At 37.2% G+C, this 72,089-nt stretch overlaps 1 protein-coding gene across 1 annotated transcript; it reads left to right on the plus strand.

The window, feature by feature from the left end:
- The first annotated feature begins 3,077 nt into the window (after positions 1–3,077).
- lrrc4cb (leucine rich repeat containing 4C, genome duplicate b) lies at positions 3,078–43,561 on the plus strand. Its single transcript, XM_086144013.1, has 2 exons — positions 3,078–4,120; positions 40,118–43,561. The coding sequence occupies exon 2, from the start codon at positions 40,145–40,147 to the stop codon at positions 42,038–42,040; it is 1,896 nt and encodes a 631-aa protein (XP_086000139.1). The 5' UTR covers positions 3,078–4,120; positions 40,118–40,144; the 3' UTR covers positions 42,041–43,561.
- The last annotated feature ends 28,528 nt before the right edge of the window (positions 43,562–72,089 follow it).

Here is a 72,089-nt window from a genome sequence, read left to right on the forward strand (position 1 = left end):
TCAAAACAAGCAGAGAGAACAAGTGCAGAGGGACAGCGGCCATTTGAATAATTGAAGAGGCTCTGTAGCACTAGGGGATCCTCTCTCTCCATCTCTCCCTCTGTCTCTCCACCACCTTTCCCTTTCCATCTATTTACCGGCTTAGCTTCTTGAAGTTTGTCCCAGAAATGCAGCCTGAGACAAGTGGCAACAACGCGGCAGATCCACTGATCCCAACGGGCCAATATAAGGGGACAGAAAGGGAAGAAGACGGAAACGTGATGTCTTACAAAGATGAAGAATCCAGTCCAAATCTGTTTTGACAGAGAAGAGCTTTCAGACCAAATGAGGGATAAAAAGACGTGACTAAAGCAATCTCTCCCAATAATTTGTTCAAAACTTTCACATGGCTTTTCCCATTTGTGTCTTTCAATTTGTATGACGGTCTTTAAAGCCAGGATGCCTACAAAAGTTGATGAGAGGAACATTCTCCTACAAATGAATAAATCAAGTATAATGTCGTATTAAAATTATGTTATATTTATTCTCTCATTTTTACTTTTGAATGATGAACAACTTGATGCATGTATATACAGTATATTGAATGCTGTTAAAACCGAGGGGGAGAGAAGGGTTTTGAACAACGATTTAACAAATTCAAGGCACTACGTTCAAGTGCTGAACCATATATTTGGTCATCTGTTTGATGCATGGGTTTAAAATTAAATATCTTTCCGTCAATCTATCCATCCGTAATTTATAAATGTTCATTCTTTATCATTACTACTTCGACGAGAGGCCAGGTACCCCCTGGACCAATCACAGAGTACCGTGTTGATCATTGGGCCACATATATAGAAATATAACCATTCACTCCTTCATTCACACAGGGTATTTAGAGTCCCCAATCGAGCCCACAGCATGTTTTTAGTTACCACTGCACCACCGTGCCAAATATTAAACAAAGTATAGAAATATAACCATATCTAACGTTTGTCCCTTCACAAGAAATTGAGGCAACAGAAACCGTCAAGATGTCAAAGACATGCTTCAAACTCAGTGTGTCGATTTACAGCCTGCCCAGAAGACGTCGGCTGGTTGGGATGTGTGCATTGACATTGAGCACAGCTGTTGAATTCAAATAGTGTCTAACAAGAAATACAGTAAACCGTTATAGTCTTAGCAACACTGAAATGAGGTAGAGTATTGCTGTAATACCATGTAATAGACATTGATTAGATAATGCAGACCTAAGGCTTCTATCTGCAGGAGGTGCCCCCCACCCCCTCTTTTCTGCCTATTTTCTGCACAGGCATTCTTCAAGGAAGGGAATTCATTTTCATCAAAGCATCAACTGAAAAAAACTAAATGTTGCTACAGTCATTACATAACTTTTACATTCGGGCAGCGTATGAAAAGATGCAATGAAGTCAAGTCGTTAATAATCAATGGGCTATGTAGCGAAAAAGAAATCACAAAGGTCAGCTTTTGGAAACCTGGTACTGATTTGTTCCTTAACTGTAAAAATTATCTAAGTCATTTATTTGGCTTCATTAACCGGTACGGTGTTTATTTCACTTATGTTTTGACAAGCTACCCTGTTAGTTATGCATGAGGAGGAAAGTTCTGACTTCAGTAGGTGAAAAGTCTGCATACAAATGTGAAGAAATGTTTTTTGCACCGAAGATGTTTATAAATCTCCAGAGGACAGAGAATCTGTGGGCTTTTGTATTGTCCACCCAAAAGGCGAGTCTATTTCTCATTCATCCTGACATATTAGTGGAATACAGAATGTTATTTTACTTTGTATTGACATTTATGCTTCAAAGGACGTGTTGCAGCACAAGGACAAATCTGAGATTTGCCGTCTTTCTGGGATCCTTCTACAGGCACTCTGCAGACAGACAGACAAACAGAAAGACAGATAGTTAGATAGATATCAATGTCTTTATGTTTCTCCACATGTTCTGGAAATGTTGTGAATAGATGTTATATCGGGTAACATTCATTTAATTGTCATGACACTGCAGTGAGTAATTGCAATTGCATGATTTTTGATTTCTGCATTGGGCTGAATATAGATTATCATGCCAAATATCAATACTCTCAGAATCACTGTGGGGTGATAATACTGCAGACCAAGTATTGTTGCAGTTGCAATATAACCATAATGCTGGTTACTCTGCAACCGCCAGATATATACATAGACTATCAGTCCTTTTTTGTATGTGATCAAAATAATAAGTAAGGGATAGTCCACACTAATTTACATTCATCACGTTTGTCTTTAGCGATCTCATAAAGCGCTGGAGCCCCACTGACCAGAAGCCACTCCGTCACACAGCCAACTTTGCAGTACATTATATCATCTAATGGGACAGCCTGCTCATCAAAGATCAAATGAATGTGAACTGACTTAACTACCTGTAGGCCTCCAAGTCACTAAATCTCCCGTGGCAGTGCTATGATGGATTTTTGCCCTGAATGAAATGTATTCTATTAAAGGCCCACTGGCAGTATACACCATCTGTAATGAACAGGTTGCCTAGGATACTTTTGTCTTCTTCTGCTTTTGTAAAATGAATAAATAAATACACCGCTACATGGGTGCATGTAAACATCTCAAATTTTAAAAATAACAAACGCTGTGACTTCAATCATAAATCATGTCATCTTCTTTTGTGGCCCATTTGAATAGGGTGGTCACAGTGCCATATCCAGCCGGCTCCTAATGTGGGGATGTGTGGATGCAGACAGTGGCAACGGTCCATTTTGGACGGAAGGATCGAGACGAACGCCTGTAGGTGGCAACCACACCTCATCAACTGAGTCACGGCGTGCACGCACACGGACACACGTTGACACGCACACGCACCGCGGAGACATCAGATCGAGGCTTTGTGCGTTAATGCTATTGATCCCTGATAATTAACGACCGGGTGATTTAAATGGCAGACGGGCGCGCAGGCAAGAATGGTCAAAGTTAAAGTGCTCCCTGGGTAATATGGGAACCGGAGCGCACCCACACAAGCACACGCACGCGGAGCCGACCGTGATTTTCAACGTGCTCGCTATTCCAGTCACGGACTGCAGCAGGAGGAGGGGGGGGGGACGGTTCGGAGCCAGTGGCAAACACATGCTTCATTTGCAACACACGCGTGATGCCGCCTTCGCGGGGCCGGCCTCCGACGGGCGGAATGATCACGAATAGCCGCTCTTGTACAATCAATGCGAGGGCTTCTTTCTCCCGGGAGAGGCGGCGGGGGGGTGAAATGGCAGCCTTTTCGGGAGAAATACCGTATGCCATATGCTGTGTGATTTTTAGAGCACCCTACGGCAACCCATTTGTCCTGTTGCGACGCGTGTGATGGTTGCAGTAGGACCGATATCCTTAATTTTATCCAATAGGCGTTCTCGAGACTTTTTTTTTTTTCCAGCCCCCCTCCTCCTTGTGGGTCGCCCCTGCACCCCCTTTCTACTCTGACCTTATCAACTGTGCGTTAAACGGTTAATTCTTATCTATGTAGTGGGTCTTTGGGGAGGACGTAATCCACGCAGAAGTCAGAATAATCCCCCCCACCCAACCCCCCAAAAAAAGAATTAACCCGCTTCGTTTTATATGTTCAGTTGGATATTTTATCTATTTCAAGCATATATCACATGGTGTTTTTTTTTCTTCTTCTTTTTTCCAAAGAGGAGTGAGCCGATGGGTGACAATTTTGGACTTGACTGGTTTGGATAAAAAGGGGCGCCATCACTGACTCGATTCCTCCATCAAAAACTCTGCAGGATTTCCCCCTCAGTCCACAGGAATATCTCCGAGTCCCGGCTCTGCCGCTGGTGTTGCTGCAGCAGCTGCTGCTTTTCGGAGGGTTTTTACGTCGGCGCTCGTTGTAACCGAGGGGATGGTGGAAGCGCCGAAGATCCACGCAACTCTTTCTGAATGTTTGACATTTTTCACAGGCGAGCATCCTGACTTGTGATCGAGAGCGAGCGGACTGCAGCAGCCTCCGATCCGTTTTCACATGGAGATTTGTGCATCGTTCTTACACCGCAAATCTTCACCACGGGGACCGGGGCCCTGCTGATCTTTTCCCCCTGCACCCCTTTAAACTCCCATTTGATTTATTCGAGAACATGCGTAAGTATTTCATTACATGCAGATGAATTTCGCCCAATGTCTGGCGTGGTGTGGACGGTGTTGCATGTTGGCACGATGGGGCGACTATTCATTCCCATTTAATTTCAAATTCTCATTCCCTCACAGACTTTAATATATAGAATGATACTTTTTGCGTGTTTTAGAGCGTCCATTTTCATCTCTGCTGGCATTTTACGATGACTGTCGCATCCTCGTTCGTGTGCATATGTGAATGTGTGTGTGTATGTGTGTGCTATATTGGTTAGAACGAGATAAGGGCAGTGAGGAACAGCATGGAGGGTAGCTGCTGCAAGAAATTGTGTGTTTGAGCACTTGGTCGACTGGTCTTTGATACTCCGTGTTGCCAGCAAGACATTACCGGTAGAAAAGGCCGACGTCATACGGTAATTCAAATTCTGTTCAGGTATTCTCAGCATACACGTTTGCAGCAAGAAAAAAAATGCAAGATTGGCCAGGTGGGCAGGCAGGTCCACAGGAAGGGCTCCTTGAGTCGGTGTGTGGCGCGCGCACACACACACACACACACACACACACACACACACACACATACACACACACACACACACACACACACACACACACACACACACACACACACACACACACAAACGCAAACAAGAGCTTCAGTTCCAGCTCTATTTGACGGAATCTGCTCTAGCACATCTGTGGTCCCCCCGCCATGCTACTGCATGTTTACTGAGTATTCCTGCAAAACCTCAGTAAGCCTCCGTGGTGGTAAACCTCAACCAGAAATCGGGTTGTCACCCGTTTTCAACAGCCTGAACTGGTTAACCAGAAGTGCAAAGCACTGTGTTGAACTTGTTTCTTGGGCAAAAGATCCTGTACAGGAGCTGTCCATCAGAGGAAGGTGCTGAAAATGATGCATACAAAAAAAAAGATATTTTATTTGAATGGCTACAGAGCACTATTTTTGAAAGCCTTGGTATGGCTATTTTTATAGTGTTTATATTAAGAACTAACCTTTTCAGTGAAGGACACATTCTGGCAGACATCTACACAATCTTGTTGCTTGCTCTTCTAGTTTGGAGTGTCATAGTGAACTTATCGTGATTGAATTATTTCAAGCTATGCAGGAATGTTGATGTTTGGTCCCTAGATTCCCCTTGAAATGTTTTGTGTCATTATCATTATTCAAATACTTGAGCGGTGGTGTTTGATCCAATTGATATAATTTCAGCTCAATGTAGTCTTCTCTGGTGTGTAAGCTTTTTTGGGCAATAAGTTTAATATCAGTGAATTCTGGATTTTTGATGACATTATCTTCATCTTTAAACACTGATTTACATTTCTTCAAAAATTCAGACAATCTATAAATTGAATATTTAGAAAAAATAATTTAAATTAACCAGCAAAAGACAGAACCATTATTAAAATCCTATAAAACATGATAACTCTCCAACACCTGAGTTTTTGATAATTGTGCTTTTTTTGTTTTTTGCTGTCTTTCTTGGATTAGCAGGACAAAGCTTTGCATTGTCTCTGAACACAAAGCATTACAAAGTCTTCAAATGGGGAAAGTTGTGGCATAAAAAAGACAATTAACCTGTTTAGATGAATGTCAGACTTGGGTACGGACAATCCATTGTATTGGATTTTGGAAGCAAAAGATTCTGTCTTTAGATCAATCAATTCTTTGACGGGTTTGACCACTTTGCTGTGAAGTAGTTTGGGGGAGGAATAAAATGTCTGACTGCTAAAGGACATTAATGTCCTCTGACAAGCAGTTTCTAAGCGGTGTCTTAGCTTCCCAAATAATGTTTAATTTTTTGATGTATCTATTCAAATTTGTATACCATGCAAAACAGCAGATAATTATATATATAAACAGAACTAATATACATGATGAAAGCTCATTGGCTTTTGTGTTTTGGACTCCAACACCGTGAACCATTGGAGAATAATCAATCTGAGCTGGTGATTTTATTATTATAACATGGATTGTTGTAGTTTCATTTTGATACCTATACCTGGCATATTCAAAGTTACAGTCAAAATGAAGTGAAGAGAACAGTATGTGCTTATATGAAAATTCCGGATCTCAAATGTTCAATATTGTCAGCATTGCTGAGAACAGGTTGTACCACCTACACACCAATTATTGTTTTTCACTGTTATATTTATAGCAACATATTATATAGAAGAAAATAAATTACAAATCTGCATATATATATATATATATATATATATATATACATGTGTGCGTGTGTGCGTGTGTATAAACCAAGATGCGAAAGCCTCTAACATAACTTTCAGGCACTGTGACAAAGCCCACACCAAAACATGTCTCAATAGGAGATTGAGCCACCGTGAACCATCTGAGCTGCTATGCTGCACTTTTGAGATTGTGGAGAAGCCTAGAGCTCCCAAGGAGAAATGTGGCCTTTTTTCACCAGAAATAACATCGTCTCAACTTTAAAGGTAGTCAATGATTGTGTTTCTCAGTGCCCTGCCTGAATCAGACCTGGTCACCATTGCAGTCAGGGTGATGAACATGATTTCCATGCTTATCATACAACTCTGGGGCTTGTCATGCCATGTGGGTCTGTGATATTTTTTACAGCCCTCCTTCCTCAGGATAGAGAGTCCAAAGCAGAGTAAATGTGATCACATTGACAGGCATTTTAGATTTTGGCATTTACCTGCATGCAAAGGGACCAAATGGATGCATGTCATGCCAGGACCACTCACCAGAACAGCTTTGACAGAAGCCTTCATTGTGGGGAAAAAAGCATTTGGGTGAAAAGATATCTTTTCATGCATGATACGCATAATCAGCCACTGGTTCAGAACAGGGTGTAGATTGAGTCATCTTTCCTCCTCAAAAAACCAATGATTTTGTTCTTGTACAACCTGATGCACAAAAGGGGAAATTGTGTATAATTAAAGCTTTATGATGCAGAAAAATATAGCTCTCTTAATTTTGTCTGACAACCTGCCTTCGTACACCTTAGGCATGTGTTATACACTCATTAATAGTTTTTCTGTCTGTTTTGCCAGGAAATAATGCAAAAGTGTCAAGTAAGGTACCATGTGCTTGCTCTTTCCAGGTGTAGCTCTCTCCTGTCACCTTATCCAAAATATGCAGTCATCAAACAGCATTTATTGAACAATGCAAATTAGAGCAGCAGCAGTAGCAGCAAATACACCTTGAACAGTCAGCCCTCAAATATAGTCACAGAAAAGTTGTTCAAACCACAGGAGTCAAAATAATGAGAGAACTTGCTTAGCCTGGGGTTTTGTACACAGCACAAAGCATGGTGGGATGTTAATCACTGAGCAATTTTACAGACCAGTGGCAGACATGTGTGTAAGAAGCCAATGGGTTTATAATATGATTCCTAAAAAAGTATCCCAAACAAAAATAAGACACCCAATGTAGACTGATGTTAAAATTATAGGTCTGATTAAAAAAAAACTGATTAGACAAGATCAAAATTATACATTTATGTTGTAAAACATGAATTCATCTCACAAATTAATAGTCAGGACATGTTATGTTCAATTTTTGTGTCTGTATATTATCTATTTAGTTTTTCCCAGCATGAGTTTTAAACATGAGTTTGTCTGTGCCCGTTTGATATGATTTTTGATTTTTTTTAATTTACGCACTTTATGTTTTTTTTTTTTGTATATATTTTTGATGACTGTAGTGAGAATGGTTGAAATTAAGAATTACGGGTACCTTAGAAAGGTTTCAACACTAACTGACAAAGGCCTCTTCAAAATGGATTTGTCATTGAAGTATGATATTTGATAGAGTACTGTGTTTTATAATATGTTGTGTATCACCGTAACTTGGGTTGGAATTCAGCACATTAATCAGATGTGGACCAGAGTGTTTAGGGCTCTGTATTATAAGTTCAATTTTCCATTCTCATTCCTGCATATCAATTTCTTCATCCGCTCCATTTTTGTGCTAATTCTCTTTACCATTATCCATCAAGTGCAAAATCACAATTAGCATTTGCTTGTTTAGAATTTGAAACGTGATGTGAGCACAACTCAGTTTGTAATTACAGGCTGAAAAGTCTGATTTAGGGACAAAAAACAGTGACATTCCCTGAGAAATAGAGGGTGCAGCATTCTGTATGTCCAAGTGAAAAGTTAATTTCAGGGTGTGCGGGAAGAAGATTTAAATCACATCCATTGCATTGATAGAGCCCTAAATGTATAACGACTGATGGGTCGATGTGCCAATATTATTGTTGGTGTTCACTGATGTGACATACATATGGCACGTAATATTGCTTTTTACAAGAAGAACAAATGAATGGAGATTAAAGTACAAAATGGATCTTTAGGTTGTTTTTTTTTTTTCTTTTTCGTAGAAATATGGTAATAGAAGCCCCTTTTCACCACGGAATACAATGAAAGCAGTTAAAAAAAAAAAAATCCCACTTGATTTCTTAACCAGGTTACAAAAAAAAACATGGTCGAGGTTGAAATTGATAAATCAAGCTCTCCTTTGATGCTTCAAACTTAACATACCACCCAACGTGCTGCCTGATACTGAAGTTTCAACATATTAATTGTGATTAACCCCAAAGTGCATGACAGTATTCGACAGCATACATGGGTTTCACAAAGTATTCTCATAATTTTTCTATAATGTATCACTTTGGAAGTATTGCGTAGTGTTGCCTAAAAAATCATGCCCACAGACACAAATCAGTATTTTAAAATTGCACTTATTGGCTATTATACAAACTACAGTGAGGCAGGCCTGAAAAATATGATGTAGTAAAATGTTACAAATCATTTGTTTGTCAGCATTTTAATGCATTTTGAAGAAATGGGGCCAGGAGGTGTTTTGATTTTCCATTCAGTCCATTTTATGATTGTGTGACACTTGATAGATGAAACAATTAGTGATGAAAATTGTTAAAAGATGAGTCCATAATGACCTTAATTATTTATTTTATTCTAACTATCTTTCCGTGTCTGGCAGACTTGAATGGAGAAAAAAAACGACAGAGTAACTTCATAAACAGACTAAATGCCCAATTTTACAATAATGGTGTTTGTTCAATTACACCAAATCTGAACCTAAGAATTGGGGTAGATAAATGTTTGTGTATTAAAGACTTTGACAAAAATGCTGATTCATTTTCATATGACTATCCTCTTCATGGCACTCAGGCATTTGGCGATTTATGGTGGCAGCCAATGTTTTTGAAGAATATTCTTTTCTATACGTGAAACAGTTTTGTTGTTTCATCAATTTATATCGTCGTCTTGGCCTTCTGCATCCGTCTCGTTGTGATATGAGGATTTGTCTTGGGAATGGTGATAATTTATGGCTGAGGTTCAGTCTGGATAAAGTGGAAAACAGTGCAGTCCCTCCAGGCCTGTCTTTTTTCCTTTCATGTTAAGTAATACCAAAAGATGTATGAATATGTACAGTGTGTGCTGTGAGGCATAAATAAGGAGTGAAATGCTGTAGGAGATTAGTCTTAGGTCCATCTGGCTACATTTTCATGGGTAGTTCTCTGTACCTTTCCACTAGTAAGTCCGCAAAACATGTGTTTTTGTCAAGTACAGAGACATGCTTATTTGAATGGGTTGGAGTGGATGGGAGAGAAAGAGTCCAAAGTATGTCAAGATGGAGAGACTTAGTATTCACTCCACTGTTCAAAGTGTGCTTTGTGCAATAGAAAGGGGATTATTCAGCCAATCCTGCTCTATGCCATTCATAAGTCTACATTTCTAAATCAATGGATATTAATATGGTGATGTATGAAATAACTGCGGCAGTGAATATATGCCTGCAGACCCCCTGCTGCTCTTTTCACGAGGTATGACACTGTTGATGCTTGTGAAGCCTGACTGCCCGTAAAAAGAACACCAATCATAGCACGTACTGTATGTGATTCATTGCTTTGACTTTAGCCATTGGCATTACCAGTTAGAAATAAAATGATAGTAGTGCTTGCAGTATGACCAGGCTGCCTGGATCTTCTGCAGCCTGCAACCTCCTCCCAAGATGCCATAATACCTTGTAGACAGTATAATCCTGTCAAGAGTCCCTTATAAACCATACAATCTAGTAATAATGCAAGAGTCATTGTATTCCCTCTGATTATAGGTATGGTGTTGCTGTAATGCGAGCCACTGATAAGAACTGCCTACTGTTAGAAAAAAGGCATAATCACAGTAAACAATGCCCTATTTGCAATGCCTGCAATTATGGCTTTTGTGAAACAGTTTCAGTTTTTAAGCCATTTGAAAATGTTTCTTTGGAGTGTGAGGGTATCAGTTAAACCAAGACACAATACAAGGCAGATTAATTTATTTCATTTTTATATGTATTTTCCTGGTAATGTGCTATTTCACTTTAAATAGCTTTTTTTCCCTATTTGTTAATTTGTCCTTTGTGATGGATCTCTATACAAGTAAATGTTAACAACATTTTATTAAAATGATATGTATTATGTCAAATATGTATGTTTTTGTTATTATATGGGAAATATCACATTGTCTGGTTGTCTGGTTGTCTGGTTTTATTAATAAAATCATTAGATTGTGCCACAGACAGACTTTAGAAAAAGCTTTTGTAGAATCCTTTATTGATGTGTTTATGTCACAGAATACACATAGCTCCAGATTGAAGGAGAAAAGTATGTAAGAGCAGTTGCTAGTATTCATTAATGGGAATGGTTTCCAAGGAATGAACTATGACATTAAGGACATTAAGTACATGATGAGTTGGTATTAAAGTTTTCAGTATAAGATGAGCAGGTATTAAAGTTATACAGAGTTATGATCAACCCTAACCACAGTTTCCCAAGTTAAAAACCAGGATTTGTTAATCTTGCCTCATCAATGTCCAGAAAATGGGAAATTATAAGATTGTTTTATATAAATATATATATATATATATATATATATATATATATATATATATATATATATAGTATTTAGATATTTTCTATTTAAATCAACCATGAATTCAATTTTTAGAACAGAATTTTTGTTAAATTGTAAGGAGCTACTTCACTACAAATAATATGGATATGCGTTGCAAAATTTAGATGTAAGGAAAAGATAATCCTGAGGGCTGTCTCAAAGGCAAACATGAAAAGGTATACATGTTAATAAGGCCTTCTGACTAGTCTTGCGTTAGATGTTGAGCCTTTAATATAAATGATCTTAAATCTGTAATAAATCAAAAGCCAAGTAACCAATTAAGTGTATTTCATTCATATATTTTATTCCCTGCACTGAAAAAGCTTTTACTGTCACCTCTACAACTAGTAAACATCCATAGCCATTTGGGAAAATCCTGAAAGATGCCTTGATGAGAGAAGTTATATTTGATGCAAGATATAAAACCGGGCATCATGTCTAAAAGTTAGGCAAAAGCAATAAAAAACCAGTAGTTCATAGAATACAAGCAAGTGAAACAACGCAAAATGTACAAAGATAATACAAATAAATATAATACAAAGATGATTTATAAAAAAATAAATACTGCTCATGTCTGAAATTACATTTCATCTGCTAGGAAAATGTTAAGGGCCAGTGCTCCTATTCATACATAAATGTATTCACAGTATTGGAAAATGCAATGGTACTTATGAGAAGTCAGTGAAACAGGAAAAAACTGATGGAACCTTAGACATAGATTGCACGCCAAATGCATGAACAAGAGGAACATTTCCAGACTGTGTATTGTGTAGACAATGTAGTTTCCGCACTGAAAGCTAATAGTGAAAGCTCTTGATGATACATGAGTGCACGCCTTTAATACTACAATTTGAAATTCAGGGTGGGCTAACATAAGATACATATGAAATAATTGTCTGTTTTTTTGTTAGTTTTTCATGTACAACTACATGATTGGATTTTGATATACAGCAGAATAATTGTTTTGTTTGGATATTACTAAGTCAGTAGACAATTCTTTTCTACCACTGTACTTTAAGGAGAAAGGAAAAACACAATTACCTTTAATTACAGGGATCAGGCCAAATTTTCTGATATTGAGGACAACAACAAAAACAAATTTGTTTTAATGTAATTTATTTCTATATGTTTTGCTGAAGAGCAACAGCTCTATTATTATATTTCCTTTCACTATATGTCTTTTTTGCATTCATTTCCTTTCAATATTGGTCATCGTGAACCCATTTATTTGCATCAATGAAATTGTTATTTTTTTGAAGTTCCTTGAGCCACAGTTTCCAATTTGTGGAAGAGTAACTTGCACGTGGTAATGGATTCATATGTTCAATGTTAAATTATCAGTTGACTTTGCAAAATGACCTGTCAACATTTGCCCTTAATTTTTTTCTGCCCTCACTGTTCATTTCTCTTTTCTCTCATAGCACAAATTAAAGGGGAAGAAGTGGAGGATAAGTTATTTTAAACTCAAACACTGCAGACACAGTGAATATGTGATATTTTTAAAAAGTGTCACCCACTAACAAATCTGACCATTGCCCTTTTTCCATCTCGCATAGTAAGTGGTCAGCACCCAAGAAAGCCCCATTTCTTTCATTTGGTTTGCGAAGTTCAAATGTAGTGTAGGTGAAAGCAAGCCCTTGGAGAGGCTTTGTCTCAAAGCCTGGGCAAATCTCATTGTCTGCTTATCAGCCTCAAATTTACTCCGCCTTACTGAGATATTCCCTCTGAGAATTAGGGATAATAGCTGAATTGATGACTGTCATGATGAGGCCCCTTTTCTCTCATGTTCAGTCCCCTTCTTCCCTTTCTCTCTCCCTCTTTGGAACTTCCCCTTAGTTATCTAATTCCCCACATGATAATATATATTTTATCACCCGCCAGTTCATTTATCTGAGATTTATTCAAGCAGAATATCACAGTATTATTTGGAGGCTTGCATGCATGGACTTTTAATGTTACTATTTGGATCAGACAGGCATCCTTGATACAAAGAGGGGAGTCACCAAGTGTGTGCAAAAATGAAATAAATATGTGGTTCATTAATGCTTTGGCAAACACAGCCAACTGCAGTTGCTGGAATGTAATAGATTGGCTTATTTGGCATAGATGGAACCCTGGCAACTGGCGCCAAGTCAAACACTAGTAAACCGAGGAGGGAATCTTGTAAGACTGAAAAGATTTCCTCTATGGTGTGTGGCTCAGTCGCCTCTGCTTAATTTTTCCACACTTATGACAAGGGTTTTCTCCCAACCGCAGTGATTTCCAGGGAATGAACACGGCTGTTAGAGCATCTAGTTTCCTCGTTGCTATGTATTAATACATTATTGGTCAACCTCATTGCCTGCAACAAGAGAATTCTATCCTTCATATTCAAGGGAACACAGAGAAGAATCCTCTTATGATCCTATTCAGTCATTCTTGTATCTTCAGTACTAACACACAGTGCCTTTTATTTGCTGTGAAATGTATTAAGCTTTGGCTAGAAACGCTATGCAGCTGGAGTACTTACAATGCATTTGCAACATAATGTGAACACACCCTTACTCCCATTATCCTATTTGTAAATAACCAGAGAGAGAACTGCATTAATTCCCAACACATTGAAGTTTACATTCAAGTTTTGATGTTGAATAAATGTTGAGTTTGATAAGAGACAAAAAGTGCTTTGTTAGCCCACGGTAGTTACAGTCTTTCTAATATGTGGAAGTACACATAATTGGTAATAAGAAATAATCCGTCTCCGTAAGTAGTTTACTAACATCTTTGGAGATGGGGTCTGTTGTAATGAAAAATGTCAACATGCCTGCTTTTAAAAACTCCAGCATGAACAAATCTTATATTAACAACAGTGTCTGACCAGCAAAATCCTTTGAAACTCATGTAAAACACATTACCAATTTGCACAGTTTTATCCCCAAATTATAAAGGTTATAGTAAGCGTAGATAAATAGATAGACTTATAGATAAATAGAGCAAATAAAACATTTGGTTACGCGATGATCACTAAACGGATAAGAAATGGTTTACCCCATATTTCTTACATATTGTATAATTCTATGATCAATATATTGATATATCTTGATTGCATCTGTTCCTTCTCCCTCCTTGAGAAATTCTGGATGTATGAAATGCCCCAACCATGAACTCTTTTGTTTTTATCCAGCTTGTGTTCAGGACCATTTGCTAAGTTCTAATAAAGTTGTTGTAAGTTCTGTTAGCTGCCACTCTGTTCGATTTCTTTGGAGAGGAAGTGCTGCAAAACACATAATCTCCAACTGTTTATTTGAAAATGTTGTTGAAAGCAGGGAGTCTTTCACATTTTTCTCCATGCAGGGGACCTTCTAAAGCCAGGCAGCAATGCTGATCAATTCTACACAGCTATTGCCACAGATAGACCACTTCCCTTTGGTTTTCAATCTTAGATTAACAAAATTGCCTGTCTGTGATCAAAATTTGCACTGAGAAAATCCTTGATTCAAAGGTGTAAACAAGGAAAAATGTTCCAGTTTGCAATACTTGATCTTTATGGCTGAGCATATTGCTAGAGATGCAAACAGTGTTCCACCAAGCCTAGTTTTGCCTGTTGGAGGCTTATAGTCTGTTCTCAAGCTGCAATGGCAAACATGTTTGTGTAGTACTAAATATAGTTTGTTTTTTTCATTTTTTTTCTGTTGTGATTTTGACTACAAGATTTTAGGGAAATGTTCATCCTCCCCACCTTTTAGTTAAATGACATGAAAACAGCCCTCTGTTGACAGATACATGTTTGTCAGTAGACGGCTGGACAGATACATGCCTGAGTGTTCCAGGTCTCAAATTTTAGGTCACATTATCATATGAATCTTTTAGTTGTTTTTCAGCCAAAATTCCTACTCTAGTATTTTCAGTGTTATGATAACAAATCAACTCAGTTTCATTCAAACATAAATGAAACATAATTGAAACAAATGCCTGCTGGAATTTTGGTCAGCCGCATATACTTCCTCCTTACTTAAATTACACAAACATTGCATCACGAGTTTTCAGCTCCTCAAATTTCAAATGGGACCCCCCAAAATTTGTCCTTAATTAGTTGTTAGGCTTTTAGCTTAGTTTGCAGTGTGCATTGCCATATAAAGCCTATGTGGATAGATTGTTTAATTTTTCAAGCTTATCTCACCAGCACTCGCTGCTTGGACTTACAGTTATCCAAGCAAGGAATCCTGGCATAAATCAAGCAGGAGTTATCTTGCTAAATTATCTTGTTAAAACCTTGGATATGAAAATAATCAACAGAATATGCTGGGTAATAACATTATAGACGTTAGTGCTACACATGTAATCACCTACAACTAAAAATGTAACAGGACCAGCCGGGCTTTCAGCCAAAGAAGGGTTCACTTTTTCAGATATACAAATGCTTACATAGGATGCTGTGTCCTGTCAGTGACAAAAGATGAATCATTGATTTTACCTGAGTGCATGAGCATTTGAAGGAAAGTGCAGTTGCCATTCACCTGTTTCTAAGAAAAAAAATCCAACTATACTTTAGGGTGAAAACCTCAATTCTTCAAAATACCACCAAGTCAGGCCCTGGGGGGTTATTGGTTAAACTGGTAGTTAATTTTTAAGTCAACTCCTGAGTCACTGTGGTTTAGAAAATTGAAAGATTTCATATGAAAAGTAGAAAGCTATTTCATAATGCAATCTCATAGGTTCATTTTAATTTTTGGACTTGCATGAAAATAAATGTTTGATCATTATAGTTGGTCAGTTCTTCTGAATTTCTGCTTAAAAGACAATTTTTCAGTCTTTCCTTGCTTAATTTGATGTTCAGTTGTTTTATCACTTTAAGTACTGACTATGCTTCAGTGTTAAACTTGGTGCCTTGTTTGAGGAAAATTAAAATGCAGTTTTAATTTATTTATTCATTTGTTTGTTTATTTATTTATCTATCCATTTATTTTTCATGAATAAAGATTACTGTGTCATCAGTATAGATACCATTTTAAAAGTATCTTGGAACTGTATTTAATGCAACCTGGCAGCATTCTGCTCTAAACTTAGACCCAAGTTCCCTTGGAAATGCTAACTTAAGTAATTTAACAGGTCATAATACATGCCAAGGATTAGTTCCCTTGCTTTAATGCATGAGCTCATAAGAATGGCTAACTGAAACATCAATGGAAAGACATTAGCTGAGAATAATTGGCCCCAGAAAACATTTCGAGACATTTAAGAAGTGTATGGTTGGAAATGAAACAAGCTATTGCAATGTACCCCAAAATTTCCTCAGCAATCAATCTAATTTTGACCAGAAATTCAAAACACAGACCTTTTGGTATTTCAGTTACACATACCCAGTCTATTGCCTTAAGAACCAAAATACTGACTGAAGATAGAGTTTGCACTCTGGAAGGGTCTCCAAAATAACTTACATTGAAAGGAGGAATAAATATTACCCGAATATTGGAACCCTAACGGTTGCAATTTCCATGAGGGGAAAGGGAGTTCAGTACTCATTACATTAACACACCAACACACTTGCAGGGATAAACGCGCAAGCAGAATACACATCACACCACCAATTGCAAAAGTAGTATCTTCAAACTATCTTAGATGACTTCAAATATTCCGCATTTAAATTGGCTGTAATATGTCAGTGCAAGACTGTGTTTTGATGAAGTGACTGGCTGTGCAATAAACATTATGTTGTCTGCACGCATTATGCTCCCAAATGAAGTAATTTCCTCCGCTCTCGACATTGTTGCAATACTTGTTCTGAAGAGACCAAAGATGTTTGTTGCTTACAATACTCAACTGTGCAAAAATAATTCACATTTTGTTTTTGCATTTGGGTTAGGGTTAGGGTTAGCAGTTTGGCTGATTTTGATAAAGACCTAAACATGATTGCTACTGTTGCATGTATATTTAACAGTGGCTAATAATCACATTATGGATCTTTCTTTGTTTCTTTTGAAACTGCGGTGCAAATTCAGAAACCTTATCCAATAATCTATGTATTTCCTTCCCAATTTTTTTTTCTTTTTTGTTTACATTTCATATCATTGCCTAAAAAGGGGCACTACTTCTCATGAAAATAATAGCTGTTAATGGTAGTAGATGAGTGGTAATATCCTTTTTGTAGAAAATCTTCCCCCACACAATTCATCTTAAACTGAGCAATTTGCATGTCAAGCGACTGAAACCAGAGCTGTAGAAATATCACTATATGCGTTTGCAAATAACCCACCAACAGGGCAGGCCACCAGCCATGTTGTATGACTTGCGAGTAGTTTTGTGATACATGAAGGGTATGTAGCATGAGTCACTGAATTCTGCTACGCTAAGGGGCATATGGACATGTTGGAGGAGAGCCATGTGGCTTAAAGGCTGTGTAAACGGATGGTGCGCTGCAGCTCGATATTTCAGTGTTGTTTCTACAGTGAACATACTGTTGATCTAGCAGTAAAACATTACAATCAAATTTTTGCCCATGTGAAGGGGGTGCCTTTTTTTTTGGAATCAAAGCTGTCATACTATTAATAGTGTTTGTTCATGTATGAATGTGCTGATTAGAAATACAGTGAATAAAAATACAGAGGGCAAAGAAGAGAGCTTGTGATTCACTAAAATATCCTTGGCAATGAAACAACATCATATTCACGTTATTCACGCATAGTTTGTACTAACACTAACATCCTGCTTAGGCTTATCTTTGATTGGCTAAATGCACCAGAGAAAATGCTGCTGCAGAGCTAGAGAATTGACGACAGGCTGCGTGTGCCGACTGTAGATTATGGGGAGAGCCTTTGGTTCCATCTATTTCATATTCATGCACCAAATGGTACATGCTGTAATATTCATGAACAAATTAGATGTTAAAAACACCACTGTGAGCAAGGCTGTATGCAGACTGTACTGACTCGTAAACATTGCTTAAACTTCAAAATTTACCCCCTGTTTTGGTGCATTGCATGAAATTATAATAATGCTGTTTTTTTTATCACTGTTCCTTATACTTCACTCCCTGTTGAAAGGATCTGCTGAAGCCTGTTTTGTAACAGAGACTTCATATATCATAATATTCAGGACTGCTCACAGCATCTCACACCATCGACAAATAATGATGAGCATGTTTCCTGTATACTGTACAAGAGGCGGAGAGCAGACTGGTTTTCCAAGAGACTGGTTTTGTTCTGCCTCTGATCAGCTGGCTTGCTTGCAGTCGGGACAGAGGAACAGAACAGAAGTGTGTCCAATCAAGCTGAGTCCTGCTTTAAAAGACCCGGCAGTCCTTTGGCAGAGGACTCGTTTATAACCCAAAATCCAGGAGAGGAGCCTGGCCATCATCCAAGCCCTCAAGCTCGTATATTCTGTTTGAACATATCAAGAGGAAAGTGCAGTACTGCAAGAGGGTCCTTTGAGCCACCTGTACATGTGTTTCTGAGTTCAGCGTGCATGCATGTGTGTGTGTGTGTGTGTGTGTGTGTGTATGTGTATGTGTGTGTGTGTGTGTGTGAGAGAGAGAGAGAGAGCGAGAGCGAGAGCGAGAGAGAGAGAGAGAGAGAGAGAGAGAGAGAGAGTGTGTTTGAGTGCAAGGTGGTAGTGGAGGATTTTGAATGAAAGAAAACCTTGTTAACCTTCAGAACTGCTATAATTTTCAGACAGACATAGGTGCACCAATAAAGTATAGTTCTCCAGGAAGTGCCAATGAGAAAATGTATGTCAGCTAATTCTCAGCTGAGGGATGAGAGAGTATACAGAAAAAGTACACATAAAAACCTACAGAATATGGTCACTCCTAGACATAATAACAACAATGTAATTTTAAGTGACAATCAAAATAAAAACTCAGCTCATCTACATTATGTGAGGACAACAATGTTGGTATAGCTATGTCGTTGGTCAATTACTGTAATGGTGTGGATTTGTGGCAAATTTTGCCCATTATGTGATCAAAGTACTATATTTAACAACTGAGCAGCCCTCATCTGCAGTATTCTAGAGATGATCCCTGCATTTGAATTTCACTACCACAGCTGCACACAGAAATGCGGCGCAATTTATCAAAACCTCCAGCAGATCACCACGTGTAACCCAATTGGATATCATCTGTCTTCGTTCATGACTTCATGACGTTCATGACTTCATAAATGAAGCACGTTATTTTAACCAAATCAAGCATTTTTGAATATTTTGTAACAAGGGGGGTGCACATACTATCTATGTCATTATTTTCATTAGACTAAGTATTAGGTGATGTGTGATAATCATCACATAGACTGTAATGTTTCTCGGTTTGAGAAATGGGGAATATATGGGGAAATAGCTGCCAACATAAGTGAAAGTAAGATGTGTCCAAATTTGTTAAACAGCTGGACAAAATAGGTCACAAGAAGCTAAGGAGTAGTTAGTGTTGTAATTATTCCTAGGTGTGTTTTGGAAGGAGAGTTCAAATGATCAGGGTAACTGAATATGACTGCACGAATGGCCAAATTTCAACTCGTCTGTGACATGTCAGTAGAACTCAAGGGATAGCTGGAATGACCCAATTGCAAAGAAATGCCGACCAACAGTGACTTTGATGGCAACAGGGAGTGCAATGGGACAGCTGGTGTTAGACTCCAGATCATCTGCCAGGAGATCACAGATGTCTGTTACAGCCTGGTGAGACAAGTGAAGATAACAGCAGCAGGGTCTTTACTATAGGACAGGTATGTGGTCATTGTCTAGAAGACCATCTGGCTGTGCTGTGTCCCAATACACTGTCCAACCCAATAAACCATCTGACCAAGCAAGTTGAATATACATACACTAATATTCAATTATATCTTTTGATCAGTTTAGATAGGCATATACACCTCATGTAGGACAGTCACTCCCATTTCGGACCTACCATCTTTTTTTAGTAGATGTGGAGAAAAAGTCTTTCGCAGATTAAAAAAATAGGTGATATGCCACAACTGATTATAGAACCCGGGTCTCATGATGTTTGATAAAATCATAACTGTTTTGATTACAATTCACATCAAAATACTGTTAGCAAAACAAAAACCCCTAAGTTCAGTTGGCCTTCGGGTACATAGATTGCTGGTATATTTGCAGTTTAAACAGGACACTCTGTGTGAAAATTACAGCTGTGTTGGTAGGAAATTATTTATGACACTTGAACCGCACTTTATGTTTCTTCCTGCCAGGTGGAAGATAGGGCCCTTTGAGTCAAACACCTCATGTCTCTATGCCAGCCTACAATTTTGCCCCATTTGCAGTAATCAAAAGGCACCATCGTGAGAATTGCTGTCATTTTTGTCAAAACAGTTTGTCACTGAATGATTGGCACCACTTTGATATCAGCATAAACCTTTGGATGTAACAAGAACACATTTCTCCCCTATAAAAATCCTCACAGATCATCCATCACATACACAAACAGATGGATAGATTCACATTCCTCAACAGAGATTAACAAAGCTGATCCTTGTTTTAAATATTTAAAACATAATATTAATTCATGTTCCTAAAAGGTGGCCCACATTGGTTCTATTCTGGTGCATTTGTTCTGTTTGAAACCAAGATAAACCACAAAAGAATGACAGGATTATCAAATATGTATCGCATAAAAATGGGATCACTGTTGAACCTTAAGTTGTATTTTTCATTGGCTCCTTGAGTGTGCATGGCATTCAAACAATGATATTTCAATGATTGCACTGAAGAGGTTTTTTTCACTGAGATTGGAGTGCTGTTATTTCTCTTAAGACTAATCGTACTTGAAATACAAACAAAGTGTCATCCTGGGGTCATAAAATTAGGTTTCTTTTTCCTTCAACAAAACCTTTGGCCAAAATCTCAAAATCTTCCTTTTTACTGTTAATGGATTAACATTAATTAGCTACAGCAGTAACGGTCAAAGTCAGCTGGGGATGAGGGTCTCAGCAAAAATTCAGTCAATGTTATAGCTTAAGAAACTGGAATCTGGCCAACTACCAACAATACCCAACACTAAGCTGGCTATCAGAACCTAACCTCATGTCACAGCTTGCAAGTCAGATAATATATCACAGACGAACTTGCTGACTGGTGCAGCACGTATCCTCTTCAGTTCAAACCTCGATGACAACTGTGCACCTAATCCAAGGTGATATATGACAAACGTCATTTGCGGACACAGCTGTCAAATACTGACTTCTTCTGCATTCTTTTTCCCCTTAGGTGGTCCATTTCTAACCGATGTAAAATGGTGTAAAATGGTACACAGATTTCAAATTGTATACATGTACCAGCTGCAACGCTGCCAGAAGTATATAGAATCTATAAAAGGAATACATAAAACAAATTTGATGTTGGAAATGCAAACTTTTTGTATCTGATAATGGTATTTTTTTGATCTAATCATGTGTCTGTGTGTAAGAGCAGACAGTCATTTTTTTTCTACCCAAGAAGGCATATTTCATTATTCAAATTGTGTTCTTGACTTTAGACTTGGTTTCTTTGGTTAATGGCAGAAGCTCTGAGTGCTGTGTTAAGACTAGAGAGCATATAATTTAAATGTGCCATATGCTTTGCAAAAATAGGTACTAGGGCATTTCCCTTAAAAGAATGTTGTTACAGGTTATGGAAATCTGTTTGTGATCCAGCTTATTTAAAGAATACACGTTTTAGGCAATTCAGTGCTATAATGGAATGAAAAAAACTTTATGGTGGCATTTACAAAAAATCTATTGTTGTGTTCATATTTCTATTCTTCAAACAAATTCTGTGAATACAAATGAATTGCTAATTGGAAAACTGGTTGTGATTAGTTGGTATTCAAAAACTTGTGAAATCAGACGGAAAAGGAGAGCCAGTCAGATGTTCAAAAGGCATCGAAATGTTAGTGCAACAGATTTGCAAATAAAAGTATTACTTCTTTATTTTCCATTCCAACAGACACATTACTTTAGTTTTCTTCTCTGTCTAACTTATTTTAGTTTAATTTTACATATCAGCTGGCAATTAGAAGACTCTCAGCTGCCTTTACTGGATTAGCTATTAAAACAATTGATAATTCCTAACTTAGCAGGACAGTATTATTAAAAGAAATATGTTACCTGTCTGAATTACATAGTACCATATAGTAACTGTGACTTCCTACAGCACATACCTACTCAATGAGCACAGAATGTGAGAAAAGGGCTTAGAAATATGCGACAGTAGGGGTGATTTAATTAGTGAAAATCTTGCAGGCTTCCTCCTCAGCTTGCCTTTATGGTGTTTAATGTTAATTTTCATGAGTTCAGGCCAATCTACCACTGAGGCACAAAGGAAGAGGACTGGAGCCGAGACACCACAGCAAAATTATAATTTATTAAGGTGACAGGGCATTCAAGCCGTATTTTCCATTACATTGATTCTACGCTATAGACTTCCTTCCAGCAGCTAGGCAGACTTTCTCTAATTTTCTAGATAACTTACTGCTTCTCGACTCTTCACAATGAAATCCAGGCCAATAGGGAAACAAAGGTAGCACATTTATTGGAGACATATTTAGTAATGGTAATATGAAATGCCTTCACCACCTAACCCTAAACTAAGGCTCCTGGCACTGAGATTAACAAAAGGTGTTTGGCATTGCAGAGGCGTCTTAGATAGATGCAGGCAATTCCAGACACTAGCATGTTGGTGTGTCTCAGCCGTTTAGAGGATTGCTTGTGTAATGCCATCTGTATTCAGGGGATGAACACCTACTTTTACACCAGGGCAGAGAGAGAGGAGCAACAGAGACTTGAGCCAACATCTGTCGCTTCCCCTTTATCTTCCATTCAGTCATTCCCTAGTTGCTTTCATCTACTTAAAATCACGACTCAAGACGGAAAATGTTAAGTGAAACAATTCTCTCCTCAGAAGGAATATGAAGGATAAAAAAACAATGTGAACATGAGAGCTACAAAACACATTGGCAGCTGATGTAAAAGACTCTTTAAATAATTTGTTCCTGTCATTTTTGGAGCGAAATCTCTAGCTCATACAGGCAATAAATTCAACCATGCATTCTTGTCAAAATCTCTGTGAATATGATAGTGACATGGACAAATATGAATATTTGGTATAAAAATACTGATATCTGTAGTTTTTAAGGTGATGTGTTTAGGTTGTTAAAGTTAGAATTTCCAAAGTTGGAGATGTTAAGCTTTGCATGTGCCATTTAAGTATCTATGATCTGGAAATGTTGGTCTTATACTCAAAATGGGATTTTAATTCTGACCTAATTGTCATTCGTACATTCATTAAATCTATACAACATCTCAGTCAATGTCTGACAATGGGGAAATTATTTATACCTATGGAAAATGCAGTCTTCATTTGGCCTGCTATATGTTTCAGTCCAAGCAAAGAAGCTTGGGAATCTGTAATATATCCATATTAGCACAGAGAAGACATTGCACATCCATAAAGAAAGGCCTAATAACTGGGATATTAGCCTGATGTCCCTCTAATGTTTAAAGTAAAGTTTTAAGGTCTTTTTACTGTTGGCTAAAAAATGACAAAAAACAAAATTGTGTTTTTTATACTGAAGGCTTATTTGTATCATTTTAGTACACAATATAATATAAATGTGATATCTAAATCAGAAGGTTAAAGGCACAGACAAGAATTTCTGTATCAGTCACATAATCACTTGGTAGTTGCTTTAACTTATCCTGACATTATTTCAAATTCATTACCCACAGTATTTGGTTCATGTTTGAGTTAAATTTACTTGTAATGGCAGCTGTTGAATATTAAGAAACAGCAGCTGTTTTGTCAAATTTTGTAACTTGTAATGGCAGTCTGTTTGAATGCAGTACTCAATTTTTGGAACTGAGGCGGAAAATCCAAGGGCTCCAGCGTCAGAGATTGTACTTTTGCTGATAAAAACTGTAAATATTTTTCTTCTCAAGAAAACTCTGAACTAATATATTGTCGTTAATTAGCTAAGCCAGCTACAACAGATGATGCTCATCATTTCCATTAACCACAGTCAAAGCTAGATTTCAGAGAGAAGCAGCCATTTTTTTATTTTTATTTTTTTGGTCTTTGCTTCAATTGAAATCAAGGAGCGGGGAGAGATGCATCACTAGAGATGCATAGTGAAGTGTATTTTAACTCATTTTGACCTGAACATGAACTATATAATACATTTTGTTTTGATGATGACAGAAGATGTATGCATTAAGTTTGCATATGGCTCAAAACTTCAAGGATTCCTTAAAGAATTGTTTCTTTGATATCTGAGATTTTTGTCCGCTTGATGTATAAATTAGCTTCCATACACTTTTCATCTCAGGTCTAGCTGATAAGATGACTGACAGGTTCAAATATGTAGTAATGACTGCAAAAATAGTGATATATATATACATATTTAAAGTAATAGAAAATGGTCAGAAAGCTAGATTTGTGATTTATTTTTTATCTCCAGAATGTTAAAAAGACTCCTTTTAGTGAAGGAGTGCAACCAATCAAACCTCCAGCTCTCAGCTGCTTCTTCTCACCTGGGTTTTATGTTTTACAGAAGCTGCCAGAGACCTGACCTGACACCTGTCCTCACTGTAGCAACAAACCCTCAGTGATGCACATGAACACAGAGGTTGCCAAGCTGAAACTGCTGTGTTTTTTGCTGCCGCACACAGTGTCAGTTAGATCTGTGACCAAAGTGATATCCAACGGACAAAGGAGATAGCACCGTTCTTGTGGTGTCACAGAGGTCTCTGGCTTGTTTCATTATAAATTTAGCCTTTCAATGAAACAAGATTTGATTTTATTCATTTTAGTTTGGTGGCACCTTTAGTGACAAATGATAATTGTTTGTCAAAAACCTTTTTTTTTTTACAGCTTCCCCTATCATCTCTTTGTGATTTTCATCTCTAGATGGCAGCTCTTAAATCTACTTTTTGCTCCCTGATGGTTATTTCCAAACATCCAGGGCTCGATGACAAATGCAGATCAATTCCTCAATAAAAAGTTATATCATTGCACTGAGAAAGAACCCTATTCCCAATCCTGCTTTTGAAACTGCATATATATATAAAAAATAATAATGCATATAAATACAAAGAATGAAATATTGAATTAAGAAATGGTCTCAGTGGAGAAACTCAATATCTTTTTGTGACTTTCATATTTTTAATGCATTATTATAAATCACTGTTATTACTAAAATATACAATTACTTAATGCAATAGCTGGTTTGAGATGGAGCTCAGCAGTTATACTGTTGATGGTAGTGAATGACTATTTTAATCAAACTCCCACTGAGCGGAAAAAAAAACTGTAATGTCGAATCACAATTAAAAAAATTGTTTTATCTCTCGTTTAAAAAAAAGGGGTATTATGATTAAATGGTTTTCAACATTTCATACTTGTTAAAAGGTTAAAAACACAGAATCATCATATAAAGTAGATGAAAAATTTTCCCACTTGCTGATATGATTGAAAGTTTTGATTTCGACTTTCAAAATGTGCTGTCTGGTCGGGCACTGCAATGCCAACATCGGAAACCACCCATCACTAAAGTGTTCTTTTTGTTGTTATTTGGTTTAAACCAAAGCTCATCACACATCATAGTTTGATTAGTAAATTGAAATCTGAGGATTCAGTTTGGATGATTTCACAATTATTATAGGGGTGCAAATAAAGTAAAAAGCAGTATTGTCATCAAATCTTGTAGACAACTCAAACTTTATGATTGAATCCAAGCCAATGTGCCTTTCTCATCACTCTGACTTTTGAGAGAAAACCAATTACTCCAAAGCAACCAAAACTCATATGCACAGTGTAACAGTGTTGCATTCGAGTTCAGCTTGAAGCTGAGTTGAGTGAAATGCTCAAACCAGCTTCTGAGAAACATTTGCAGTGAGGACAAAAATAAAATGAAATATCAAAAACCTGCAAATCCTTGCCACTTTGTAGAGCTATTACAAGAAATGGATGAAAGTCAAGAAGAGCTTTGACGTCACATAACTGCTCACATAGCTGTTATTGTTGGCTGCCGAACTAATACAGTGACTGAGTTATGAATAATCAGCAAGGAGCTCTGGAAGTATCTCGACATATGACTAATAATGTTGATCATTTATATTCACAAATACTTAGTGCTTTCTGCAGTTGTTGAGACCCCTATATTCCTTTGGCTTTGGCCCACCATTTGACTCACTACTACATACTGCACCTGAATGAGTGAGTGAGTGAATGGTTGTCTGTTAGTATATCTGGCCCTGCAATTGACTGGCGACTAGTCCAGGGTGTAACCAGCTTCTCGGTCGATGACAGCTGGGATAGGCTCCAGCACCCCCTGCGACCCTAAGTGCAGGATAAGTGGCAGACGATGCATGGATGGATGGATGGATGGATGGATGGAACTCTGGCATGAGACACTGATAAGAATACAACATTATCTATATCTGTTAAAAGTGTCATGTGGTGAGCTGACATGATAAAGGGCAGTTACTAAACTGTTCAAGGTCTCCTTTTGTCATTAATTTGTGTTTAAAACATTTGAATTAGTCAATAAGCATCCCTTTGTGTGCTGGGTACAAACCCCTTCATTTTTCTGTGGCCTATTCGTGGTCTAGTACGATTTTGGATCGATTCTTACACGGCATAATTCTTGTTTCAATGAGGAGCTTTAATAATCTGTCACTCTGATGCTTTCACACACACACACACACACACAGACACACACACACACACACACACACACACACACACACACACACACACACACACCACACACACACACAGAGGGAGAGTGTCAAACAGTAGTCAACAAAATATTAATAAGAGAACAAAAGAATGTTGGAGGTTATTGATCTGAAACACCAAATAATTAGTCTATTGGTTGGAATGAAAAGCACATCAGAGGCAAACAAACGCCTGAAGATCATTTTTTGACTCCAACCCCCATTGCTGTCAAAACAAGGCCACAGCAAGCAGGCTTTTGTTCAAATATAGCTCAACCCGGGGTGGAAAAGGAGGGTGGGTAGATTGATAAGCAGCCTATAATTTACTGTAATTTTTGTCTTACTAATTATTTATTTTAAAATAAACATGCCTTCTATATCAAACAAGCATAGCCACCTATTGCTCTGTTTTTAAAAGAGCATATAATATATTCTTTGAAATGCTTGCCTGCATTATTATGCTATAAAACAGGTTAAACATCTTCCTCACACACATAAATTTATGCAACCTGAGTAATGTGTGCTTTGATTCTCTAGTAATGTAGATGTTGACATTTACAATAATGATATTTGTTTTTTACCTCCTTTTTCATTACAGTATAGATCCCCTATAATGAACAGGCAGTGTTTTGTTTCTTATTTATAGGTCATGTAGCACATTTGCATATTTCTATTTTGGAAAAAAAAATCACCTCATGTACTTGTTACACAAGGAGAGCCCTTGACAGCTAGTCACATCCTTAAACACATAAACATGATTTATGAAACAGTAAAGCATGAGCACTAAAAAAGCCCTATTAAAAATTGTACATAGGACCAGTCTATCAGAACTCTTTCCATTTTGGAACAGGCCCTGATTTTAATTACTATACATGGTGAATTAGCTAATGAATAATGAATGGATTCCTCATACTAAGTGCTCTGACTGCTAATGCACTTGCAATTCTCTCACTCTACAACCCCCTCACACATTGCCAATGTTGCTTTCTGATCCATCCTGCCCCCTCCACCCAGTCTGATTCATACACACAATTTTTGTCCCATCTCTGCTTTTCTCACTTGCACTCAGATTTGATTAGATTTTCCTCTGTAAGGAATTATTTAGTGATGAGAGTAGAGGATTAGACAGAGAAGTGCTCCAGGATAGAGGGAGACAGATAGTAGTTCTCAAGGGGGCAAGGGAGAGGCAGAAAGGTGCTTCGAGAAAAGAGAGTGAAAGGAAAGAGCTGAAGGATTTAGGTGCAGTGGAGCTGCGGGCATAGTCTACTCACTGTGCATTAGTTTTAGTTCCACTCAGTTGAAATAAAAATCTACAAACAGGAAAATATATGTTAGGCAGACATATAGAAGAACAGGATTGTCTGTTTGAATACCCTGTAGCCAGCTGGCAACGATGTGCACGCTCCAGACGCTAGACAGACATATTCTCTGTGGAGTTTATGTTCTCTCCATGTCTGATTTTTTGTTGGTTTGTTTTATTTATGTTGATTTATTATTTTATTTATTTTCTGCAGCTGTTCCTGTTCCCTCCAGTTGTCCAAGACATAAAAGGAGAATCAACCAGAGACTCTTAAGTGTTTGTATGTGTGTTTGTGTTTGTCTGTGTTAGCACCATGGTAGAGAAATGACCGGTACATGGCAGCTGAAAACCAACCACGATTAAATACTTAAACTACCACAAACAGTATGTAGATACACCAAGGGCAACTGAAGAATAAAACACAAAGATAACATCATGTAGTGTTGAAAAATTAATTTTACTGTGGCTTGACCACTGGGACTACCCACTCTAAAATAGATACATAAAATAAAGGAATTGATTAAAAAATATATTATATCTGCTAATTCATCTCAACTGTGTCTCAGTGCAGTGATCCCCATCATCATTATAATTGTTATACTCAGTGTTCCTAATAGTGGTCAGTTCAATAATGCAAATAAGAATAAGAATAAGAACAACTTAATTTTTCTCCCGAAGGAAATTGTTGATTCCATTTAACAACTCTGTCAAAGTACTGTATTATAATAAAAAAAACATATATATATCATATATATATATATACACACACACACACGCATATATATATATATATATATGCGTGTGTGTGTGTGTAATATATATAATATAATATATATATATATAATATATAATATAATAAAGCTATGTATTATTGCTACAAAAATGGGAAAAAACAGACAAAATACGCAATGTAGGGTGAGGGGGAATACATATTGACATACTAGCAGTCTTTAAATAATGAAGGGAAAACAAGATTGACTACCTACTGTACGCTGTCAACTGTGGCTCCACACAATCAATCATCCATCAACAGCAAGAACATGTACACATAGAAACTAGTTGGTTTCCTCTGGCTTGGTAGAGGATATAATACATTTCAAGAATAGCACAAAAACTAATTATTTTAGGCACCATCAGTTATGTTCATAATCTGCACATGGTACTTCTTTGACAAAAGTGCAACAGTAAACACGCACACACATACACAAGGCAAAATGACTTTGCTAAAGCAGAAAACAAAAACGGCTCACAGTGATTTGTGATCCACAGAAGCTCAGGACAGACCAGCTTTTCATCGTACTTTCTTTTCGTAAAGACACTGTCCCCACTTCTAGTCAATTCCAGGCAAGAAATGAACTCTGTCATAATCAGAATATAAAAAAGATCCATCAACATCTACAAAATTACAAGTTCTATTTCTAGTTCCAATGGATCCAACGAATAAAAAAATATTCCCATGTTAATTTTGCTATAATGGGGAGAAGGCTGCTCCCTCCGCGCTCTGAGGTTTGAAAGTAAGTTGCATGTAGATGGATATCAGCCTACTTATTTGCTAGGTGTCTGTCATTGGGAGATGACAATGCTCATCTTCTTGGTGGACCAGTTGTCATGGCCCTTTGGTTCATCAAGCACTTGATATTGAATTTATCAGGCATAACAAAGATTATGGAAAGCAAAGGGCTGGTGTCATATGTCAAAGCAATTTTTATTCATAAAGTTGTAATATATATCTCTTATAAATCAGCCTCACTGTTCACTTCTCAGACTTACACAGGGTTGAAGACATTATTTAGAGAGTGTTTGATTTGCTATGAAGACATTACATATTTAAATAATATTCACACTTGATGTCTAGTAAACATTCTACGGGGGGAAATGACCTTTTGTTTTATTATGATACCGGATTAATGATTTAAAAAAGAAACAACTTCATCCCCAGCCTTCAATGGGATCCTCCCAGTGGATGAAGCCTCAGTGAGAATGGTTGTACATCCATCCTTTTCAAATCTGTTGACTTCTGCTTGAATAATTGCAATTTCTCAGCTTTGAATTTCTGACTGACTCTAAGACAATCTATCATAGATCATCATGTGTTCATTTCAGAATAATCTCAGCAGATTAACGGTGAAAACAATAAGTATGGAGATGAGGATGAGAGGAAAAAAAAAATCAAAGCCCCACCAGTGAGAAAATGTCTGCGCTTCCTTTTCCATTTATTGAGTCCAAATATATATGATGGTGGTTATTTTTAAATAGAACTTAATCCTCTGCTTACCCTTCATTGTGAGGGAGATAATTATAGTAATCTGGTCAAAGTGAATTTAATTTCCAAAAGATAAATTGTTGCAGTGGGATTGACTTGTGCTTTTATGAAAAGAATGTTCTTAAATTCGTAGGTGACAAAATTTGTGAAATATATTACACAGATCACAAGACTTTTCTAAATTTTGTGCTACATAGCACTACTTTCATCAGGCCATCATATGATAGGAAATGTCAAGGATATCTTTTGAGATTCAGCTGAGAGAATACTAGTTTTCATCCAATATTCTCTTCAGATAAAAATACTAAATCTAAAGATGCTGTATGATGTAAGGATTCCCTTTTTGAAACATCCCATTGGATTAAGATGGCCCTAGTGTCCTATCCACATATGATACAGCTTGCAACGTACATTGCGTTCTTGTCCTGCCCTTGAGCAAGTCAAAGGCTCCCCACTGACTCCTTGCCAGCTTCAGGATAGCTCCATGTGAAGATGACCCGGCCCTGTCCTCTCTGGGGGGAGCAAGTGAAAAGAGTTTCACTGCAGGGATCAATGGGAGCATCAGACTGCCCTTATTAGATTCTCTTCATTTCAAGATTATTTTTATAAATGCAGGTTAACATGGCTAAATGTAAAATACTCTTCTGAAGATTATGTAAATGTTTTCATTAGATATAATTGTAAAATAAATGAGACTTTATCACAACAATGAACAAATGCACTAAATTTCCTGCTGCAGTCTTACTATTACTACCAGTGATTTATACTGAAAAGAATTGGAAGATGGAAATCATTATGATTATGAATATTATTATTATTATTAATTAATTTAGATCTAAGTCAAATGATGGAAACCAACTTTCCTGCGGTTACAAAATATTCAGCATTATTTCTCTTTTGAACACAGGGAGGTTATGTAGCTTTTGGCCAAAATACGCTAACTCCTTTGTTGAAGACAATTTTCCTCACAGCTTTCATCTGGGGTATTTTAAAGCCCCTAAATAAAATTACAAAAACTGGAACATCAGAGCAATCACAGTTCTGCACTCCAGTAGAAAAATGTGATGTTGAATTAGTCTTCATGCATCAGTACAGACATATGAGCAAAAAAATCCTAAAAAAAAAAAAGGATATTAATTTATCTGTTTTTTTTAACCCAAATCATTACTCTTTGCAGTGAGGAACCCATGGGTCAGCCAAGGGAAGTTTGTGGTATAACTAATATACCAATCAAACTGAAATTAAAATGATGTCCTATCTATATGTCGCTGTTCTTCATGTATCAGCTCAAAAAAATAATAATAATAAAATATATAAATACAAATCTCCAGTCAAAAAAAACACCACCTTTATGTACTATACCGGTACTCAGTTTTCAAGCATGTGTTAACACTTCTTTTGGAAATCACTGACCTGATTTCTGTTGCTCCTGAAGCTGACAGAAATCACATTCTATGTTAATAGGTTGACATTTTCACGTGATGATGTGTACAATGTAACTTAGACCCTTAAATATTTGACAATACATATATCATTAAAACATGGATTGTTGCATCAGAGCTGTAATGTCACATCACCAATGTCAAACAGTAATCTGTTTAGAAGGCATATTGCTGGGTCTGTGCATATTTTGCCACATTTTGCTGCCAATATATATAATTTCTATCATTGCAGGTGGAGGGAAAATGTCTACGCATATCTGATTGTTTAAATCAAGATGCAAACCAGAGTATAAATTTGTATTTGTGTGACCAATCACTTAAATCGCCACAATTGCCCCCGTCATGCTAACACAATTTAAAGTCCAGTGTTTCTATTTATTCAGATACGACTCTGCTATGATGCCCTGCCATTCACAGTGTGCCAATCGTACAGATCTCTTTTTAGTGAATGCAATTATGGAAGCAGATTGGTGGGCTAAACATGTGACATGAATACTAAAAGTGCCCTCACATTCAGCCTGTCTGCCACCCAGGGCATCCTGACTTAATCCCTTTGCAGAGACCAGACAAGGCCTTGGCACAGAGCATTTGAACACTGATGCCAATGGAGATTATTTAGCCCATGCAATTATCATAATGGAGGCAGCATAAGGTAATACATAAATTGGAACTGAATTATCACTTGAACAGATTCTCTTTAACTTCTTGTTTGGCCTCTAAGCACCACTGAAACAAGACATCCAACCTAATCCTTCTAGTTGGAATGTCAAGCCATGAGGTGATATACAATAAAAACATGAAATTTAAAACCATGTTTTATACCAGTCTTGTTCACCATAATGTCAATTTATCAATGTATTACCTGAAGAAAAATATGAATATGACTGATACTGCTGTCTTACTCTTTCCAACTAAATAATTAAAAGCTGGCATTATTTTGGCATCAAACTTTTTAAATTACCCTTTTAAATGACAGAGGTTTGACTTAGTTTGAAGACACCGAAAAATATTTAAATGCTTGAGGTTTTTTCCCCAATATATTGTTGTATCACTTTCACAGATTTGAAATGTGTACCAAGTTATTTTCAAAGTCAGTCAGTTGAAACAAAAATAACGTTGTTGTCCCTTCAACAATCATCCGTGCAGGGCAGTGTCTGATGAGTTTATTCCCATATTGTAAATCTTTTCAAAAACAAGTCCTTTATTGAAAGTAATGTACTTTTTACTGTTCTTAGCAATTTTAGTAAGGTTTACTGCCTAGTAGCAAATGCAAATGTGCCTTTTGTCCTCAAAGTGATTGTCTGTTTGACCATAATGCCAGATGGCAGTTTGATTACTCTCATTTTTGCCTCTCTTTTAATTTAATATCTTCCATCGCAGAATACAGAAAATGAGCTTGGTCATCGAAAATTGTGATCATTTTCAATAGTGTGACAGAACCATCTGGGAGCTTTCTACCCTGAGTAGATGGCAGAGGTTAAGCCCAGTTCAGAAGGGCACTGGTACCACCATACCTCACAGAAGAGGTTTAATTCTCAATGTGATTTTTTATCAGCAAGGAAAGCATATTTGGCTTGTAATAAGCACTGTGCATCACATTTGTCAAAATGAATGTTACAAATTGGTTAAAATTAGCAGAGATATATTCTGGCCATTGTGCCTCAGCCCAGAACACGCTGAGAAAGATTGGCTCAGAAAAGCAAGCATCCATGTGGTTGGGTAATAGAATGTTTCATCTTGATAAACAGATTCTGCATTTGAGATGAAATGCAGGATTGGAGGCATTCTGGTTTTAATTTGTTGTCCTGGTGGTATAAATCAATCATGTAAAAGCATGTGTATATTAAATATAGGTAAACTGCCATTTGTGTAGTTGAAAAGGTAGAAGCCACTGACTGGCATACAATCTTGTAAACTATTTGCAATGTTTGATAAAGGGTTAATAAAGGGTCCTGACCACACAAGCAGCTTTTACCACACTGTCGTATCTCACTCAATTATACACAGTTGGCAGAGGTGGCCATTCAAGGTGCCAACTCACTAACACCTTTTCATGGGTTCAGGACAAGGACACTTCAACATGGTGTCTTCCAGAGGTGTGAGCTGCCCCAGTAACCCTCTGATTAATCATACTAATTGCACCTTGCCCCCTTGTCTGCTTTGTTGCTAATTGTAATGTGAACTATAAGCAGCAAGAAAAAGTTAATTTAGAAAGATGTGTAATTTTTCTTTCTAACATAAGGAGTAGGGCATAAAGTGTGAGATATGTGATCTCGAAATGAATCAAAAATGCTTCCTCTGGGATTTATTTGTGCAAACATCCTGTTTAAAGTTCAATAATTAATTAAGTTAATAATCAATTATTACATGTAATAATTATAAGAGCAAAATGAACATTATCTAAATTTAAATTCATTTTAGGGTTATATGTGTTGTTGATGTAGGTGTGCATCATTCTGAGATAACATAGGTAAAACATTTATTGGCACTGGAGATGGTGTTTTGTTGTGTTGAATGTGTTCAAATAAATAAAATGGAGTAGGTAACCACTGTGCCGGTGATGAATTTTAAACAAAGTATTTTTGACACAAATATCCAAAACAGCTCAGACTAGAGAAGAAGATTAAATGAAATGAAATGGAAATCACTGTCTGAAAAAATGGAATACCTCGGAATACTCTTCATTTTTAACCCTTGATTCTACAGTGACAAAGATCAGTTGTTGAGACCTTGCCTGAGTCACTCCGCAGGTCGTTTATGTATGTATTTACTTACTTAGTACGTTTTTAGTTATTTTATATGATGTATTACTTGTAAGAAATTATTTAAAAATGCAGCTATAAGAGCAAAATCTGACAATTTTGTGTAAAGTATTTATTAAAACTCGTCTCAATTCTCATTTTTAGAATGTACGCTTTAATTGTCCAAATGTACTGTGAAAATCTTGGACTTTCTTCTAAAATCTAAGAAAACGGTCATTAACAGTATTTTTCCTGCTCCTATGGCAAACCATTACCTGCCAAGTAAACACCACAGACCTACTCCAGTTGTCTATAGCTGAGAGAGATTCTACCTTTTTACTAACACTCTTGGCAGTCATCCACTGATGGTAGATAACACTGAGTATGCCACACAAGTATGACCTTGCAATTTTTTCCTCTATTCCATATCTGATTCTAAGTCATCATTCAGTAAGATGTTATTGAATATTTCTCAGGCAGTATCTTTCAAATATTAGAGACAATGTTATCTTCATTCCCCCAAAAGTGAAATATTGTGACTCTTGACAGTTATACTTCAGCGATTTTGTTATTTTTATGAGACTGAAAATAAAATATTAAAGGTGCAATCAGTCATTGTCGTGAATTATCACATTAGACCCATAGAAATTATTTCTGTTTGACTGTTTCTGTTTCAGTTTGAAACTATAATTTCCCCAATTCTGTTTTGGCACAAGGTAACATAATATTCCATACAGGATGCAGCTTAAGAAAGAAACAAAACCTGAACATGATTTCCATTGTATCTGTTTTTGGTGAACTGCAGAAAATTGTAGCAGGAATCTTTCGTACTGGAGACGCATCCAAACCAAAAAGCATCAACCTGCTTAATGGCTAGTAAAGCTAGTAGTGAGTAAAAACGCTTCTATGAGGATCTCATGGTCAGTAAAATGGCCAACCAAAGGCAGATATTAAAGAGAAAACAAATTTAGAAAATGTTAGTTATCAACATGAGAAATAGCTAGTCTAAACATCACAAAGGAAAATAAGCCATGTTAATATCTTGTGGTCTGTTGCTGTGGAGTCAATTGACTTCACAGAATTGACTATTGTTTCATAGACAAGCGTGTTACTATATAGGTGGCAAAACAGCAAGTGAAAATGCAGGCTGGACATATTTGTCAGATTACACCACCCTAGAGTATGAAAAATGTTTAGAAAAGTAATGTTTATTTTTGCTAGTCAGATTCACATGGGCATTTCTGTTCTTAAAAACTGGAGTGTGGCTGATGAGTCAGCAGTACCATATAGCATTCTAGATTTTTTCCTCTTTATTTCTTGTTTTCGAGCAATGCTGTGCAGAATACATTTGGGCCAACAACTATCAAACTGTCTCTAATAGGCACTAAAAGTAGTCACTTTACAAGCATGACACAGTTACAGTTTTGTTCAACTAAAATATCAGTACAAGTAAAACTTCTGACACCAACATCTTCATTTGTAGGGTCACACACACCAGTGAATACTTCATTTGGACCATTAACATATTCATTTGTTTTTTTGTATTTGATATATTCTTCTAATAGGAATAATAAATCTGGAAGATGCATTTGTTTGGTGCAGTGTCTATGTCGTTCTTTCTAGGTCATCCTCATTCCTCCCACTGTCAAAAAACCATGCAGCAGGCTGATTCAAGACTCTAAGTTATCCCCAGTTGAATAGGTAGTGACTATCTGTATTTCTATATCCGGGTGCACTCTTCACCTCACCCTAATGTCATCTGGGATTGACTCTAGTTCCCCATGCAAATGGGGTTCAGGTAGTGAGAGAAGCTGTCTCCATTCAAGGCTCAATTCCTGAGCTCCTCCTAGCTTGTCAAAGTGTTGTTGAGCAAGACATTGAACCCCTAACTGTTCCCCCAGCCCCATGAAACTGGCTGCCCACTGCTCATACTTGATCCATGATGCAGAGAATCATTTCCAGTAAGAGAGTAATAAAGTAATACAAATGCCAAAAGCACAGGAAAAAACATTACTGAGAATAAATGAACATATTTGTGGGTATCTCAGGTCCTTAAATAGCATAATATAGTAATGTGTTTATAGTGTTATTTGTGGATCTCTCAAGTTCTTTCACTCCATAATATGCTAATACATTTTCTAGTCCCCAGGGGTGTTATAATTTGACTCAACAAATCTTATCCGTCGGTACCCAGCAGGCACATTTAATGTACAAAAGGCTTATATGAGCCACATGGCCTGTCTGATTACAACATCAGTTAAGTCAAGGCATGTATCAAATATATGCAAATATAATTAAAAATGTATGTTAAGGGTGGATAAAAGTAATACAATTCAGCACAATAGAGAGCCCTCATATTGCTCCTATGACATATAGCTAAATGTCATTATTTTCTATCTATTTTTGTTATCAATTACACATTTAATTTGACACCATGTGACAGTAGTAGATGTTTCAAAGCCAATGTGGTGATGTTTTTTTTTCCAAGGTGTTTTTTTTTTTTGGCAGATATAACATAGAAATATGTTGTCAGACAAATCATCTATTTACTAAGACCATTAACGCATAAACAGAATATAAAAATTCATTCTAGCTTGTTTTCTCTTTTTCATTCTGTTATGTATATATGGTCACCTGATAACTAGACAACTATCCCCTTGTATTTGAAATCTTATTGTTAAATTATATGTGTTTTTCTATGATCCCAGGTGCCATCATAGAATACTAGGCCATTAGATGCACATTCCACCATCTCTTATATGCTCTTTTAAACACACACCAATTTATACATTCACTATTTTATAAAATATAACAGCAAATTACAAGAGATTACTTTCTTTACAAGAAATGCATACTACTCGGGCGAATAAGCCATTTGGCACACTGGCACAGCACATCAGACGGCAGAATGATTTTCATGTGTACGACCTGCTTGAATAGTGTTTGATTTCAATAAATTGATCACAAGGATGCAGAGTATCAAGGTCATTATGCTAATTCTTAAAAATAAAGTCAAAAACTCTAAAAAGCCTTGACTTTCATCTATGTAAAAGATTGTAACAGAAACATTTTATGTTTTCTGTTCTATGGTTCGCTGAAATATCTGCGGTGAATTAATAAGTAATAGCATACAGACTAGATATTTTTTAGTAGTAAAAATATTTTTGATTACTTTTGACAAAAGGCAAAATCCTCATACAATAACATGCAAGGAATGAGGGTTCTTAGTGCATTCACAGAGAAGAAAAGTGCATCAGTAGGCTTATCTTACTATATGAATCATACTGGGATAACCCCTTTCCCCAAGACATTTGCATGTTGCCAGAAGCAATGAAGTGTTAAACAAATATTAGCAACTTACAAGAAATTAGAACAAAAATTGCTAAATAGATTATACTTTGGCTTGATGGTTCAAGTGTAAATTGTGTTGTTTCACATCCATGACAGTGACAATGGAACTGTATACAAACCACTCTGTTTCCATCAGAACACTGTGAAGAAATACTAAATATGCCAACAAGCTGGCATTGCATTCCAAAGTTACTGAATTGAAATGCAACGTGTCTTGATTAGAATTCTGTGGAGAAGTGTGAAGATATTGCTTCTCGAAATTATACACAATGAACTGCTTTAAGATATGAGGTGTTAACTTAATTTGTTGATGAATAGACACTTAATTATTGAGGTTTTTGCAGTTCAGGCTGCCAAGATTGCTTCCCCGGTGAGTGGGATTGTCCAGACACACACACCCTGCTAATTGGTGCAAAATGCTTCATGCTTATAATGTTCAATAACTGACAATGGTTAACAACTGAGTATGTTGCTTGATAACAGTGTAATGTACAGTCAATATAATGCTCATTTTTTAATGCACAGTCAGTGAAAAATATCCTTTCGACTACAGTATCACTGCTTACCAAGATTGAGACAAATGCCACCATAGCAAATTTAAAACAAACTCATTATAAAAAATGAATCTGGCAAATTGCAGTGGTGTCATACATAACGCCAGTGGCTGTGTGTGCAGAAGTAGAGTAGAAAGGATGGGTGTGTTTTTATGTTGTTGGCAGGGTTATAGATGCTAGCAGTGACTGGTTTCACTGGCTCTGAATGCATGTTCAGTGTGTGCAGATACAAATAGAACTGCATCAAAAAAAACAGCAAAGATGCCATTTCACCCCCCCATGTGCACACTCTTTATGTATTGATGGATTCTTTGCTGACAGTGCATACATAAAATGTTTATAGCAAATGTTTTACAAAGAAGGTCCTTGTCAAAAGCATTGATGTGAGAGACACAGGTTGTAACTGAATTCATTTTGTTCTTTTCACTTTTTAAGTCTAGAGCTTAAAAAGCAGAAGTATTTAATTGACTGCTGATTAACTCTGTAAATGTTTTGTCACATCTAACGTTACCTGTGTTCTGGAGTAGGTGCAGGTTTCTTGTTATTTTAGCCGCACAAAATTATGTCTTGTCAGTGGGAAGCCTCATGTCTCTGCAGCCTTTCACAGGAGAGTCACAGCGTTCTGTCTACTGAAAAGCAAGCCATGTGATGATTGATTTGCACTGATTAAGTCAGCCGCTCATCCTTATCAGAAAACAGTTCCGCATTGTTTCAAATTTCTGTTTAAAAAAAAATACCTGTCATAATATGTTTTTTTCTTTCTCCTGGGGAGACAGAAAGAAATGATAAAATTATCATATGTGTTGGAAAGTTGCAAAAAGACAATGTGAATACTTGAAGATAAAGACCCTGACAACAAGGTTAATGTATTTTCACCAGCCAAGGCATCTTTACTCTTGGCACTGAAGAATGGTGTCTCCATGCCTCAATGGCACATCTTGAATCACTGCTGTCACATTTTATAATTGTAAAGCATATTCGGCATGATTTGTTTGCTATTCTGCATTTGTTGATTGATTTGTGGGCTGCTGGGTTGATTGCAATGCTGCTGAACACGGAAGATAGAAATGGCTGGCCTGCATTTGAATAAATGCCTTAGTGTAGTTGTGTTGTAAGGTTCTCTTCTTATCTTTTAGCTAAATATACGAATCTCATTTCATTGAATCTAGTAAAATTCTAACAAAATAGAAAAACTCAAGTTTCTTCTCCAACTGTAGAATTGGAAGATTAATCATGCTGCCCTTTTAAAACAGTCTCAAAGCATGACTTTTCTCAGACTTTTTAGTGGGATTCTAAATTGGACAATTATTTAATATAAACAGAATGTTCACAAATCCAACGGTAAAATAAATTGTCATCACTAGGACATCATCAGTTTCATCATCATGTTTGGTTTTGTGGTTATGTTTTTTGCTTGGTTGTTTGTTTTGTTGTTTGTTTGTTGCTGCACCTCTACAACAACATATACAGCTGATGACAATCAATAATATAGTGCTTAGTCTTATGCAAAGATACTGATATCAATAACACACCAGATGTATAAAGTGGCCACTCCATACCGCCTGTCAAATGAGCACATTACAAAAAAAATCTAAAAGGGGTAATAGTAAATATTGCTGATATTAAACAGCATTAGCCTGCTCATGATTTTCAAATGTACTTGTGAAAAAGATGTGGTTATTGAGTCATTTTTTTTCTTTTCTATCTTTGTGTTACAGAGAATACAAACAGCAGATGAACTATGAATGCTGAACAAAATGATCTCCTCCCTCCAGCACCAGACAATGAGAGGTCGTAGGCTGAAGGGGGCATTTTCCAACCCCCTCTTTGTGCTGCTCTTGGCCCTTCAGATTTTGGTGGTGGCTGGACTGGTTCGTGCACAGACCTGCCCGTCAGTATGCTCATGCAGCAACCAGTTCAGTAAAGTCATATGCACCCGTCGAAGTCTACGGGATGTCCCAGATGGCATTTCCACTAACACTCGTTACCTTAACCTCCAGGACAACCTCATCCAGGTCATTAAGGTGGACAGTTTCAAACATCTACGCCATCTTGAGATCTTGCAGCTAAGTAAGAATCATATCCGCAGTATTGAAATTGGCGCCTTCAATGGGCTGACCAGCCTCAATACCTTGGAGCTCTTCGATAATCGACTCACGACAATCCCCAATGGAGCATTTGAATACTTGTCCAAGCTGAAGGAATTATGGCTTCGAAACAACCCCATCGAAAGTATACCACCTTATGCCTTCAACCGGGTCCCCTCCCTTCGAAGGCTGGATCTAGGTGAGCTCAAACGTCTGTCTTATATTTCAGATGGAGCCTTCAAGGACTTGAGCAATCTGCGTTACCTGAACTTGGGAATGTGCAACCTGAAGGAAATCCCCAACATCCTACCTTTGATTAGGCTTGAGGAGCTAGAAATGTCTGGAAACCAGTTGTCTGTTGTCAAGCCTAGCTCTTTTACAGGATTAGTAAATCTTCAGAAGCTGTGGATGATGCATGCGCAGATCCAAACGATAGAAAGGAATTCCTTCGATGATCTACAGTCACTGGTGGAACTCAACCTGGCTCACAACAACCTTACCTTTCTACCACATGATCTCTTTACACCTTTGCATCGCTTGGAACGAGTCCATCTCCATCACAACCCTTGGAACTGCAACTGTGATATCTTGTGGCTCAGCTGGTGGCTGAAAGAAACAGTACCTGCCAATACAAGCTGCTGTGCACGTTGCCATAACCCTACACTTTTTAAAGGTCGCTACATCGGGGAGCTGGATCACAGCTATTTCCAATGTGATGTTCCTGTCATTCTGGAGCCACCCACCGATTTGAATGTGACAGAAGGTATGGGTGCGGAGCTTAAGTGTCGCACTAGCTCCTTGACATCCATCAGCTGGCTTACGCCAAATGGTTCTTTGGTGACACATGGGGCTTATAAAGTGCGTTTGTCCGTACTCAATGATGGGACCCTGAACTTTACCAGCGTCATAATGCAGGACACTGGGACTTACACCTGTATGGTAAGCAACACAGCAGGCAACATTTCTGCCTCAGCTGTGCTCAATGTCACTTCTGTGGAAAATAGTGGGGTGACCTATTTCACTACTGTTACTGTGGAGACCATTGAACCCCCTGGTGATGATAGCCAAACACCCCTTCCCCCATTTGGTTGGGTGTCCTCCTCAACAACTAAAAGTACTCCAGTTTCTACAAGGACCACAGAGCGGACTTATACCATCCCTGTCCTCGATCTGGATGGAGAGGGTGCCCTCAATGGCCTGGATGAGGTTATGAAAACCACCAAGATTATTATTGGCTGCTTTGTGGCCATTACACTTATGGCTGCCGTATTGCTGGTCATTTTCTACAAAATGAGGAAGCAACATAACCAGCAGGATCCTGATGGCCCTGCCTCATCCATGGAGGTCATTACTGTTGAGGAAGAGCTTGCAGGTGTTGCTGCTATGGAGAGACACCTATCACTGCCCCCACTGGAGCACTACAACCACTACAACACCTACAAGAGCACGTACCATCACCCACCTATGCTCAGTACCCTACATAGCTCAGCCACACAGGAACCTTTACTGATTCAAGCCTGCTCAAAAGACAATGTACAAGAGACCCAAATCTGATCTTGCATTTGATAAAATGTTCAACATCAGCAGTTTCATATTTGGAATTTAAGACAATGACAAGAAAAAAAAGAAAAAAAAAAAAAGAAAAAAAATGAAATTAAAAAAACAATGAGTTGACAGAGTTGATGTCAATAACCGTAATAAATCAGCATTTGGCAAAGGGACCACAGATGATACTTAATCAAGTGTCTTTACAAAATAAAAGATTATTTATTAAAAGTATGTCTAGTGGCTAAATGAAGAAAAACAATTTGTGATAGCTTTTTAGCTACTTTTATTTCTCTCTCTATGTCTCTCTTCCTCTCTCCCTTTCTGTAATAATGCACAAGGAAAAGAATGGTTTACTTGATGTGTAAAAGGATGGTATAAATTGCAGCCTTTGTGAAAACACCATAAAAATTGGCCTTGAAATGAAATCAGTGGAACCAATACACTGGTTTCAGCTGCCAACAATTTGCAATATATATAATATATTAAATGTATATCTATCTATCTACATATCTATATATATATCTATATATAGATATATAGATATATATACGTTTATTTTTTTTTTAATCCAATTTGGTTCACTCTATCAAGCAAAACTTTCAGAGTAGTGTGCGTAGGACATATATAAATCTCTTGTTTTTAAGCTATAGGTCTAATGATGAATCACAAATGAAGCCAGGATGTCTATGAAGAGCAGCAGCCGAACGAGTAAATATCCATTTACTCTGTGGCTCCTAAAACAGTCATAGATCATTCTGTGTAATTAAGACAAAGCTCTTACTCTCTCTGCTCCCTCTGTTTATTATTTCCACTTATTTTTCAACATGTCTTGTACTTCTACTCCACTCTATCTAAGATTTGGACATCCTGTTATATACCTTCTTTATGTTCTTTGTTTTTCTTAGTGTTCTCTTGCTCTTGCTGTCACCTTTATCACCCATTACTATGTCTCATTTGTTTCGCTTTATCCGCAAGCAAGCGTCGCACCGGAATATTGCTTGAGAAAATGAAGGGGAGCATACGTTAACCCCATTATGATGTACATCCAGACAATGTTGTATTACCTTGCCATCACCCCAGGTCACACTAGACTGTGTGCTGATAGTCCATCTGTTAATACAGATAAAGAAGCAAATGAGGATGCTTTGTTATGTAGTGTGACCCTGTCACTAGTGCAGACAGTGCTGACATACCCACTGAAGCAGTAAGAATTCTGCAACAAAATATCAAGAGATAGGTTATAGCTCATTAATCTGTATCAGCAGTTCATTTGCAGACCAACAGAGGAAAGCCCATATGAAATAGTCTCAGACTTTTCCCCTCCCTGTGTCCAACATCTAACAGTGGCTACTAAGCCTTTGATATTGAAGCGACCCCTGCTCGGTCTCATTTTTGTGAGTGTAACTCACACACACTTTGATGTTGCATCTTTTATAGACCATCAAAACATTGTCTCTGCTGTTGTCTGTTTATTCTTTGGGTTTTCATTTAGAGAGGAAAAAGGGTGAGACAGGGATAAGAAGTGAAAATCAGTGGGTGGGTAGGGAAGGCAGGGGATGGACAGATCCACAAAGGTCTTGGGGGGGGGTGTTGAGGGGAGTGGGGGAGAAGCGAGGGTCTTCAAATAGAGATATTGCAGATATGAAGGGAGAAGAATAAAAAATAGATAAGGAATAAGAAGGCAAAACTAGCCATCAGACTGTCACCATGGCAACAGTGACCTTGTGAAGAAAGTAAGAAGAGGTAGATTTGCCTTTCATATTGGCTTCAATGCAACAAGCATATTTTTAATTCCACAGTGGGGATCTCATAAATGCAAGATTATCATCAAAGCTGAAATAATGGAATATTTGTTTACAGATGGGTTCAATGAGATTTGACATTACCTCAACAGGCCTTATGCAGTATTATAATGTGCTTGTGTGAAATAAATCGGTACAATGAAAAAAATTACTACTACAGCCACATACATTAAAATAAATATAATGATAGTTTATAAACAATAACTATAAGAACAATAATTATGATAATATAACATTTTCATCAGCTAGCATGATCATTTCTATCTTTGTGAGCAGTCAATATGCCCCAATTGCCCCTCAGGGGTAAATAAGGTTTATTCTGATTCTGATACTGATATGATCTATCAATTTTATTTCATTTTTGCACTATAAACAGGGCAAAATGAACAAAGTAAGTGGAAGATAAACACTTCAAGACTGCTGAGAGCACCGGTAATATTGTGAATGAAATAGAAACAAATGTCTGCCTTTTATCAGATGTTTTGAATGATGGTGACAGTACTGTTAAGATACATGAATTTAAATGAGCAAACCATTCTTTCCCTTTGTCCATAGTTTTCTTTTCCAGTGCTCATTTCCTTATCAATGCTTTTGGTGGCTTACTGATCAATGTTGATGCTGAAAAGAAAGTTTGACTATATATATATATATACACACATATATATGTATGTACGTTGTGTGTGTGTGTGTGTGTGTATATATATATATATACACATATATATATGCACATACACACACACACACATATTTATATATATATATATATATAGTTTTTTGGTATTTATGTAAAGAAGATGGCTTTATAATATTGGAATTGTTTGAATGAAAGAATGAAATGATGAAATACCAGAATAACACGCAGGACGTTGGTTAAGCCTGTTTTTCTTTGTTTTTGCAAAAACCTTACACCAAGGTGAAAAAATTTCTTGCGTGTTATTCTGCCAGATGTCTACATAGAGGGAGGGTTACTGTGTGTGGGAATATTCTCTAATTTTTCAGAGAGAATTATCACCAAATGGTTAAATTTATACAAAAAAATAAAAAAAAATATTTTCAAAAACATACAACAAAAAAATGTTCAATCATAATTTTACATGTGCTTCACTTGTTTAAAAAATGATAAAATCCATACAAAAACAAATAAAAGAAGAAAAAACAAACAAGAGACTGTGCTTGTAAGGAGTCTAACTGATTTCGCTGAGGATGATATTCAACTATTGATACCTGAGATTGTAGTTCATACTGTACATGAATACAAATAAAAATTACAATTCTTTTTTCCCAATAGATTTCACAGATTTGTATCATTTACAGATGTCACTGTTTTGCTGTGTTTGTCCCATTTTGACCCTGAAGACATGTAGAGAAAAATAACAGAACAGATTGGTAAGCAGCTCACACAATGCTGAATTGAGAGGAATGCACTTTGAAGAACTGCATTGTAGCCTTTTTATGAGATCAGAGGAAAGTAGTGGATCACTACAAGAGGAACAGAAAGTAAGGTTTGTGTAATACAGTTGGGAAGTCATAGTCTTTCATCTAATTTGAGTCACTCCATCTGCCTAACAGAATGATTTGATTAAAAAAAAAACTGGTGTATTCCATAGACACAAAGTTAAATGAACCATTTCCTCTCCACCTCCGTCTTAGTATGATTAACAAAAAGCCACAATGAAGAATGGAGGATAAGACTGATACGTTCTCTACTTGTCTTCCATTACCCTCACTTGATTAAGGTGAAAGAGTAAATCATTTAAAACACAAAATCAAGAAGTTGCTCTTCATTTTGATAAGCACACAACACAAAAACAACATAATGACTCTCTAACAATGAGCTCTGAAATTTCATTCACACAGAATTTGATGCCCAGCTACCCCTTCAAACCCCTTCTGCAGTTTGCAGTAATACTTGTGTGTTTTCCCATGTAGGAGGCACAGAAGTGTTTTCAGAATTTGTAGCTAAATGTGAATCACATTTTCTGACTGCTGTATATTGAAATCAAAAATGTCAGCTTTCTCCCTTACTCTCACAGGGGAAGAGAGAGGATATTTGTTGGTTCATTTTAGGGCTCTATTAGATCGTATCTTTTTTTCCTTCATTAAAGTCCTCTAGGCAAACATTACACAAGTGAAATCAGATGTACATACCCCATATCAAACTCTAAGAAACCAAATATCACACCCAAAAACAATCTATTGAGTTTGAGATGAAAATATATTTTTAACAATTGCCCCGATTGCTGTAATGGCAGCAACCCAGTCATTTTCAACCAGACCCTGACATATTCACTGTGAGCCAATAGCTGTGACAGAAGGGGAGCGGAGGATCACAGCTTTCCCCCTGGACATTTACCCTAGGGGGAAAGGGTGTCTGTTCACCTGTGAGACAAGCTGCTGCTCAGCAGTAGGTTGCAAGGTGACTGGTGATAACATATTATTAGTCTTATGATTCACCTGGTTATTGTATTGCAAAAAGAAATGAATCACATTTCACAAAGACAAACCCTATTGGACTTTATATTGAATAACATTTAGGTTGTCTTTACAATACAAAGTTATACTAATTTCACATTTGTATCTATTTATTTTTTCTCTTGTCTGACATAGACTGGATGCTAATCAAGAAATATACCAGTAGGAATACAGTATATCAATCCTGGGTCCTTCTCTGACATCATTAATTTCTAAAAATCCAGAATGAACAAGACGCTTACCAAAGGAACAGTTATTCAAGTAGCCTTACACCAGGTCAGTGACAAAGCAAAAAATCTGAATGTTACAAACAGAAATCACAAAATAAGCAAAATGAAGAGAAAGGGCAGGAAAAGCACAGCAAGACAATGTTGCAATGGCCCTTATGTTACAGCTGGGGTATTTGTATAAATAGTTGAATGCCCACAAACAACCTGCAACCATCAATATTAAGGCAGTGTAGGCAGCATCAAAGGTCCCAACAGCAACACTGTGGGAATCATAATCATATTGGGAAAAATACAGACTAAATGACAGTCTTTAATGCCCATAAAATATATTTTTGTATCATAACTGCAAGAAAGGTCACAAATCTAGTGTGGGTAACTTTGCCACAGTTGGTTTCAGAGCTGAAAAGACTTGAACTTAGAAGTCTCTTCTATAATAAAACAACCTAGCCAACTAATTATAAGAGTGAAGTTCTTTTTATACTAACTAACATTGTCATTTAACATTGTCATATACTAACATTGTCATTACTGAAGATTTGAAGATTGAAGATTTTTAATATCTATAGGATTGTAATTATAACCAAACATGGCAACTTGAATCTTTATTTAGAAAAAAAAAAAAAAACTGCTTCAATGATTGTATAATTGAATCCTAATTTGATAAACTGACTGGTTATTTTGTTGAATGAGTAAAAGCCAAATACTTTACTACACTAATAAGGTAAAAAAAAATCCCAAAAGCAAGTCAGTAACCAAGTTCAGTCATTTAATTCATTATTTTAAGAAAGCAATCCAGTTAGGCACTGAATTTGTATCATTTTAGCAGAGCTTTTAGCTGTCATTAAATCCACATGTCTATGTCTTTATCAATAATGGGCACTTAAAACTAACTGACTGTTAGTTTTCTGTAAGGACCTCACAGTATGTTAGCAAGAGATGCTTTGGTAATTTCCCAGGACGGCTTTTGCATGTGGTTGGAGTTTTGGGAAATAACTTTGAAGGATCACACATGTAACCTTCATACCCCAAATTGTCATTTAAACATAAACGTTGTAATATCAGCAAAACAATGATTACTGCACTTTTGGGAACAACGCTCTGCTTCAAAGTTGATCTCATGCACATTGAGCAATCCAAATTGAGTGCTTGCATTTCATTGATAATTTTAAACATGTATTATCTGGCATAAGGTTCAAGAGCTCCTCCATTGTAAAATATGGAATTTCAGATGAGATGATACAGGAAGATGGAATACAACATTCGCTTACTTGTGGCAATAACTTAGGAGCAAGGTGAATACTAGTGGGTAAGAGAGCTGAATTTGGAAACGAGGCAAGAAACATTGATTATATTTGAAGTCAATTGCTTATTCCCTAAACTCCACAAGACACACTACTGACTGAGTCTTTAATTAAGTAACTGCTTTGACATAATGGTACAGAGTTCACATTTGTCTCCCAAGTCCTGTTCCACAGGATGAGAAGCCTTTCTTCTAGCCATGGTGAATTAATTTTTTGGCCTTTTTTACAATTGTGGTGTATAAATCTGCAACAGCTACAGCAAATTATATGCTGAATCAAGCTTGTGTTCACCCTTTTAATGGTATTTGTAAATATGTGCCAAGTCCAAACACATTTTCTAATTATATCAACACCACATGAAGTAATAATGCAGTAATAATATGAACTGGATCATTATTTAGGAGGGCAATGCATATAGCATTTATGATGGGGATTGAGCATTGGAAGTATTCCAATTTTCACAGACGCATTGTGACATACTCTGATAGTGTTACAGGGCATATTCTAGTTCTTCAAAATGGGTTGCAGGCACTAGTGTGTAACAAATTCCCAACATAGTGAGCCTTTTCTCGTAAGTGTAGATAGATAGTTGTACTTTGCCTGGCGAAGCCTACAACACAAGTTTAACCTGTTTATCCATAGAAATGCGGTGTTAGGATTGAGTTGAGATGTAATTGGTTCAAGTTAGTTTACTTATATTGCATTATAAGGCACATGAGTTTCATTTTACAATAGCATCTCTCATGACTGGAGGTTTTTAAAAATAAATTTGTTAATATAACTGTGTATTTATTGAAATTTTGCTGAGCTAAATCTTCTTTATCAGAGGAGATGGAGGTTTGTCCTATGAGAGCATTATAAAAAAGAACAAGCAAATTATGACTGGCACTGGGGTTTGTGGTGCATGAAATGCCACTGACCAAGCCTCAGGCTCGGACTGATGTTGAACTCTGCTGTTCCTCAGGTCATTCGAGGTGACAGAAAGTTCACAAAATATGCTTAGGGTTATATGCTTTATATAAATTCAGAGTGTCTTAAATGCAGGAGGAATATATTTGGAAAGTTTAGGGACACTTCTCAAAACTACTTTTAAAAATTGCCAGATATGACCAACTTGCATGATCCTTACACTCTTCAGTGAAATAAGTTTTTCTGCCAAGAAGTCACTCAAAAAATATCCCATCTACTGTTTTGGAATGACTGATTGCACTGATGCACGCTAAACACTAAACAATTTACACTGCCCCAATCTCAGTGATTGGAATGTAATGGTACACAGACGTTAACGTTTTGTGAAAATTCAATCAAATGTAACCCACCTAAAGGCCACTTGGAGTACTACATGTTGAGTTATTCAATAGAATGAACGAAGAAAGGAAGGAAGCTTATGCGCAAAAATAAGTCTGTTTTTATTAAGTTATAAAATTGTGAGTTTGTATAGGTATATAGAAGCCATATTCCAATACACTACATGAGGGGTGCAGATACCCAGTCTATTTCCCCTATAAAAAGAAACAAGAATCTAAACTCAAAAGAATATAAAAAAGCCAATATTTATTGCCATTTTTTGAAATTGCAATTCATTTTTAAGGCTTTTAGATTTTGATGTTTACATATAGATTCATATTTAGTTCTCAAATGTTTATGAACAGTAACATAAATTCAAGTTATATTTCATAGAATACTAGTGACCACATGCAGCTGTATTAGTATATAACGTATATTGTGCAAGGCTTTCCCTTTCTTGTATCTGCAGCAGTTTCCTATCATCTCAAAACACAAGGTATGCAGAGAATTTATTATTGTTAATAATTATTGTGATTTTTAATATCATTATTGATGCTGTCATAGAATCTCTAGATATTGATTTGAGTCAGTCATTTATGTGCGCAACAGTATTCAAAGGTCACAATTGCAATCTTCTGCAATTGTTCAGTGTCAATTTTCATGTGAAACGGTTTCATGTAAATCAGCTATATTTCAATGTGGCTTTATATAGACTCAAACTTAAACTTGCTGTTCTTTGATCACAACTGGGGTGGAAACTAAAATTATCCAGCATTCCAATATCCACAGAATATATCGTTTTGGTATAACTTGAAATCCCCCCCCCTCCTTCATTGAGGAAGCTAGACATCTGGTGTTACCCAGGTCCTGGAAAAAAAACATGGATTTGCGCACTTTACTTCCTTGATGGTGTGGTTCAGGTTGGCTCTTGCCACCATCCCTCCTTGGTCATTTCTGGTTTGTTATTGGCCCTATATATCACAGTCTTGTTAACAGTGACATCTTCTGCTCACTTCAAGATGTACGCACACACAGTGGTCATTCCTCCATGTCTGTATATTCACTGTCAAAACACCTTGCGGTGATAAGTACTACGCTTCACCATCAAAGCCATGCACACTGAACCATCACACAATGACAGAATCAAGAAATGTTTTAAAGCAGATACATCCACATTTCAGCAGGCACACATATAGCACATAACACAAAAAAACATTATAGCAACATTGTGAATAGTAGAATTCCAAAGCAAGACTGGTGTCTGGTATATCAATATGGATTTGATTTTAATATATCCCATGTTGATGTTGTTTGCCTTTGGTCAAATATGCCTAGCCACTTAGACAAAACCAGAAATATCAGTTCTTTACCTGAAAAATTAGTTCTTTGTGACATTTCCAAAGTTATTCATCTCTACTCATTTAGAAGATGTCTTGCAGTACTGAGCTCCATGATATTACGTAGGATGACATGCAGAAAACATGCTAAATGGATAACTAAATAACAAAAAAATATAAAATTTCAATTGTTACCATGTTTCATTTGTAACAGAAAACACATATATAGGTTTCAGTAGAATGATTGGGCTTTTACAGTGGGGTCATAGGTCCCAATGGTCATGTAGAAAACAGACCCAGAACACTACATTTTTCCTGAATGAACTACAGCAGTAGAATAACTTGCAACATTTCATAACAAACTGTGTTTAAGAAAAGATGTCACTGTGAATTCTCATCAGCGAGATGTTTAAATGTAGTTTTCTCACCCAAACGGGCTCAACATCTGCTTCAATCAAGCCCTAGGTATAAAGCATATGTCCTTAAGAGCAGTTACAGACATTCTGCTTAAGCTGATGTAGCCATCATAATTGGAATGTAAAAAAAAATTCAAAACATCAAAAAGACAAAGCCTTTCTGTGAGAGAACTAGATCATATATTCGCCTCTCCTAAAAGTAGCTGCAAAATTATTTATCTTGCTTAATTTCCTTTCTTTTAATTATTCCACTGTTCACTGTTGATAAACTTTACTAAAATGATCAGAATTACTTACAGAAATAGTGATTCTACAAATGAAGTTATCTATTACTGGAGTATTGAATTGGGAAGTGAAATGGATTTGTCTATTTTATCATTTGCTGAAACTACGTTGCTTTTAATCTAAAAGCTGCATGTTTACTATACTACTACATCATTGCAAAAGAATGTTTCAGCATTTTCTATGCTTAAAAATATCACAGTTTATAGTGAGGAGCAAAGAGCAAGTGCAAAGATGAGAATTCCAATAGGAAGCAATGACAGCATCTGAGGCATTCCAAAACAGAAAGGCATAGGGTCAATACCAGTGCATTCACAGGACTGCCGTTTCATCTCACCTCAAGCTGCAGAGCTGAACCAGCCTGCATCTATAAAACAAGTACCACTATTTCTGGTTATGAGAATGCTAGAGATGGTCAAAAATGCGTTGAAAAAAACAGACGAGACTGGAGGGAAATAATGAACTGTGCAGTTATATACTCTGCTACTTCATCAAAAAAACATCAAAACCTAGTCAAGAATTGTCCCCTGAAGGTCCACACAGGTGAGGTTTTGATGGAAAATAAGTGCAAAGGGAATTCATAAGGTTGTGCGACGCAAGGGATTAGAGCACTAGTCCATGGAACCAAACATTCCTTGTTCGATTCCCAGTTACTCCTTGCCTGTCAAAGTGTTGTTGAGCAAGACACTGAACCCCTAACCGCTCCCCTGGCACTGTTTCTTAGCTGCCTTCAGCTCAGGGTTCATCCACGATTGGTTAAATGCTGTGGTCAAATTTCGCTGATGTTGTGCTCTATGTATAACTGTATGTGATAATAAAGTAATTTCTTCTTCAGCCTGGTCCAGAATGAAAGAGTTGGGTTGCAGCCTTACCAGTCTGATATCTCCAGGGCCATAGGCACCTTCTTCCACAATTGCAAATTTTACCACTGCAACTCAAAGAGCTTATGCTATTTCAAGACCTTTCCAAGAGACTCATAATAAATGATCTTTTACAGCATCTCTTAAAAAATTTAAAATGTACAATCATGATCACAATTGCTTCTCAACCAGATTATCAGTGATTCTGGGGGATTCGGATGAGTTCCGTTCACAATATCTGATGAAAGACAGGCAATCCATACAGAGCTGCAATTCACCATTATTTCTATTGCTCCTTACAAGCACTGGAGAACTTGGGGCAGGGTGTTACAACAGTTAAAGAGGATGGACCCTGATCAAATACACACCAAAGTACTTGTCCCTGCTACGGTCCAAGTTGTCTTTAGAAAACAAATCTCACTCTGCCTGTATGAGCTACACAAACTGACTCTTCCACTCGATGGACACATCAAAAGAGTTTATTTAAATTTCCCCCTTGATTGAAGTCTGCCAATTTTATTTTTCCTAAAGGGTATGAGCTACAGCAATGTAGAAAAAAAAAGGAGATCTTTCTGTATGTTTTAGCTCTGTGCTCCTGGTTATGTGTCACACTTGCCTTTATTCCCTCTGAGTTTATCATTCAGGTCTAAGACATTTTCAGAAATTTGTCACCACACACTGATACCACTGCGCTCTATACTGCAATGTTGTTAATGTACAGAATAGCAGAGCTTTAAATTATCCTTTCATGGCACTTGTTTCTGAGGCAGGGTCATTAGGAAGCTTACCAAATGTGTGATGTCTACATGTTCATTCATGAATAAGAATGTCACAGGGCTGTATTAGTGATGTGTTCTTGCTCACCGTGTGTCACACCTGTTCCCCAGCCTATCATTTGCCCTCTACGGTCTGTCTATATTCTAGCAATAGTGTGCCTTCAATCTTAGCAGACTAGCTGGTTTCTATATTTGCCAAAAACAAGAATTTTGATTTGAAAATCCAGCTAAATGCACAGAAATTTTATTATTCAAAAGGCAATCGGTTTAGTATCCCTGGTTGGCAATAGCTGGCAGCAACATGTAACCGTCCTGATGCTTACGACATGCCTCAAAAGGAGAGAATTGAATTACTTTTTGTGTGGTTCATTTGGTGGAACTTTCACCACCCCTACTCCATTTAGCAATGGCCACCATCTCATCTCCCATAATATCCTGTGTGTCCCTCCTGCATAGCACAGTTAGAGTCTCCTTTTCAAGCATGGATATCTCTGTAATCCAAAAAACTTCATGCAGAGCTACTGTGGTCAGTGTGTCTATGTAGCATTGCAAAACATGGCAAGAAATGTGTTATGGTAAGAAGTTGAGCAGTTTTATTGTCAAAATGCCTCCGGCTTTAAAGACCTCCAACATGCTTAGTACTCATTTCCATCCATCATCCATTTCTGAAGCAGTAACCATACAAAATATTCTTGGAGGATAGATGATATATGTGTTGGAGGCTTTTGGACATCAGCACTTATTTCAGTCCATTTCCTGCCATTAGATGAATACATCTAACTTAAACTTCTCCAGCTACATTGTCAGCATCTACTTTAGTTAAGGATAATGTACTATTGTTGAGGACAATAACTGTAAGAGACATCAAAATAATGTGCTGGTTCGTATAGAAGCATATAGGTAACATAATTCAAATTAAATGCATTAGCAGAATGCATTTTCATTTTCAGAATGTGGCAGCATGTTTTGATTCATAACTAAACTGACTAATAAGTAATCCGAACTGCATTTTCATTTTGTTCTACCACACTGCTCATTCTCTGACTTCCAAATTAAAAAGCAAAACACATATAAGATTTAATTTTCAAAATAGGCCCCAGCAAATTGTTATCAAATTTCAATTAGAAATGTCAAATTTGAAAATTAATATGCATTAGTAGAATTCTTTTTCATCTTCTGCATGTGGCAGATTCATAACTGATTCATAACTACAATAAGTAATCCGTCCCATCATGCAAAAATTGTATAGACATTCAATTTGGATTCGCTGCAGGACAGTGACATCAGTGGCTAACGTTCTTCTTTGTGGCTTGTTTGAGCACAGTGCTACTCAGCTTTTTACCTGCTACCTGCTACTAAGACTTGTTAGCATGGCACTCCCTAATGTTGTCATGCAAGTAATACATTTACATAACCAGATAGATTTGCAGACAACTTCTGGCTGCTCAATGCCATGACATGATGTGCCATCATGCTCCTACCTTCCTACACCATCATTTCCAACCCAGTCCATGCAGATCATACAACACCATATTTGCTGAGTTTCTGGTGCACATACAGCTCACACTTTCGTTTTCTGCCGTCAAGAATGGAGGAGCACCACATCCCCCACCAGCCAAGCTTGTCATTGGTAGGGCTGAGTTCAACAATATGGAATGCCTGGGTAGCATCTGTCACTCGAGAAGCCCTTGGGCCTCACTGCTGCACATGGTCCCCAAGCCCGCAAGTGGTTGGCGGCCGTGTGGTGATTACCGCAGGCTTAACATTATTCAACCACGACAAATCACTATCCGATGCTTCACATTCAGGACTTTTCAGAGCCCCTAGTTGGTAAAGTTTTTTGGATGCCAAACAGTGCCTGTCCCCAGTGCCCCGATTTTTTGAGTTCCTGAGAATGTTTTTCGATCCAAAGAATGCAACGCATTCATTCCAGTACCCAATGGACTTTGTTCACAATTTGATTCTAGAGATTAACCATTTATTAGCATGCACAGCTAAACAGAGGAAATCCTCAAGGGCAACTTCTGGGTAGATCAAATAATCCTTTTTGTGTATGGGCTTGCTGGAAAAGTGGTATTACTATTCTAAATGTAAAGAAAGTTTTTATAATGGATGCTCTCTTTCTCACATATTTTATTACAATCTTAACTGGATAACAGTTTCAACAAGACACTATGTCGAAAGTCTCTCATTTCATTGCGGAGGCAAGATTTTCGGGCAATACATGAAGTCAAAAACCCAGAATAAACAATACAATCAACCAGTCAACAAGTGGTAAGATAAGTGAGCAACAGACGGCTTTAGAGTGCCTCAACCTGGAGACAGATTATGTGCTGAGGGACATATTGCTGTTGAGAAATTGTTTTCAAAATAGGGTTAAAAAATAAGTGTAACTCCTATGAATATAGGGCTACTAAAATTTAGTAATATAGGGATTACATATGGATGGCGCAATACGCTGCCCGGAAAATAGTGATCAACTAGGTTCTCCCACTTCTTTTTTCCCTCCTCAGCCCTCCTCAGATTTGAATGTGAGTTAATGAGCTCCCTGCTCTTGAACTGAAAAAAAATGATAAAGAATACTTCAAAACTGATTATTTTCCATCCACTTAGTCTTTTAAGTTACCTTTATACATAGAAATGAAGGTTGATGCAAGAAAGCAAGACTGTGACATTGAGTTTTATCATATTGAGAACTCCTGTAAGTTGTCCGCATCTTTGTCCTCTGCGAAATCAGTCCTTGCTAGCCAGGGAGATGATGGGAGACGAGAAGGATTCCTAGAAAACCAGTCGGAGTAAATGTTGAGAATTCCGTTATGAGTTATTACAGTTACAAATGCACTTAGTGTTAATTTTAGTGCTTAATCCACTTTAGGGTATCCTATATCATTGTGTTTGTCTGATTAGAGGTAGCAAATGTTCTAGTTGCTGTGTGCAGCATAAGAGCGCAGCCAGCGGAGTAGCCTACTGAACCGCGTCTGAGCATTAAAAGGAACATGGCACTTATTTTGCTAACTTGACGCAACTTGGTTTAAGCTAGTTAGCAAGTGGTAATGGTTTTTACTAAGCACTTTGTTTATTAAGTTAAAAAGTAAGTTTTGTTATGTGATTTATGTGATCAATATATTTTCTTTACACTGAGGAGTAAGTTTATAAGTACTGCAAATGCTTATAATATTATACGTTGATATGATGAGTACTTCATGTCATTGTTAAAAAAGGGGTGTATACTTAGTTATTAGTTACACAAATGTATAAGAATATAAATAGAATGGAATAATTAATTAGTGTAGATTGGTTTTATGGTGAGTGACAGATTCCAATCCAGGATGGCAAGCCCAGCCCAGTGAAAACTGAGTTCAAGAAAATGGTGCGGCCAACCATGTGATTTCCTCGGAGGAACATGTTATTGGATCACTTTGACAACAGATAATACACCAAATACGAGCTCTTCATTTTCTTTTTCCTGTTCATTTAGTCAATAAATTTGTTAACTGTTCAACTTCTTTTTACCAGTCTCAATTACTTTTGTGAGACATCTAAGCCAAACTTCTCTCCCGAACACAGGTAAATGTTTAGCTCTTATAGGTCCACGTCTGCAAGTGCTACATAAGTTTTCACACAAAACAGGTAAATGTTACTGAATCTGAACATGTCAAGGGCAAATACAATGCTTCTCTAACGATGCATTTGATCAGCCTTTGTTACCACTTCGTCTGTATCGTGTTCCCATGACTGTCTGGAGTGCTTAGGTATTACCATGAAATAGATTCATATATATATATATATATATGTTTTTATAAGTAATATATATATATATATACATACACTATATATATATGTGTGTGTGCGTGTATTTACATATATACCGTGTTTTTATATATATATATATATATATATATATATATATACATATATGTTTAAGAGAGAGAGAGGTTGTTGTTAGTCTAAGCAACTACCCCCACTCAGTAATGTTTAATACCACTCACAATGAATGGCACTGTGCGACAGACCCATCAGGATTTCCATTTAAATACATTTTGGCTTTAAAATGTATCATCATTATTCAGAGCCTCCCCTATTAGAAACCATCATGACATAATCAAGAGGCTGAGGAGCAATGTCATTAAGGGAGATGTGTGTCCTTTAAATTTATAGTACAGTATTGTCATTCCAGCAGGATGTGATTAACAAAGGTATGGCCTTGATCAATTTTATTTAGATGCTATAGCAGCATATGATGTATAATTCAAATAAAGGACATCACTGTTCTTAATTCTGACACATGAAGGTATGCTCCTCTCCAGGTGTTTTGTACAGGTTCTAACAGTATGTATTTGAAGGGCTTGACAGTTTGTCAGAAGCTTTCCCTTTGCAGACACTTGCTGCTGACTTTGGTGATCCCCAAATTGTTTGTGGGATTTAGGGTATTTAAGTGTATCCATCTTGGATTATCCAGTACCAATCAGGATCTGTGGGTATTTATGGGGCTTCATCTCAGATCATTGCTCTTGTTATGCTGTGCTTGGGACCCTTGCTGGGAGAATGTGCCACTCTTGCAGTATCAATGTTTGCCAAAATGGTTTCTAAATGTAATAAGGAGATGACATGACAATGAAAGCCACAGAAGACCACCTTAGATTTACTCGAATGAGATATTTAATTTGACTGTTCCTCAATCGGGGTCTGAAGTTGCTTATTTTATCTTATATTGTAACCATATTGCTGAGTTTAACGGCTACCATTAACAAGTTGACTAGTGACTGACTGAGTAAGAATCAGACACTAGAAGAATCAGTTACCACCCAGAGCCTTCTTCAACCCTTCCCTGAAAACCATACAATGCTCCTCCCTTTTCAGCTTCCACCACTTTGTCCTCTGCTCTGCCTCTGTCCTCTTGATCTTCCTTGCCATCTTAGTCATCCAACAAACTATCATCCAATGTTGTCTAGCTACATTCTCACCCACAACTACTTTGCAGTGACTGATCTCTTTCAGGTTACCTCGTCTATGCAAGATGTAGTCTACCGGCATGCTCCTACCGCCGCTCTTATAAGTTACCCTATGTTCCTGTCTTTTCTGGAAAAAAAGTGTTCATTACAGCCATTTCCATCCTTTTTGCAAAATCTGTCCCTCTGTGTTCCTATCCTGTATACCAAATCTGCCCATCACTTCTTCAACCACTCTATTGCCTGCATCAACATGCCCATTGGAATCTGCACCAATTACCACTCTCTCATTTCTGGGGATAACCTCTATTGTTTCATCAAGCTCATTCCAGAACACCTCCTTATCCTCAAACTCACATCCCACCTGCGGGGCATAGCCACTAACAGCACTGAGCATTGCACCTTCAATTCCAGTTTCAGACTCATAAGTCTATCTGACTTTCTTTTGACTTCAAAAACATTCCTAACAAATTCCTCCTTCAAGATAAATCCTACTCCATTTCTCTTCATGTCAGTACCATGATAGTACAACTTAAAGCCTGCTCCTAAGCTCCTAACCTTACTACCTTTCCTCCTGGTCTCCTGGACACACAGTATAATCACTTTCCTTCTCTGCATCAAGTCAACCAACTCTCTACCTTTTCCTGTCAATGTCCCAGTATTCGAAGTTCCTGCTCTCACCAGACTCTTGCCTTTCCCCTTCTCTCTCTGCTTCCAAACAAGCCTTCCTCCTCTCCTTCTTTGAACTACAGTAGCCCAGTTTCCATTGGTTTCCTGTAGGTCACTCGGTACCAATGGCAGTCATTGTTAACCTGGGCCTCGACCAATCCGGTATGATCTCGTCATTATGATTGATTCGCATGTTTGGTTTTGGCAAAAGATGCCCTTCCTGGAGCAACCCTCTGCATTTATCGGGGCTTGGGACCAGTTAAGGGAAACACCGGGCCGTGCCGCCCTGAGAATGCATTAAATGCATTACATTATCAACCATAGAAAATGTAGCAACAGGTTAGGTTATATGCATGTTAGAAACAAAATTACCAGCACACACATGTATAGTCCATAGCAGGGGCACTTTAATATGCCATCCAATATGAAACCACAGATCTCTGATCTCAACAGCCAAAATATTCATGCTTTTGGACAAAAAAATAGAAGAAAAGCATATGAAAAAAGTTTGAAGAGGATAAACAATTTATGTGAAGGCATATGTAAAAAAATGTAAAATATGTTGGCCCCAATAGCAAAAGTACAAGTTCTATATATCAACTTATGCCAGGAATCTAAAATGCCCATGAGGGCTCTGTCTCAGAATCTCACAACACACCCTGTCTTTTAAAGAAATGAAAACATTTTGAGAAATAGCCTTGCCTTGTCAAGACTTCAAGGGGAATCTTTAATTCTGTAATTCAGAAGAAGCATTGTACTATATGGTTAAATGGTACTGCAACCTCTTCTGCAAACTCTGCAGATGAGTGGAGGGAGGATAAATGTAACTTTATATTATAGTGAGAGGCCTTAATATCCTTTATAGGTAATTCCCTTTGATCTCATTTTAAAGAATTAAAGAATTTATTTTTACTCAAATTAGACATAGTGAGACATATTAAGCCAACCCTTTACTATCAATGGTGGTTTTACTGCTTTCAGCCGCAAACTGATTTGGTAGAAATGGATGCATATACCATAAAATTAGACAATAGGGTAGCCTCCAGAGAAGACATAACCATGGCATTTGATATGAAAAGCGAGATTAAACTACCTGGTGTAAAACATTAAATATTCCATTGACAAACCAAATGAGAATATACAAACATACTTGGTAAGATTTAAAAATTTGCTGTGCACACACACATCATTCCCATAGAATGTGGGATGAAGAACAGAGGATTACAAAAGTGAAGACAAGATTATATAAAGCCTGAAAGTTGCTCACTGAGTATATCGGCTTTGCTGTGGTTGTAAACTGTGAAAAAATAAAGAGATGCCTGCACAGCAGGTGAATCTGCAGTAGCTTCAATTGTAAACCAAGGCTCTTTCTTTATTTATTCATCTGTGAATACAGTGAATCAGTATTATAATCTGCATTAGCTCTTCGGGGGTCAACCACTCATGCATCAATAAATGAAAACAAATTTTAGTCATCTTCAAACCTACACATTTGTAGGGATAATAGGCTTAACTAGTTGCTGTTTTCACCTTTCATTGTAGAGTATTTACTACAGTTTTACATAATCAAACATGTATTATTTGTGTTTCTTCCATGCAATGCCCGGAAGATATTCTATGAATGAAAACTGATTTCAAAGAAACAATTTATCCCTGTATGTTGAAACACTTCAATTCACGACCCTATATTTCATTTGTCAACCTTACTTTATTTGCCTCATTCATTTTTAGCTTTGTGTCTAACATGGTTCCTTATCAACCTTAAAAATTTTAGCAAAATACACATTGCATATAACCCCAAAATGATATTGCTTTAAGTAAACATTAATATTCTAATGCAGGCAATAGCTGTTGCCTAGCAACAACTGATGTAAGTGGTGGACGACGGACAAGTGGAAGGAGGACATGGAGGTATTCAACCACAAAAATAGTGAAGGAACAACAGACAACTATGCTCTATAATCTACTGATAAAATGTTTACAAAAATTATTAAGAGCATTATGTTTTCATTGTTACAAAAAAATAATTTGCTACACTAAAATAAAACAAAATATATGAACATATGGAATCCTTATATCTACACTTCTTTTTAAAATGACTTAGAATTAAAAAATAAATTCTTATTTTGTCAAAATCATATCTTGGATGAAGAACAAATAGCTACGACACAAACATCCAAATATTTTCACATGAGATGACAAAAGACTTAACTCATATAATACAAGACTGGTTTGACCCACTGAAACCTTTAGAAAATATATTATATCTACTATGCATAGCGTTTTTAGATACTCTACTTACACTGAAAATATTATATTTCTATGTGGTTCATTTTTTTCTCAGTATATATTTCCCTTTATTTCAAAATGTTAAAGTGTTTGACAATACATTTTTAGAGAAGGAATGTATCGAAGTAATCTTGACCATGTAAAAATAAATAAAAAAATGGATACATGGATAAATATTCCATAAACCTCCATGAAATCTTCCCTGTGATCCTTGAAAACAAGCTTTAAATCATGCTGGCATTAAGGAAAATGGAACATGTCACTCAGGATATACTGCACTCTCCTACTGTAAATCCATACATTGATACAGAGATTATCCGTTACAAGTGACAGAGAGAAGGACAGTGAACACTTAGGAGAGCAGCAGCGAGGGAAGAGGAAAGCAGGATCAGAAGTCAGCATTCACCTCCAGAAGTTGGAATAAGCACTTTTCTCCATGTTAGATTCTGGAGGTCTGCCAAGTTTTAACCAAAGACCCCTTCACCTATTAAAAGGATTACATGCCTTGACATTTTGACATTTGTATACATAAATATTAAATCTCCCTTTCTTTCTTTGAGATCTTTGATTCCTGCCAAGTGGGAATCAAATGTGAGCTTCAGTGGCCGTCTGCCAGTTGAAGATAAAAAATAAAATATGATCAGCTATTTGGTAAAGTTGGTCAAGTTCTAATTGCTATTCTAATAGATTGCCTTCATCAAATGAAGTGATAAAGTGTCACATTTAGATTCTTGTGGTAGATGTTGGGTTTCATGAAATCATGTCATTAAATGCTTATTGTCATAAATATATTGTAATGTTTTTTTTTTAGAAGCTGATGCTTGACCAGATGGATGATTAATAACATATGAGACATGTATAAAAAAAAACATTTTGCTATCCGTACCCAAAACATTTCTTTTAAAATTAAAGACTTTGTTTTTGGTTAAGCACATTTGGTTATCAAGCTCCTTTTCTGTAGAACCAACTTCTAATTTTAATCTGATGGGTGGACACCCTCTTTTATATTAAGAAAGCATATTTGATTGATTTGATTGAGAAAGCAGATAGTAAGGACTGGACTAGGCCCTTGTTATGCTGCCATAAGCTTACTCTGCTGAGGGATATCCCATGTGGCACTTATCTTATTTTTTCCACTCTTCCTGTCTTGTCTGCACCAAGTCCCTTCATCAGTGCATGATAGTAGCCTCATGTCTTCTTCTGAGTGCCTGTGCTCTCTCACATGCAGATTCCCAGGAGGCGTGGCTTGATGTATCGCAGCGGTCCAGACGGCACCCATCATTATTTCATTTCTTTAATGAACATTGAAGTCATTATTGTTTTGTCTCCAGAACCTTGTAGCTGTTAGCACTGCGATATTAGAAAGACATTGTTTGTGCCTGTCTATTCCAACCCTCATACCACCCCATTCACCATCAGACTCTTGCTTTCGATCTCTGTCCTTTACTCTTTTCTTTTTCTCTTTCTTGTCCAAGCAGTCAAAACAGAAAGCCGCCCATGTTTAACTCTGACCTGTCTTAAGTTTCTCCTCAAGAAAGGGGCAATTTTTCCTTGTCACTGCCATGACAGTTGGGAAAGTTGGAATCCAGACCTACTTTGAATATAAAGTTTCATGAGTCAACTCTGTTGTGATTTGGTGCTATATGAATAAAATTTGACTTGCCTTGTCTTCAATTATGATTAGTAACATATGTTCTCTTTGTGCAACGCTAAGAAAATAGGGCAGCATTGAGGTTGAACTGAATATCTCAATTAGTTAAACAAAAATATGCACCATTTGAAATGAAGGAGGTTTGACACTGATATTTCATATAAGATAATATATATAAGATTATATAAGGTAATTATATTTTCTTTACAAATACTTAAAAACTTATTCTTCCAGAAATTGTAAATTGGGATTTTTTAATTATTTCTTGCATATCATAATTAATTATTTTCACCGCTTCGTGACAAACGTCATTTATTCAATATCCATTTATTTTATATGGAAACCTCTCAAAACAACTACAATATTTGATACTGGAAGGTGCCTAATGCACTTATGCTTAGTGTGGGGTTTTATTTCAAGAACAAACACTCAAGAAAGATCAGCCAATACATGCAACGGAAAATAAATAAATCTTTCAAGACAAAAGAGTACTTCTACTGCCCAATAATCTTTCAAAAAATGTGATATGAATCTTGAGGTCTCCTGACTGCTGCTTATCCAGGAGTGTGTAAAGGGGGCATTCTGGGCTAAGGTTGACATCGGAGAAGCTGAAGCTTGATTTATGCAGTATTTTCTTTCCTATTTCACATTAGCTGAAGGAAAAAAAAAAAGGTTTCTCAACCTAACAGAACAAATAAGAAATTTTTGTAAAAATAAAGAATGAGATGATCAATCGTTCATAAATCAATGTAATACATTTATAAAATACAAGACAGTTTGATGTTCAAAATGACCATACTGTAATTAGAGGTAGATAGAAATTTAAAACAAAATAAAAGAAAGGGAAATTAAAAGACTGGAATGGTGTTTCCAACGTTTTTGGTTATTTAACAGGTTTCTTCATTTGAAAAATCTCAATCATTAAATTGTTAATTTTTCCTTAGGGGATCCTTTAACGTAAGATGTTGCAACTTCCTTGTAAAATTTGTCAGGTTCCTTTGATTGGCAGCTGTCAGTCATGTAACAAAAACTGCAAGATACTCTCGATTATTCCGGCTACTATCTATATCTGTTTGTTCAAAATACTGCTCACAGATACCGTCTGTGCCTCCTTATCCTAAACAAATACCAACTGTGAAATTAATCTTATATGTCTTATGTCATACAACAGGACTGCTTTACATTCTGACCTGCTAATCATGTGAACTTACCCTATTTAGTAAATACTGTTTATATGGTTTGTCTTGTATGACCATGACATGAAGCTCTGTCAGTTTAAAATAATATAAATTCTAATATTTTATATAAAGCTTGCATGATGCCCACAGTGCATATCTTTTCTCAGAACCTTTATATCCATGCCACCAGAGATGGCACAGTACTAGTTCAGAAACATCAAAGCCCCAGTTATATGGGAATTATAAAATGAAATGTATTCTTCATTTTCACTTGTTACTCAGAACATGTTTGTGTGTAAATCCAGGGTGTTAATGCATATGGAAATGAATAGCATGTTCAGCATATAGGGTTCTTTGTATGGTTGCAGGACATTTCCCATCTATGATGGCCTACTTTAAAGTGGTACAGACAAAATCCAGAAATGCACCTTAAGCCTCCCCTTCAATTTAATGAGAGTATTGTTCGGGGAGAACCAATCTATAAAATGTAACCCCTCCAGCTGACAAAGTCAACTTTTGGAGAAAGCAGCCTGATGGCACTCTGTACCAGCCAAATCACATTAGAGCTAGAAGCTGGCGTTCAAACCAGACTGCAAAGTTTGTTTAGTGTCGTATATTCCTGAATTGGCTGTACAATGTAGTCACAAGGACAAGTAGCTGCCCAGTGCTGTAGTAGGGCATTATATGGCAACTCAACCTCAGCTTACAACATCTTTAAAATAACAAAAATAATAATGCCATACAACTGAACTGCCAACTTCACACAGCCCTGCGTTAATTGGTGTACATACATGCATGTTGACTGAGGCATGCTATTCAAAGAACTTAACATTCATGATGTTCCAGGTTCCACTTGTTTTTTTGGCTGTGATTTTTCAGGGTCATACATCCATCAATGCATTCATTCATTATCTAACACTTATCAGCCAAGGTACGCACTTATAGGGCTTATCTTAGGTACATCCTTCATCATCCACCAGTTGATTGCAGGACCTCATATAGAGACAAACAACCATTCACTCTCTCATTCACACATCTGGGCAATTTTTCATGGACTGTTGGAGGAAACCTGGGGGAAATCCTTCACCGATTGCAATTTGAACCGAAACTCAAAGCACCTCAACTTAGCTATTAGGTCCCTGCAGTGGCGAAGGGCAACAAAATGACAATATGCCACACAACAAGTTGATACAACTCATTACTGGAGCTGGGACTGATAGCCCTAACTGACGCATTGTCAGTCTACAACAGTTCTTGAGATGAATAGCCCTCCTTCTCCCAAGGTGATTTTAAGTCAATCTCAATTTTAGCTCAAAATGGACTGCAGTTTGCCCTCTATGTAGCGAGAAAAGCTGAGGCTAAGGATTTAGATACTTGGTTGAATGATGTACCTGTTGCTGTCTTTGACTGTGTGCCAAAGTACATGTGCCAGAGACAGCTTGGTGATTTCCAAAGGTTTTTCTCTAAGATGCCTTGTCTACAATCAATATTTGAGCAAAATTTGGGCAAAACTTGAAAGGGGATTTTTGTGACATAGTTATCTGTCACCAGTTCTCTGTAGCATGGCAAGCACATCAAGAGGCATTTCTCTGATGTAAGTAAGACACACAGGCATGCTGTTTTACTGCTGAAGTGCTTAGAAAAAAAAGGTAATAAACTGTGCAAAATAATTATTTCCTTCATTTTCCATGTTCCAATTACTGCAGTTATTTTAAGTCCTCAGTGATCAAAATGACAATCACAAGATATCGTATCTTGATCTACATCATATCTGTTATATACATGTATATATATGGAAGTGTAGATACACACACACAAACTGTGTATAATTTCTAGTTTGGAACTAATGAACAGTGCTTTGACATATCAAGTTTTCTTTTATAGTGAGTTCTTATTTTCCAAACATTCACTTCTAAGAGCTTCATGAGTACATGAAAGTTACAGGCTTGAAGTGCGGGGTATGAAGATCTCTCTATAGAATTAATTAAATGGCATGTCGCAGCTTCAGTCAAGTTCCTACGCAAATAATAAAACCAGCTCAAAGCACTTAACAAGCACCCACTATAATTGATTTTCTGCTAAATATGCAGTCTATAGTGCTGCAGCGGCCACAAAGGTCTTGAGCAGGCTTCATCACCTGTGGTCTTAAAGGACCAAGTTCACTCATTACTAACTTGTACAATAAGCGCTACAGCTGTACAAATTGCATGTGCCTTAAGCAAGAATATATTTTACACCTGAGAAGGGGTATAATAATTAACCTGCCTTATGTAATAGCATCTTAAAGAAATAAGCAGTGCTTGTTGGCTCATATTTATGCTCAACCTTTCCCTACTCTGGACAAGTAAAAGAACTCATGAAATGTGGTGTTTTAAATGGAATAAAGATGTCTGTAAAATACCAGTTTAAACCAACAATTCCTCATATTTAGAGGCTTCAAGGCATATCATATGGATATTTCTACTCTTACTTTAAAATCCCTACCTTACGCCTATGAAAAAACAAAATTATATGTGATGTTTTCCTGCAACCTTGCTATCAATTTCTCAAACAAAACAAGGCAATGGGAGCATTAGTGTTAAATATTTATATTTCATGTTTTATAGTCTGCTGAATTTAGTTGCAGGTAAAAAAAAGATAAAATGTCTTGATTGCTACTATGGGTGGTAGAATGAGGATCAGGAAGCTTACACACAGCAGCTTAGAGGCAGATACTGAAAAAGCATGGTGTTTGCAGTGTCAAATATGGAACTGGGGTTGAGGGGCAAGAAACAAAAGGCTAAAATAAAATACTGAAGTTGATGAATAAAGAAAGAAAATACTGACTTCACTAGAGACTTAATTGAGGATGTAGGGAAGCTAACATGGAGCATGGCAATGGAAGGATGACCCGGCAAAGACTGATGTCTACATTTCACACCAATCAAAAGGATAAAGAAGTACAAATCCCTTTGACAAAGCTTTCTGTGTAGTGAATATATGGGTGGACAAATGCTGGAATAGGAGCTGCCAAGCAGGAGGTCTAGGGGAAGACCAAAGAGAAGACTTGTGGACGTAGTGAGAAAGGATATGAAGGTAGTTTGTGTGAGAGAGGATACAGAGAATAGGGTTGAATGGAGAGGGTTGATTCGCTGTGGTGACCCCTGAAGGGAAAAGCAGAAATGAGAAGAAGTCTGTTTTTTCGAGGGTGTATGCATGCAGTAACCCATTTATAATTGCAAGAACTTAAATGTTGTCATCAAAATAACAAATTTTGGTTCATTATATTATTATACTGACAAAACATCTGACAGCAACATGTGTCTATATGTGTTTGTAAATATATAGATATTCAGATACATAGGGCACTACTCATATACACATTGGTTATTGATCTTTTTTATGATATTCTTTGGATTTATTGGGTACACATGAGAGAGTGGTGTGGCATAAAATGATTGTTCACAAAAACAAAAAGAGAATCACAGTGGATGGGTGTTTTGGTGACATTCATATTTTTGTCCTTGCAAAAGCACTGCCATGTTATTAGTGCACTCAAGACACCCACAATGTTTGTAGACCTACCTATTGTAAGTCAGGTGTTTTATTTGTTTGTTTGCCAAAATGTGATGAGTGGAACAAATTTTGATCAACATTCTTAATCAATTCTACCTTGCTTTGATGACTTATTGCATCTTCATGATAGTAAAAGTAATTTAGCCCTAGCTTGACTTCATGAAAAATCCACTGTGCAATGCATTTTGGAAAATGCACTTTAGACACTACACTTCAGATTGTTGAAGTAGACCACTTGGACTCCAAAATTAAACAGCATAATGGTCTATATCATCTAAAGTAAAGTAAAGTTGCAGTTCACACTGCAAAATCACAAACACAAAACAAAGAGCAAGAAATTTTTTACTGCCTTTGTAATGATCAGGGTACAAGAGGCAGCTGCAGTGTTGCACCTGCAAACCAACTCCAATGCTTTCCACAGGCCTTCAAGAAAGGAGTATCAAGAGTTTTGATTAAGGTGGAGCTCCTGGGAACACACAGAATAAAAGAAGAAATTCCACACAGAGAGGACCTAGGATAACCAGGGTCTCAGGATCTCTACTGTGGGGAAGAGGGGGGATTTTATGCAATGCTGCTCCTCGAATCTCCACATGCAGAGGTGCAATGAACACTCCACTGTTTGACTTGCTGCGTTCTTTTTTTTCCAGAGCAATGGATAGAATTCATTTTCCCTTTGTTGCAAATAATATTAATCCAACTCCAAGTCTTTCCCAAAAAATCTTTTTTTTTTTCCTTTCGCCCCTCTCTTTCCTTAAAAAAAATGCTGAAAACGAGCGAGATAGCAATGGATAGCAATTCCTCCCCAGGTAATATATTAAAATGTCAAAAGGTCCCTGGTTTGACTCCTACAAGGGGCTTTTCTGTGTGGGGTTTGGATTTCCTCTATGATCTCCAGTTTGCTCCCACAATCCAAAAACATGCTGTGGGTTACCTGAAGGCCCTAAGTTGCTCAACCGAATAAATGAGGGAGTGAATGGCTGTATGTCCTTCTATGTGGCCAAGTAATCTACGGGCAAATGGTCCAGGATGTACCCCACCTCTCACCCAAGGACAGCGCAGATATGCTTCAGCCCTTCCATGATCCTGACTGCAGGAAAGGGGGATGGAGAATGAATGACTGAATGGTCATACAGAACTATATTCATGATATAGAGTTATAACATGTCATAATAACAGTTATATATTATGCTTATTATATATGAATTATTGCTACAACAGTGATTGTAACAAGTAATCTGAATTTGGCCAGTTTTGTTCACATGGATTTTTTTTTTTACAGCTTTCTTTTCAATGTTATCAGCGTTCAAGCAGCTTGATGCAGAACTGATGTCTCATAACCCGAGCAGGGAAATTATTTGGAAAATGTTTTAAAGTCTTAGTTTCAAAGCAACAGTCCACAGCAGGCATGGAAATGTTTCTTAAAAACCAAACAGGCCCAGAGAGCCCATTTCCATGTATGAGGCGTTAAATCGCCTGTAAGGCTATCAATGAAAATTTGCAATGCAATGCAATGAACCTTAATGATTTCATGTAAATACCCTTCCTACTCAGTTTTTGGAGCTTAGAAGAACAGTTTAGAAGGACAGATGTGTATGATGGATACTGTTATTTGATTCCATAAATATAATCAGAGCTTTATATAATTCACTGGCTGTAATGCAAATGATCGAATAATGTAAGCATCTCAATTTTATTCCCTAACATTAAAGTTGATTGTGAAATTATAGGTGAGGTATACACAGAAATGTTTATAATTGAAAAGAAGGGTATGCCATTCTTTTTAACTGAATGTTGTCACTTCAATTCTTTAAGAAGGTCAGTTGAAGTTTCGGAATTTGTAACCCGCTACTTCTACATTAGATCGCCACTCGTCTCTCTGGCATTATGCAAGTAGAGGAAACTGTAAAGCTGATTTCAAAAAAAGCTTTTATGATTTTTTTTGTCACAAAAAGTTCATTGGAGTGCATGAATCAAGCCTGCTGCTAAATTGTTTGATCAGGATGAGCTTAGCAAGAGTATAATAATAGCATAATACAAATAATAATACACAATACAATATATCAAAACAATTACAATGACTTTATCAGTGACTCCTTTTATCAGAAATTGCATAAACCATGAATTTTAATAAGAATCCGTGTAATCAGTCAAACTCCCTCAGTAGTACCCAAAGAACTATTTTTCGGAATCAGAATCAGAATTGCTTTTTTCTCAAAATAATGTTTCAACTGCAAGGAATTTGCTTTGGTTGACAGTGTTAAACAGACAACATGTAGCATGTAGAGATCAGGGCGATTGAGTTTGGTTGTACAAAATGGCAAGTTGTGCAAAGCTGTGCAAGGCAATGCATTAGAGGTGTTGGTTCGGTGTTGATGGGGAACCGGGGCATTATTTATAAGGCAGGCTACTGATGGGAAGAATCTGTTTTTGTGGCAGGTAGTTTTGGTCCTGATGGACTGCAACCTCCTGCCAGAGAAGAGTGGTTGGAAAGTCTAAGTCCTGGGTGGGATGGGTTTCCCAGGATCTTGCCTGTGCACCTGCGGGTCCTTGAGATGTACAAGTCCTGTAGAGAGGATAGATTACAGCCAATCACTCTCTCTCCGTAGCGGATGATACGCTAGTCTGCCCTTGTCTCTGGCTGTGGCGATGGCATACCAGATGGTGATGGAGGAGGTGAGGATGGACTGCTGGAGGTGTAGAGGTCCACCATCATCAGTAACATCTTTGACGGACAATCAGGTTAACCTTCTTCAGTAACATTTAAGTTGGATGGAAGCACGTAACTCGGTGGAATAAGATCAAGCTTTTCAAACTGCCTCCTGTTTCATCCACCAAAAGAGTGTGTTTGAATGGAGTTTGAATTTTATTTCACTTACTTGGGGGAGTATTTCACTGATACGTCAGACTTCTTGAAACTCTTGCTGGGATATTTATGTAATTATTATAGGGAATTTAGATCTATTTGAGTTACTATAATAGTAAGTAAGTGTTTTTATACTCTATAGAAAAACAGAAAACTAAAAAAAAATGGGATTTGAATGAAAACATTGAACAAATGATAGATGAAGGTTCCCTTCAGTATTGCGCTTTTGTTTTTTATTTGTTCCATTAAAGGCTGTGGTTGAAGTTTATCTAGGAGGATGATAAGATTGATACCACATTGGTCATTGATAGGTTTAAATAAATAAGTTGTTTCTTATTATAATTTGTGTTGCAAAATTAAACAAATACCAGGGTCACATGGACTTTGAATGCCTTTTATTTATTTAAAGGATGTATTTTTGTCCAGAACACTGTATTTACATGTAATTCATCAAAACAAAAATCAGAACCCCCCCTTGCCAGCTTACACTGTAAAACATATTTCATTAGAAGCTGTCCTGCTTTTACTTTGAAAGGCCATTCTTGGACTAGGGGGACATATGGACTCAATCTCAGCACCAACAGAGAAGAGTTCAAGGACTTCAATGAGTATCAGGTTGCTGGGGTTCAGAAGACCAGGCAGGATTATCAGTGACCGGTAAGGTTGGTACTGTAAGGAGAAGGCTGGAAAGTATTCTATGGCAAAGAATAATCTGGCAAAGGGAGAGAGTGTAGAGCTGGTTGCCAGTGATAAGTAACAGCTGAGTCCAGTTATTGAGGGACAGCCCGTGGCTGAGCATACTGAACTGTGAGAAAACCCCCGTCCTTTTTCAGACACCGCCTCCTCCAGTGAGCGTCTCCACCTCCTCCACGTCCAGTGCGGCTAATTGCCTGGCAGCCAGTGGCCTATTGCTAGGCCATTTGCCGCTATTCTTGAGGGAGGGCTGGTCCAGATGTTGGTGGAAGTACCGGATTAGGCTCTGATCCAGAATGTATCAAGTATGAACCCAGGATCTCTCCGCTAGGCTGTAATCCTCCCAATCAACAAGGCACCGGTAGCCTCTTCCACAGGGGTGGACAAACTTTTTGGCACAGGGGCCATTGACTTTTAAATGGTAATAATTAAATTAATCTCAGAATCCCTGTTTGTTGCGCCCGCTGCATTTTTTATGCCGGACAGCGTATTGGCGAAGGCGTGATCATGTCGTCACGATATTTTGGGGTCTGAGTGAAAAGTCAGGAAGTTCAGACAAGCCTTGCTCAGACGATAGCCATGGACGGAACTGGATTGCTGATTATAAAAGACTGCCTGTATACCTCCAAAGCTAAGTGTCTGTGTGCTAAGTGCCCCGCCGTACGTTCCTTGTTTCCTCGTGTCTTTGCTCCTCCACATTGTGGTTTGTACATATCCTGGAAATTGTTGTTCGCATTTTATTTTTTATATTTAAGGAAAAAAAAGCCCCCCCCCAAAAAAAATTCATTTGACGTTTCGGTGTGAGCTTCATTTGACAGACGGGCCGGGTCAACACAAGATACGATACACATAAAAAACACATTTGTTAACAGTACACATCAAACATAAACAGAAAAAAAGCATTCGTGTTTCTCAGTATGTCCACAGTAAAAACTAAATCACAAAGCCAAAGTGTGTCACTCAGCTCAGGAAAATTGTCAGTGTTGACAGTTACCTCAAACTTAACCCGCAGACACTAGCATGCTAAATCAAGTCCCTGTGATCGGTGTCAGTGTCTTCAAGAAAATTAATAAACTGACGATGGTGAAGTCCTCTCGCTCGAATAAAATTAACAAGTTTCACAGCTGGCTTCACTGTGTGGTCAAGCTGCAACACAGATTTACTCAGTGCTTCCTGGTGAATTATGCAGTGTAGGAAAATTACCTCCTGCTCAGGGTTGTCCTCTTTCACACTGTGATGGATTCTTTTGCACAGGCCGACGTTTTTTTCGGTAAGATTTGGTGATCCATCTGTGGTAATGTTGGCGAGTGTACTCCAGGGTAGCTTTTGCCTCTTTATGACCGTTTTATGACCGCCTCTCCCTGTGTTTTTCCTTAGGGATTCCACAGCCAAAAACTTCTCTGTTATCTCGAAATTTTCATTAATCCCTTTGATTATAATTAAAA

Source organism: Fistularia commersonii, chromosome 3, assembly GCF_037954325.1.
Source record: "Fistularia commersonii isolate RoL2024-O1a breed Wild chromosome 3, RoL_Fcom_v1.0, whole genome shotgun sequence".
In the NCBI taxonomy this organism is placed as follows: domain Eukaryota; kingdom Metazoa; phylum Chordata; class Actinopteri; order Syngnathiformes; family Fistulariidae; genus Fistularia; species Fistularia commersonii.

Excerpts from the sequence above, each read along its gene's own strand:
- lrrc4cb (XM_086144013.1), top strand. The coding sequence starts at position 40,145 with ATGCTGAACAAAATGATCTCCTCCCTCCAGCACCAGACAATGAGAGGT.